General features: G+C 29.6%; 3 protein-coding genes across 3 annotated transcripts; all 3 read left to right on the forward strand.

Moving 5' to 3' along the window:
* Positions 1-4110: 4110 nt before the first annotated feature.
* LOC113868063 (putative calcium-binding protein CML23) lies at positions 4111-4533 on the forward strand. Its single transcript, XM_027503624.1, has one exon. It carries the CDS (start codon positions 4111-4113, stop codon positions 4531-4533), a length of 423 nt encoding a protein of 140 aa, XP_027359425.1.
* Positions 4534-25664: 21131 nt separating this feature from the next.
* Positions 25665-29166, forward strand: LOC113867458 (uncharacterized protein At3g27210-like). Its single transcript, XM_027502804.1, has 3 exons — positions 25665-26057; positions 28039-28119; positions 28429-29166. The coding sequence occupies exons 1-3, from the start codon at positions 25883-25885 to the stop codon at positions 28830-28832; spliced, it is 660 nt and encodes a 219-aa protein (XP_027358605.1). The 5' UTR covers positions 25665-25882; the 3' UTR covers positions 28833-29166.
* A 4967-nt stretch (positions 29167-34133) lies between these two features.
* On the forward strand, positions 34134-37629 carry LOC113866550 (UPF0481 protein At3g47200-like). The gene is made up of 2 exons (XM_027501378.1): positions 34134-34729; positions 36888-37629. The coding sequence occupies exons 1-2, from the start codon at positions 34134-34136 to the stop codon at positions 37627-37629; spliced, it is 1338 nt and encodes a 445-aa protein (XP_027357179.1).
* Positions 37630-59587: the final 21958 nt, after the last annotated feature.

Consider the following 59587-nt stretch of genomic DNA (forward strand, 5'->3'; position numbering starts at 1 on the left):
AAAATCTCACTTGAAAGGGAAAGATCTCTAACAAAGTTAAGAAGAAGATGAAATGTAGTTGAAAAAAAGAAAAAATGAAGAAGACATAGAAAGTATTTAAAAAAAAAAAAAAACCACAGCTTTCTACATTGGTTCTTAGAGAGAACTGATATAAAAAGTTATTTTTGTTTATGTAACTATTTCTACATCGATTCCCAACATAAACTTGGATAAGTTGTATGCCAGTTTAATTCTATAACCGATGTAAAAACCTTTATGTACAATTTTAAAAGAATGTAATACACGACATCGGATCTGTCCTATAGGCATTATTAAATGATGAAAGCGTGAATTTGTATGCATTACCATTTTTGATACCTTAGTTCATATCACATTTTATTGCATTGGTACACCATAAATGGCTCCATCTTCGCAGAAGAAAGGTAGAAATGTAGAAACTATTCTATGATTGATGAATACTGTCTTTTTTTTTTTTTTTTTGTAAACTATTGTACCTACATTGCCCAAATATGTTATTTTACGTACCTAGTGAGTCCATGAAACTTTTGAAAACGCAGTGCACCCAGGTAAATAAAAAACGAGATGAGAACAAAGGTTAAATGAGCATCCCACACTCAAAAGATGGCCCATATAGGTCTTCTCCAAAACCCCTCAGTAACTAAGGTAAACAACGTAAGAAAAACACTCATTTTTATATCGATTTCTGAAGAGAGATGAGAAAGATATGTTTTGTTGATGGGAATAAGAAAATATTTATAGCTATAGTAATGTAAACAAGAATACTCACCTGTGTCGTAGGAACATGTACATAGAGAATACGAGAATTTTCACCTTGCTGAAGATAGGAAGGTTTCACAATGACCACAATATTGAAAGGGCAATAACATCATATTACCATACATTTGATGTAAATATGCAACCTAGATATGTATTTTTAATATACACTACTCACCGATGTTAAAATGTTTTTCTTCCAAAACATTAATTTCTACAATGAATTTTAAATCTATCCGATGTTTATAGTGATTAACCCATTAAAATATCTTTACTTTTTACATTGAATCTCCGCAACCTGATGTTATTTTTATCTTAAACATAACTTTACACATAGTTAATATTTGAAATCCCATGTTTTTTATATTGTAAACGCTCCACATCTGTTGTTCTATTATGCAATTGTCATTATAAACTCTCAACATCTGATTTTCAATAAACTCGACATATATATATATATATATATATATATATATATATCAAAATAATATAAGTTAAATATCCACAACTTGATATTGTTGTTCTCTTTAACTTTACTTTATTCCACGAGTTATATCATAGAGTTTTAGACAAACACCAACAAGAAGAGGAAGAAAACACTAAAAAAAAAACATGAAATTACCAATGTATCCTTTCATAAATCTAACTTGAATATCCGATATCCTGTAATTCATTTTTAATCATTCGATTAAAATCAATGGTCCATAGTATTTAATTACTTTTACAAAAGTTTTATTTCCCTTACTTTTTACAAAAGACGGAAGGATATTAGAACCAGCCAAATTTTTCTAATTTGGGTGCTAAAGTGTTTCTTGTAAGAATACTTTTTATTGAGTTGACCAAAATATTATGAGAGACTACCAACAACCTCCACCAGCCTTCAAGAAACCACTAGTTCTAGGAGTTCAGGCCACCTTCAATACTTAGTTACTAACCATGGCACTATTTGTGGGAACGTTAAAGTTATTCCCAAACCTACCATAAAACATAAACCTTACCAACTTGAGAGAATCAAAACACAAGAGAACCTAGTCGATGCACCCAACCATCTTCTGAGTCTATGCCACCAAAATCCTCCCTAAAAGGGGTAGATATGGATTGAATTTGTATAATATCAAATTAAATTCATTTTAAATCTAATAATATGAATTGGATTCTAAATCAATCTATTTTATTTTTTTAAAATCGGTTTAAAATTAATTTTAAAATTTGAATTTAGTTTAAAATTAGTTTTAAATCCAGTAAAATATACTATAAATATTTTTTATACTATTATTAAATTATTATATTAAAAATAAATTTTATAAGAATTAATATAAAATTATATCTACATATATTTTAATAAATTAATAATATAATTCTTTTACATTTATATTCTATTAAAATTAAATTCATATTTTTTACTTTACACTATTTATCTACCACACAAACTAATTATACAAATTGAACTTTAAATTAATTTTTTTAAAAGAGTATAAAATTGGTTTTAAATTTTAGATTTGGTTTAAAAATGATTTAAAATATGGTTTTAGTTGAAACAAGTTTAAATCTAATGCTAAGTCAAATTAGTTTAAATATACTTTTAAATTTTAATTTTTAAGAAAAAAATAATTTTCTTAAAATTTTAATTTAAATATAGTTAACAAAATAAATACTCCCTTTAATTTTTTTATAAAAAACAAAAAACTAAATTATGAGAATTAAGAAAAGTAATTAAGTATATTATATTTTTCATAAATATAAATTTTATTATAAAAATACCTATGATATTAAATGATATAATTAATAATTTGTATATTTAATGATACTAATAAAAAAAAAGTATAAAAAAAAATTAACAATTAATATCATTTGAATCTATCAATAGTAAATCAATTACATTTGTAACGTGAATAATACACAATTATATTAATTTAAACAATACAAAGCAAAATTTATTCTTATAAAGACTAATTCAACAAACACTAAAAAACAGAGAATTTATGAAACAACGGATTAAAATGTGAAACTTATTGCGAGTCCGTGACTAGTGTGCTTTTGGCATTGAACATCACCTGACTTTAGCATATTCTCCGTTTCACAATCTACAGAAACACATGCGTGAAACCACACTTCACTCTCAAAAACTGATTTTTAATAAATTAAATCTGATTTTATTAAATAGATCCAAAACCTATCCATTTAATAAATTAAATATGTTAAACTAAAATAATTTGATGAAAGGTTAAATAATTTTAAATTTTATAAAATTTTGTATACTTAGTTTACATGTTAAAAACTCTTAAATTTTATAAAAATTAATAAAATTTGATATCTATAAAAAAATATTAAATAAAATAAACTATACAAATAATTTTACTCGAAATAGAAATTTTTTTAATTAAAAAATAAATTATAAAAGTAAATTAATATGAAATTTAAAACTAAATTATAAAATTAAATTAATATTAAATTAAACAATAAATGTTTAACGTAAAAAAATCTATTTGATATAAAGAAAAAGAGATATATTTCTTAAAAATATTTTAATTTTAAAAAATTAGTATTAATACATTAAACAAAGTGGTTGATATTTATTATTGTCAATTGAATACCTTTTTCTTCTTACACGTGTTAATTGTAGATGGAAATCTTCCAATTCCTCCTCCTATATCACAAATGGAGGCAAGTCTTTTATTTTTTTTGCTTGAAAATTTATTATTTTGCCATAAAAAATTGAGCAAAATACTTTTAAAAAGATTCGTAAAGTAGTTTGGTCTCAATTGAAAATTAGTACACGCTTTAGTTAATTCTTTTACACTCACAATAACAACGTGAGAAAAGGAATCTTTATGCACACCTAATGTGAACTCCATATTTTCCTTTTAATTAAATCAAGTCAACTGTCTTTTATGGTCTTCTTGTTTCTAGAAATTTCGACATGACATGAGTGGTTATTTTTCTTTTTTGGGGTATGGATAACCTCAGTGGCTTTTAATGATGTTCAAATTAGTCATAGTCAACTTTGATTCCTATTTTTCGTCGGTGTTAGAGGCACTAGCTAGATTCTTAATTTGACGATTTCTAGTGCCTCATGCATGACGATAAAACAACCAAGTCCATAGACGGTGTTGCTCTATTAATTAACCAGTCATGCAAGTTATTGGGTCAACTCAACCCACGCTTTGAACTCCATAGTCACATACATTATATTTATCGATCTCTTCCCGTTTCATACCTTATAGCATTATCAAATTCCTTGCATCGATGCTTTGCACTTCTTCATCTATATTCTCACTTAGATACTTACACAATTGAATAAGTTTATGTTTTATATATACAGACTTTGATTACAAGATGGACAAGATGAGTCAATATGTGCATGTGTTCAATCACTTCGATGAAAATGGAGATGGCAAGATATCAGCGGTGGAGCTACGGCAGTGTGTGGAGGCGATTGGCGGGGAGTTGTCGGAGGAGGAGGCGGAGGCTGCGGTGGAGCTTCTGGACGGAGATGGGGACGGGTTGCTGGGGTTGGATGATTTTGTGAGATTTGTGGAAGAAGGGAAAGAGGAAGAAAAAGTGAGAGACTTGAGAGAGGCTTTTAAGATGTATGAAATGGAGGGATGTGGTTGCATCACCCCAAAGAGTCTCAAGAGAATGCTTGGAAGATTGGGTGAGTTTAAGAGTGTTGATGAGTGTAAAGCTATTATTGCTAGGTTTGACCTTGATGGTGATGGGGTGCTCAGTTTTGATGAATTTAGGGTCATGATGTTGTAACATTTCCTTAATCTTACATTGCTTCTTTACTAGCTAGCTATCAAGTCCTACTTAGGTATGGTCATGTATTAGTGAGCTAGGCGTCATATATATATATATATATATATGCAGAAGGGTTACCTTTGGCCAGTTTTTAACGAAAGAGATGTAGTTATTTATTTATTTATTAAAGAATAAAAAATTGACTAATTTAAATAATTTTTAAATGAGTTTAATTTTGATGTAAATTTTTTTATATCATATCAATCAACTAATTTTTTTATATTATATATTAATTATTACAAAAATCAACTATTTTGACTGATATGATAATCTTTGATTGAATGGTAGTGTAAAAGAATTATATTATATTTAATTTAAACCATTTTTAAATTATATTATTTATCAATTATCATATCTTTTTTATAAAATATTCAAAATTTGCAAGGATTATTAGTAAAATAATTTAATTAAAATATGTTAATAGAGTAAATAATTTTTACATTATTATCTAATCATGAATTATTATATCAAAAAGAATAATTTATTTTTACAATTATTAATATAAGTATTTTTTTTTAACTTATGCGATGTTGAAAAGGATAATTTCTTTTTATATATTGTAGGGTCTTTTTAAAAATTAAAAAATTTAATAATATTTAATATATTGATAGTATTAAATGTTACAATTTTTTATAAAAATTTATTATCTTATGCAATATTGTATATATTAGAAAAAATTTTAATATAAAAATTATTACTACAGTGTGTTCTAATTGGTTGATAATTTAAAAATAAATTACATTGACAATACACTAAAATTAAACTCAAATTTAATTATAATTTATTTAAATTAATAATTTAATTATTAATCATAAATATTCTACTATGTTAAATAAGATTGAACTAAAGAGATCAAATTTTTAAAATTATAAGAATTTAAAATATAATATTTAAATTCAATTGAAAGGAATGAGAAAAGAGGTAACACGTTACAAATACAATATCCTCGTTTAAGATAAATTTTAAAAATATTCCAGTTTAAAAATTAGGACTCACAAATCCCTGATAAAAATATTTATGACTTTGTTGATGCGTTTGTTTTTGTTAAATAACTTATACCACAAGACTTGCTAATTTTTCAAGTTTTTAAATTCAACTTTTAAGATGGCTCCTACTTATCATTATTGTTTCTCACCTAATCTTTCAAATTTGAAAATTCAAATTTTTCCAAGATTCATAGTATGGTTTATAGTATAAGTTTAATTTCCGGACACTATTAAGGTAAAATTTTACATTATTAATTAATTAGAATATATCATAGATATTAATTATATATTAATTTTCAAAAAATTAAATATTTTAATAATATGATAATTCATTATTGAGTGGAAGTGTAAAAATTTTAAATACTTCTTTTTATTATTTCTCATCCAACCTTTCTAATTTAAAATTAGTTTTTAAATTGGATGTGTATTAATATCTTGAATCCCTCTTTAATCCTTATTTCTCTTTTTTTTTTTTCATATTGCTGATGTATATTTTTTAGTTATTGCTTATGTATTAGTTTTTAGATTGTTGCTGGACTTGGTGTTATACAATAGAATAATATTCTAATTATTCAAATGTTTGTATAGAAAATAGTAAAAATAGGGGAAAAAAAAACAGCATGTTCACTATTTTTTAACATAATTTTGAAAAACTAAAAAATAATGAAATTAAAATGACATTTTTGTAAAGAAAATTAAAAACATAAAACATTTTGTTAAATTGAGGTATAGTATTCTTTCAAATTTTATATAGACAAACTTGAATGAATAAAAGTAAAAAATTATTATAAATAAAAAAAATTTGTTTTATATTTACTTATCACAACATGTAATTTTTTGAGTGTATTTGTAACTTAGAGAATTGTGTATTAAGAAAAGATTTTTATTTTTGTTCATTTAAAAATTGTAAAAGCATGTTTGTAATTGTTTATTTAAAGATATTTATCCAAAAATTATAAATAATAAAATTTATATTTTTATTTTATAAAAAAATAATAATAAAATAATGTTAAAAATTTACAAATATAAATAAGATGTGTCAAATCATAAAGTTACATATTTTTTTTATTTCATTTTTTCATACGAGTATTAAATAAACCAATGTAAATGGCTCTACTCTTTTTACTCATTATGTGTTGAGATGCCTTGAATTTATGCATAGCTTAATTTTTCTGGTGCCTCTTGAATTTGAGTTGTTATTATTTTAATGAGTTGTAATAAAGAGTTATGAGTCATTGTAGGGGTAAACTCCCTATTTATGTTCTTGAAATATATAATATGACTAAAGTTAGTCTTTAAAATTGTTGTAAATTTAAAATTTTATTCTTTAAAATTAATAAATGTTGATCATTTTGTGGCTAAAATTAGTCTTCAAAATTATAAATTTAAAATTTTAGTCTCTAAAATTAACAAATATTGATCAATTTAGTCTTTATCGTTTGAAAACGTTAAAGACAAATAACAGTGTGTTGATGTGTCACATTAAGTGATAAATAGACATTCATATAAATCCAAATGATGTCATTTTTGTGCCTTGGTGTAAAGTTCAATTTTTCATTCTATTGCATTCATGATTTCACTAAGCCTTAGCTTCTTAGGTAAGGAACAAAAAGTGGTGTTCCATTATATTCCAAAAGAACTACTTCATTGCGATTGTGGAATTGTGACAATTCTTCATGAATAGCTTGGATTCTCCATTGAAAGGCGCTTTGAAAGTATTACCTAAAATCTTCTAACGAAATATGACAAAGCCAATAAAATAATGAGGTATTATCATTTCTTCGTTATAGATTGATATCTTCTTTGAACTTAATGCACAAATAGATAGAATAACCACACAAAGCATCTTTCTAGCTTGCATATTTTCCTTGATCAATCACTTTCAAACTATTACTTCTTGCTCTTCCACGATATAAACTCAAATGACAATGAAATATTTATTTCCAGTGATGGATTCCTTATCGAGCTCATCTCTTGCCCAATCTGCATCAAAGTCTGAAAGATGTGAAAAGAAGACCTTTTCTTGGTGAATCCTTAAGATATTTGAGGATTGTATATGCAACATTTAGAAGTATTGTTCTTAGTTTATGCATGAATTGACTCATGACTACAAGAACATAGGCAATGTAAGCTTAGTCATCTTTGTATTGGTAGGAGAAGGTAAAGCATGAGTTTGTAAGGGAATGGTAATGATATTAGGTTCCCGTCTTGGATGTCATGTTTCAACATTAAACATTAGTAAGTATTTTGGTCATTTGTCTAAAGGTCCATAAACCTGAGCTTACCTCTTCTAGTTGAAGTTCTAATGAACTAGGTATTCCCTCAAGAGCTAAATCCACTGTTGGGCCAAAGGAAGAGTCTGTAGCAAAATCAATTGAATAGATAAAGAAGTCTAATAAGCATATTGATTCAAGTAAGTCTAACTAGTTTAGGCCCTACCCTATAGGCTTTTGATGACAAGCTAAGTTAATACCTATGAAGTTGTGAATAAGGAAGAAATTCAATGTTTTACACAAACACACAAAAATGACATTGTTTGGATCCATATAGCACTACGCCAGAAATAAGCTTTTGAAACACTAACTTAGATAGCGGTTAATAAAAACCGCCTTGTAATTATATATTTAGAGAGCGGTTCTCTATTAACCACTCTCAGATCTATACTTCTGAGAGCGGTTAACAGAGAACCGCTCTCAGATCTATATTTCTGAAAGCGGTTCTTTGTTAACCGTTCTCAGAACTATACTTCTGAGAACGGTTCTCTATTAACCTCTCTCTAATCTCATTCTTGAAGAGTGTTTAATAAAGAATCGCTTTCTAATGTTATTAAAGTCATTTATAAATGAACACGCTCATCGCATTTCTTCTTCATAGCTAACAAAGTTAGTCTCTTTTACCGTAAGTTTCTTCTCTACTCTCTTATGTTTTCTTCATCTTCTCTGTTAGTCTACTCTCTTCGTCTTCTCTTGCTAATAAATTAGTTTTTTTTCATATGTAAGTACCTTTTCATTCTGTGTTAGTATGCTCTCTTCATCTTCTTTACGCTAACAAATTAGTTTTTTTCCACATCTGTATGTATTTCTTTATTTTCTCTTTCTTTCTTCTTCTCTTTGTTAACGGTGAATCATCCATTCTCTCTTTCTTTCTTTTTCTCTATATTAATGTTAAAAATTATCCTATTAATTTGTTCTCTTTTTTCTTTACTAACTTGTGTTTCGTTCATGCAGATGTGGACTGCTTGGTTAACACTAAATATATAAACTCAAGATTCAATTTTAATTTGTGATAAAAATGAAAAAAACTCACAAAGAAATTAATTCTAAATTTTGATTTAAATGTAATAATAAATTTTTATTTTGCAACAGAAAACTTATAAAGAAATCAATTTCAAATTTCACAGTTTAAATTTATACTTTGGAGAGCGATTACACGCAGAACCGCTCTCAAATGTTACACCTATACTTTGGAGAGCGGTTCCGCCTGGAATCGCTCTCTAATCTTAACATCTGATAGCAGTTCTTTAACATGTTACTTAATATGACAAATCAATACTATGTTATTTATTTTTAGCATTTTCTAACAATAAGGACTAAAGTAATTTGTGTTTGTTAATTTCAGAGACTAAACTTTTAAATTTACAATTTTTAGGACTTATTTGACTGACCATATATATTTTAGGGACTAAAGTGAAAATTTACTCGTTATAATAGTGAGATATCCGTTATTATGCATATAAACTTTAAAAGTTGAATATGTATATTTCTCTAATGCAGCAAAAGGTAGTAATGTATATGCAAATTACAATAAATAAAAATATCTCAATTTGCTTGTGGGCATAGGTTAAATTAATTAAATCATATTATTTCTTGTGTCTTCTTCTTTTTTTTCTTTTCCTATTACTCCTTTTCATTTCTATCATAACAAGTGATATTAGAACTTAAGGTTTGTCTAGGTGATCATCTCAATATAGGTGAAAATTGGTGGTAGATTCATACGAGGGGATCATTGTATAAAAAATCTTCTTAACAATGTAAAGGTTAGGTGATGTATCTCGTTAATAAGAGTTAATGACGATGCAAAGTTAAAAAGAGCATTGGTAGTGGAGCCTAATTGCTAATAATGGTTGGCAGCAATGGCATGATTGCCAACAACAATTTCATATGGTTAAAAAGGTTTGACAATTAGCGCTGTGAATGACGATATTTAGCCTATACAACTGAAAATGAGAGTTTCTAGTTCTTAAATAGATGATATAAGTTTCATGGTTAATGACATCAAAGATTATATGCAATCTAAAAAACTATGAGAGAGATCTATGGTCTTTAAGTAGATGATGTAGGTCTGACAATTAATGATGTTAATGATGGTATGCAGTCTAAATAATTGAAGAAATGGTTTCTAGTTCTCAAGTAGATGATGCAAGTCTAACAATTAGCATAAGCAGAAGTGTGGAAAGAAGAAATAGTATCAAGGTGAAATATTTTTTATGTAAAGAAAGTTGTTCTTGGTTATTGATGATTTGGAAGAATTCAAGTTTGACAAAATCATTGAGATGCCTTTAATTTATGCATGAACTCGTCTTTTTTGACCTCTCTTGAATTTAAGTCGTTATTGTTTTAATGTTGTAATAAAGAGTTATAGATTATTATGGCCAATTATGAGTCATTATGTAAATGAGTTTTAAAAGTTGAAAAGACACATTTCTCTTATGCAACATTATTCGTGGGCAAGTGTACTCGTTAGAAAATAATAAAGGATTTTACAATTAAGTTTTCAAATTATCGTCTCACAAAAATTATTTTCAAATACCAATAACGCATCGATTTAATTGTTAAAACTGAAAGGATGCCTAATGAATTAAAATAAAAAAGAGTTTAAATCCAAAAAGTAATTTAAAAGACGAGAAATAGGTTTTTAACAAAAATTAAATTAGAAGAGTTTAGGTCATATGGTTTTATCTATTGTACCTTTCTATGCTTTATTTAGTTTAATTCCAACATTAGTTTCTTTAATATTTATCAACCACCCATACTTATTCCATTAACACCTAATGATAGTACAATGTTAATATTCTTTTTTTTAGACGATTACCCTTAATGATCATATAAGGCAAAAGGTAGAGAAAACATAAAGAGCTTATAAGTTTGTTAATTTAATAACGGTTGGAAGAGAATAATTAAGTTTGATTTGCCTAATCCTTTGTCCCATTTTATCCTATAGTTCTATCTATTACATGTAGTACGTCTGCCTACGATGCAATTAATTATGAGATGCTAAGAGTGATCAGTTTTTAACATGTAAAGTTTAATTCAATAGGATAAAAACTAAACATAAAAAGAAACCAAAACCAAAATTAAACATAAAAATCACAGAGTATGCAATAAGATCCGCTATAGTCCTATCTATGGATTTAGCTACCCATAACAAAACAAACAACGAAAAACATAATAAACAAATCCATAAACTCAAAGGAGAATTCGAACTGAAAAAGCTCAAAAGGAAAAGGGATGAAAGTAGCTCTCGTTCTCCAAGGGTTGCCTAGTCACTTGCTTAGACTCTAAAGGGATACCTGTGCCAATGATCTCCAATAACTTTGAATGATTGATTGAGTTAGAACTTAGGAGAAGAAGATGATATGTAAAAGGTGCCTCTGCCAAAAGCATAAGATCTCTTTATATAGGGTGTGCACTAAGTTCCTCCATCGTCACTTTGCCTCCAAAAAATAAACTCAATCTTTAAGAAAGAATATTTGGTTTGCCAACATTCAGAATCTTAACTGAAAACTAATTCAAATTTTCATATCTAAATCTAATATTTAAATTTTTTATTTAAAATTTAAAATCATATTCACGTAGCATAGATATGCATAACCTCCAACATGGCCATGCATGTGGTTAAGAAGCATTCCTAGGTAGTTATGAAGTAAGGTTGTGCTTTTTAACGAGCATGGCCTACTTTTCATTTAAAATCAACCAATTCTTATTAAACTGCTTCCATAATGCGTTGATAAACTCTTTTATCTAAACTACAACATTTAATAGTATAATTACTACATTTTATCTATAAAAAAAGATTTAAGTATATGATTATAAGCTCTAAAGTACATCAAATTACGGACTTATCAAGCATAAGGTAGTAGTTTATACATAAATTATAATAAATAAAAATCTTTCAATATGCTTATAGACAGTTCATATTGACTGAACCACATTAATTGTTGCATGTTCTTCTTATTATTACTCATTTTTATTTCTATCATAACATATGTTTACGTAGGTTTCATCTTACAAAATTTAACCTTAGGTTCTAGTGAAATAAAAGAAGGTTTTTGCCATACTAGAGTCTAAAATGCAAATTCTAATGAAATAAAGATACAGAACATTACAAGTTAAAGCGTTCTTCAGGAGTAAGAGAATTTGTTCCTACAGAGGGTAATAAAATTGAGAATTTAAAATTAAATATTAGTTTTTATATACTTAAAAATAGTTTTAAAAGTTAAAATTAATAATTTTCTTCAATTTTAAGATTTCATTATAATTTACTCCTCAACTTTCTACAATCATTATGTATTTAATTCCCAAAGTCAAATACATAGTCAATTGGTTTTCTTAAAGTTTTCTTTGGAAGTTGATTTTTGGAGGGAATGTAAGGAAAGAGGAAGACTTATGTAATATTTATCTATGCTTTGGAATATTTAGACAAGAGGAAGTTTATAAACCCTCACAACTTCATATTTTTAAGTTTTCTAATTTAGGAGATTTTGTATTAAATCTCCTTCCTTCTCTTTTACCTTTCAAATCCTTTCATTTCTTTTTCTTCCAAACTCTCAAACAGAGTCTAAGAAGATCTGCGAATAAATTAATAAGTCTTTTTAACTTTCCATTCCCTTAGCCTACTCAGTCTTTGTTTAGGAGTTTGAAGGGAGAGGGAAGAAAATGATTTGAAAGGTAAGGAAAGAGAGGGAAAAGGAGAAGAAAAGAGAGTTGATATAAAGTCTCAGAAATTAGAAAAACTTATATGGGATTAGTAGGATTTTGAAGGTTTAATAAATTCTTCTTCCCACGTCTACAAATTTTCAAATAGGGATAACTATCACATAAATCATTCCTTTTTTTCTAATTCCTTCTAAAATTTAAATCTCGAACAAAGCCTTAATAAATTGATAAATTGAATTGAATACTAAAAAAAGAAGATCATTCATTAATTATTAACTCTCCTTTCTTTAAATTGTGGTGAACAAAATGAATATTTATGCTGATATTTTACTTGCATATCAAATGAGAATACAAAAAATTCAAGATAATTAGTTTGGCAATTTTTTAAAATAATATTAAATATTATAGAATTACAAATCAAAGATTCACATCACATATTGGAGATTTTTTATTGAGAAAAATTATTACTCTTTGTTTGTATGTAAGTATACATATCAAAAAGTAATAAATGGTTCTAAAATAAGTTCACGAAATATTATCTTATAAGGATTGTTTTCAATTAATAAGAATTTCTCAATTTAATTATTTGAACTTAAAGGATATGAAAGTAAATAAAATAAAGATTTAAATATAAAACTTAATTAAAAAAATTAAAATAGTGCCACCTCTAATAATAAACTTAATCGAGAAGAACTTAAGGCATATAGTTTCACCTTTACACTTTTCTAAGTTCACTTTTAGATTAATTTCAATTCATGTTTCCTTATGATTGTTAACCACTCATACTAAATCTATTAACACTTAATGATTATGCAATGTTAATAATCTTTTATCTAAATTATCACCCTAATGATCATGTAATGTAAAAGGACGAGAAAATATTAAGAGTCTATGAGCTATTAATTTAATAAGCTTAGTCCATCTAATTTTTTGTCTCGTTTCACTCTATAAATCCATTAACTATATGTGGTATGATTATCTATAATAGAGTTAATTATGATATGTTTCAAAGTTGTCAATTCCAACATACAAATATAGCGCAATAGGATAAACACTAATAAAAAATAAAAACACGAAATTATCATAAATCATAAAAATTTCATAGAGGCATGCAAAAAACCCACCATAACTCTAACTATAAATTTAGCTAGACATAATATAAAAGAAAACAAAAACAATAATAAATAAATCCATAAAACATGAAAAGTAAATGCAAATTAAAGGAGTCTCTAATGAAGAAGAGACAAGAAGAACTCTTGATTCAAGACACGCTCTGAAAACTCCAATAGTCATCAGTAAGTGACCAATACTAAGATTGAGGATGTGAAAAAGATATGTAAAAGGCATAGAAAAGATGAGATGAAAACTAGATGTAAAAGATATCCCAGGTTGCTACCCGTAAGGTTCCTTTAATAGAGTTTCAAAATCCTTTTTCACGAAGGTAAGCACGACCGTGCAAGATAATATGCGTGGTTGTGCATATGATCAAAGCACTCTCTTACTGACGACTAGAATTTGGGTGTGCTAGTTGCAATGAAACCTTATTTTCTAATTGATTTGAGCTCAAAATGCACACAAAACTCAATTGTGGCTTTCTTATATTAAACTGCATAATTAATATATAAATTAGTATAAAAATTAATTAAAATAATAGTCACACATATATATATAAGCTATAAAAGCTTGTCAAAATAAAGACTTATCACTTTTTATGCATCTAAACTCAATTTAATATAACTTTATGCATTTCTAACATATTAACTTATGTAAGCAAGTTTATGAGTGTGATTCAAGATTTAGTGTATCTATTATTCATATTTTTTTTTAGCCTATGACAAATAAAGGAGATAAACATTTAATTTGGCACATTTTTACCTTTCTTTTATAAAAAGGTGTCAAGATATAAATAATTTAAATTCATCTAAAATTTAATTTATATAATCTTTAGTGATAAAAATTGACATTTAAATGTATTAAATGCAATGAAAAAAGTGTATATATTATACTAATTATATGTTATAACTTTTATTCATTTTTTTTCTATAGTATCTTTTACTGTGCGGAGACAATTCTGTTTGAATTCAAACAGAATTGTTAATCTACTGCAAGTATTGAAATCACATGTTAAACTAACCCTCTATCAATTGACCACGTGTTCGGTGCTACCTTTTATTCATCTTTAATTAAGTTACTTTTTTAACTTTATCCAAGATAATATAAATTATTCTAAATAAAATTACATTCATGTTTAAATAAAATAAATAAATATTTAATATCAGAATGAAAAATTCACATAGAAATTATTAATACTTAAATAATATAAATAATATAAATAATTATTTACAATATATAGGATGAAAACTTTATATGATAGAAATAAATATTTTCAATTAAAATTTTAATTTTATAATTATTTATCATATGTGAACATTGAAATGAAAAATAAAGAAACTTTGCATAAAATTAGGAAAGTTAAACAGGCTTAATATTTAATAGAGATCTTAATAAAATAAAACAAAATATATTACTGTCTCAAAATTAAATGTTAAACAATCCTATATGTTTGAAAGATAATATTTAAGTGTATCAGGTTCGTTCAACTTAAAGTTATAAATTTATAGTTAGAGAAATTATTGAAAGAAACTATTACAAGAGGCTATAGCCTCAGAAGTAGAAGGTGAAGGGGTTAACCTCCATAAGGTTAATTTCATTCTAAACTTTTATTAAAAATTTAATTTCATGAAAGGAATCTTTGGTTTGTTGAGTTGAATTGAAACATGGATTAAAAGTTTTCTTGAGAAACATGGCTGAAACATCAATAGTCTGAACATGGTAAATATGCTTTCCTTCCTACTGAGTCATTTCACATTTTGTTTCATTGAATTCCAGATTAACAAAGTGAGGAGCATCATTGACTTACATTTTGGTTTGGGTGACTGTTTTGGAGCTTAGATTTGGGCTATCATAATTGCTCATATCAATATAATTTTGGGCCCAGTTTGGGACAATTAGAAGATAGCAATATGAGCTTTATTCTATTTTATCTTCATCAATTTTATATTTTAATTACCATAAGCTGACATTGTATGATGAGATGTTATTAGCTAAACCTTTAGTCCTTATTATCTTAGTTGTTTGTTCTTACTTCATATTCCTTTTCATCCTACCTAGTCATATTACTGTTCTTTTAGATTTCTAATATTTTCACTTATATTCTATTTTGTCACTTTTGCTAGTGTCACCTGCACTCGAGATATTCCTTTTTGAATCAAGGTATCAACATCAACCTGGTTGTTATCTCCCTTTTTACTCTCTTTATTCCCCCATTTTCTTGCTCCTTATGTGAGAAAATATGTCTATTGCATGCCTGCTAACAAATTGGTTTTGGTTTTCTGTCACAAGCATGGTGATGGTTGAAGTGCTTGTAAGCTTAAATTCGAATGTGTGATTGTGATTAGTGTTGTATTACTGGAACATTTTGTGGTTTTCATAGCTGTCCTGTAACATTACTGCACCATTTTGATTTGTGGAAAGCATGATATTTATACTCTGATTGTTAAAACCACATGCTATGGCCAATTTTAACATGATGGTGGTGAAATTATATTTTTAAACTTTACTGGACAGGAACGTTTGAGAGAAAATTTTTGAAAAAGAAAGGAGAAAGACTTTTATTTAATTTTAAATTAATATAATTATATATCATTTAAATGATAAATATATTATTAATACATTAAATTTATATTAATATATTAACTTTTATTTTTTATTTTTGCTTGCTGCTTTTCATGCGCAAATTCAAGCTGCCTTCAACATCGGTGTACAAGGCATTTGTGCTGTAAATTTTATTTGTTCTTTAATTCCTTGAAAATTTATCAATGCTAAAGAATCATTATCACCCAAAGACATGGTCCTGCCAATAAAATCAGCATCACCCAGTTCTGGTTTGAAGGGACTCAACATATTTAAGGGGCCAAATCTTCTAATTGTCTATCCCTACCATCAAATTATATTTCCGCTAGATCATTGCATAATGAGTATTGATAATTCGTATGCTTAATCAAAATGTGAATCACAGGAGCAGCAAGAGTTAAATTTGAGACAATTTGCCAGCAAGAAATAAAGGAAAAAGAGGTCTGAACAAACATAGTAGTAACATGTTAAATGCTAAGCAAAACAAGACTACAACCAATCGCACAATATGGGATAAAATGTACTAAGGATTAAATTCAAAAGCCAAAATCCAGTGCAATTTGTGGGATTTACCAAGAATTTTAAGTACTTTTACTGATTTCAAATAACTAAAAAATTATTCATTTAATTTACTTGTTTATTTTTTTCTGCAAATGTTGATCAAACGTAATCATTCTAATAATCATTTTCTTTCTCGTCGGCCATTATAAAGTCTAGAATGGCTTTTCAGTTTCATGCTTCAAATAACCTTTTTCATAAAATTTTTTGATTGAAAAGGGAATGGGGCTGTGGGAGATGCTAAGGACAAAATGAATCACGTGGCAATAACCAAAAGAACCAACAATGAAATGAGCCCACCCTTTTTGTTTTAACCAAAATTGGACCTAATTGACGTGGAAACTGCAAATTTCCCTGCATCCACATGCTACACAGCACCCGACAAAAGAGAAACAAAAGAAGAAAAACAGCACCACCAGATGAACAATAATTTTGCATACAAGAGACATCAAATTAAAACCAGAACAGAACCACCACCGGATTGAAGACACATTCACACATTGGACACTGTTTGGTGACAACACAAAGCGTGACCTACACACCAAGCAACTCAGAATCCCAATAATGCCACTTTACTATTGCCTTTTTACCTTTCCATTATTTAGTATTTGTAAGGACTTGGTTTTCATTGCATTTTGAGTAAGCACCTTTGGGGATTTGAGTTGGGTTTGCTTCACTCAATACTATATTTCGAGGGCTACTTTTCCCATCAACTCCGACCCATGTGTTTCTGATTCACTCTCAATGCCTTTGTTCTGCTCATGTCTTCAAAAGGTCGAAGCATCCACATCCATCAACTTTATTGACCAATAACAATATAATATAATAACATAATAAAAGTTTGATATTGATGGGTCAGCAACACCTTTTTTCATCAGACCCATTCTCAATTTCAAATAAGAGTGAATGGCAAAATACAAATGACAATATAATTGTGTGAAAATTAGATGATTTTGTTGACTGTATAACTTAAACTTTTAACATGTTAAGAAAAAAAATCCAATTTAATTGAACTAGCAAAAAGATAAATCAATCGATATCATCAATCATTAATCAAACGATGATATTGTCAAGGATTAATATTTGTGGACAACTTGCTTGCTACGATGTCAATCTTCTGTCTTTCGTTGAGAATTATGTGTGCTACGTATAGCCAAGCCTTTTTCGTGTGGTTAATTGTTTCATTGCCAAGCTAATAGTAGGTAAGCATGCACCAAACACTAATTGCATTGATTTGGGTATAAACATATAAAACTATTCAATAAAGTTTTGGCAATTTTTGAACATTTTATTTTCTTGGATCTCTAATAGCTAGCTAATAGCCATAAAAGAAAGCCACTTAATTGATTATTCATTGACAAGCAACGTTATCCTACACAAGAATGTGTTATATCCAAATTTGAATAATTCTGCACATTTTCCTCTCAGAACTAGATGTAGTTATCTGCTATGGCGAAGGAGATAAGCTAAATATATTCTCTAAGAGAGACAAAATCCTATTTAAGCCTAAAGTATTTGAACTAAATGACACACAAGAAAGCACCAAAACTACGACACGCTTGCCGACCATTCATATGCTCTTCCAAATTGCCCATCAAATTGCTATTATGTTCTTTCTTTAGAGGTCTCAATCATGTGCTATCATAGTCAATAATACATTCACAGTAATCAAATTGTGGATATCTTTGGACACATGTTCATTCTATATTTTTTTTTCATAATATAATTAAACTCATGCTTGTATAGCTTATTTTAAAAAACAATTACTTTCTTTAAAAGAAACTATCTTTAAAAATTGCTAAAGTTTTTGTTAACTCTATATAACTTAATTCAAATATACACTTAAACTAAAATATCCAACATGATGTTGACGAGCACAAACATATCTTCGTTTAAAAATTATAAATTTATATTTTTAGTTAATAATCAAGTAGAGTTGTTTAATAAATAAAAATAAATAAATGACGTTGTAGTTTTTAAAATCTAATTGATATATATAAGACTGCATTTAGTTTATTAAAAAGTTAATTATTAATATTTTTTATTTTTATATTTAATATTTTAAATAATTCATACCAATACAAAATCATTCTAACTTTTAATTTATTTTTAGTTATTTAATACATTTCAACTAATTGTACAATTAGTTTTATCAAATACTACAATCAATCAATAAATTATAAACTTTTCACAGTAAGTTGTTAAGAGCACGTTTAATTTCTATTTTAAAAGTATTTTTTTGTTTTTTTTTAAAATATAATATAAAATTTTGTATTATATTTTATTTTTAAAATAGAAAACTGTTTTTAAAATAAAAATCAAGCATGTTTAAGTTATAAATTTTTAAGGTAGTTTTATCAAAATCAAAACTACACTTTTATAATATTTAATGACATTAAATGCTCACTTTTAATTGAGGCTAAAAACTTTAATTAATTAAAATTTATTATCATAGTACTCAAGAAACGACACATAAGTATTGTTTATAAGAAAATTTGGTGCAATCTTCAGGTACTTTTGATGTTTCAAACAAAATTAGAATTTTATTTCACTACTGTACAACAACCTTAAGTATAAACCTTTTCGATAAAAGTAGAAATATAATTTTGATTGAACGATAATAATATAAAATAGAAAATTATTGAACAAGAGAGTTAGATAAAAACATCTTTTCTTATTTTAATTTTTTTTGCTATTATTATTATTTTAATTTTGATACGTACCAAAATAATAAATTACATACACTATGATATTCTATTCTAATTATTTCTCTACATAATAAATTTTATATTAAACAGCAAGATTAAGTATATACGAGAAATTTATCATATTTTATTAGTTAAAAAAACACTGAAAATTTATTAGTATAAAAGAAGTTAGCTTATATAAGATTTAAAAGTATTTTTATTAATAGATAAAATATGTTAAAATATATTAAAATTATAAAAAATATAATAATAAATTTTCTAATAAAAAAGAATTAGGGGGTGGCAAAAGATGAAGTTTTATGAAATAATATAATTGAACTGGGTAAGAAGGCATGAAGTAGGGTAACGGTGTGGTGGGTGGTGCAGTTTTACAATAAAGAAGGAAATGGGAATAAATAGAAAGTAACGGTGAAAGAGACAAATAGCCAACCTTTCTTTAATGAAATTGAATGCCAAATTTAGTGCGTTTGTGTGAAACTCCATCATGATGCCTGGAGTGCTTCATTCAGCTTATAACCGCCCCAGTTAATGCATCCACTTTCATATTAAATGTTACACAACCTCGTCCTATTTATCTAATTTATCAAAACTACTAGTAAAAATTTAGTTATATATTAAATTTATAAAAATATTCATCTTAATTTTTAGAGCTAAAATAAGTAATTATTATTAATAATTTTTATTTAAAAAGATATATCTTTGTACTTATATAATTTTAAAACAATTAATATGTACTTTTCTATAACTTGTTTTTATTTATAAACTCTTAATTTATACTCTATTTCAAAAATTCTTAGTCTTATAACATATTGATAAATAAAGATATTTCGTTAACATAAATTTTACAGTAAATAAGGATATAAATTTTTTTAATAATTAATATATTTTAAAAAATGGAATTTGTCTCTTATATTTTAGATAAAAAATATTAGTAATTATTTCTTATAAATAAAACTGAAAGTAATATTTATTAAATAAAATATATCATTAATTTAAATAATATGATTAAATTCTATATTTATTAGATGTGTGGCATTTTATATTATTAAAAATTATTTTTTATTATTTTCAAAAAAATTAGCTTACAACATATTTTAAAATAATAAATTTTAAACCCAAATTTATATAATACTACATATAAAAGAAAATTTTGATAAAATGATTTATTGAATTTTTATTAAAACTTTATCAATCCAACTTTGATTCTTAATTAGTATTTTTTAAAAATTTAACATTTTATTAATCTAGCTTAACCTTAATTAGTTGTTATATGCTTGACGAATCATTTTTATTTTAATTTAAGCAAAGAATTGAACGGTCTAATTTTATTTTTATTTAAGTAAATTTAAATTCACTTAAACACAATTTTTTTTTTAAATTATAAGAAAGAAGGAACATACCAGAGTGTAGAACTAAAGGAAAGGAAATGAAAAGAGAAGAGAAATTGTGGAGGAGTGGGAAGAGAGGCAGCGTGAGCAAGAGGAGAAAGCGAGATAAATAGAAATAAAGAAGTTTGAAAAATTAAAAAAAAATTATTTTTATTTAAACAAAAATAAAATTAGACTATTCAATTTCTGCACAAATTAACACAAATCAATTTTTATATTTTACTAACACAAGTATTAAGAGTTAGGATATGTTATATAAAAATAAATATAAATATAATTTTGTACTCATCTCAATATAAAAAGTTTTAAAAATATTTAATTGTAATTTTAGTTCATCTATTATAATTATTTTAATATCTATTTTAAAATTGATTTTAATGTCTTAATTATTTTAATAATTATAATTAAATCCTTCTATTAGTCTCCTTTTTGTAAACTTGTAAATTCTTTTTTTTTTATTAATTGAATGGTTTATATGGTTTAAACTCTTTTTCACTTAAAATTAATGAACATTCAAAAACCTCATATTTCACTTAAAATATATAATATTTTCTTTTTTTAAAATAAAAATTATGACAACAATATATTAACAATTGTTTTACATCTAATTCTTTAATTCCTGCAATTAAAATTTTTTTAGTTTAATTACATTGTATTTCTACTCGTTAATGGATTTATGATTTTAATTTTGCTAATTTTAATTGCTGACATATAATTTTTTTAGTTTTTTAAATATTGAAATTAAAATTTTGACTCTAAAATTAATTTTTTATTATATTTTATATGTTTTATTTTATATTTTATAAAATATTTTGTATATTTTATTTATTTATTTATATAAATAAATAAAATGTCATATCTTTATTATATTTTTATTAATTATTATATAAAAGTTTGGGAGTGAAAGGCTTAAATATTCAAAAAATTAAAAACTTTTTATATAAATAATTAAAATTAAAGAGATGAATGTCCAGTTATTATTTTGATACCCTTATTTTGGGGGTAGTCTTCGATACAGTAGCAGAAAGCATGGAGCTCAAACTTGAGTCATCAATGGCTTCTCCGGGATCCATTCCATGCACAGTGCCTCATTTGAAATCTGGATTCGCATTTCAACCCTCTCTTTACCTCGCCTAACCTTCTTCTCTTCCTCCATTCCATACCTTCATGCACCTATGCGATTCGGCTACCCCTCCTTTGCGTAAGGTTAATCATCCCAATGAACCAAACCACAACGCCCCTTTTGCCGGAAGTTCCTTCAATGTTGAGTTGGTGGCCTTGTGCGAAGAGGGTAAGCTCTATCAAGTTTTTGAACTCGTGAGTCAGAGGTTTTTTTGGTGATTATCGTGTTTGTCTTGCGCTATTGAATTTATGTGAGGATGCAAGAAACATGCAGATAACTAGGACAAAGAAGCATTGAATGACTAGAACCAAAAATGTTGAATGATTTTGGCAAAATTTATTTTATGCAGACTTATTTGCAGTTATATGATTAGATTAAGCACTAATATGCTAAAATAAAAAATATGCTTATGTATCATGTAACATATATGAAATTCATATTACTTAATTATATGTTTTTTATTTTGTTAATATTTAAAAAATATTAAGACACCTCGATCTTATTATTTTTTTACATTTTCAACAATCAATTTACTTTTATTTTATTTTTATAATAAATTCATAAAAATTAAAAATATAAATTTATATTTTCTTATTTCATTGTATAATTTTTTATCTAATTATTTTTATTTTTATTAGAACTTTTGAATGGTACAATTTATTCAATCTTTGATCAACTTTAATAAATTTTTTATCTTATTTATTTTGTTTAGTATTTGTTGTATTTCAGTAACCATTACAAATTGTAACATTATTTAATATGTAAATTTTGTACTTTGCTTTACTTGATTGTCATATTAGAATTATGATTTTCTGTTCCACTAATTTTTACATTATTCACTTAAGTGAAATGCATCTTTCTTAAGTGTACACATTTACTTATGCTATATTGTTTTTATTTTAACAAAATCGATGACTTATGCTATTTAACTTTCTCTTAATCAAGTTCAAATGTTTCAAAAGTTGTGCTCCTTGCTTAATATTGGCTTAAAAAATTTACACTTTACTTGAACAAATTAAGTTTCGCTTAAATGAACTATTTCTTGATTAAGCCAATTTCATTGATCCAATGAATAATCTTTGCACAAAAGTCGTTCTAGCTTTGTAATACTTGCTTAAGTGAGTTTCACTTCTACCGTAACTTAGTCGCTTCATCATTTAATTAAGTTAAACTCAAATTTTACTTAACCAATTTATTTTTAACTTAAATGAAAGTTACAAATTTCATTTAAATAAATAAAAAATTACTTAAACAAAAAAATATAAATTAAACGTCCAATTCTTGTATAAACTGAAAAAGGATTTCAATCTTAATACACTTAGTCTAATTAAACTATTTTTTATTATATATATATATATATATATTTATATTTAATATATATATTAAATATAAAAATAATACTAAACGGTATACTGTATAATATTAAATTTTAATAATTCAAATAATAAATATTATGCATCTTGTCCACCAACTTGGTCAAATATTTATAGCAAACTTCATCGGTTATTTTTCCTCGTTTTGAGTTGAGTAATGCGAATGGCATTTTTTTTTAAAATATACGTTTTAAGAAATTTTTATAATTTTTAAAAATTTAATAATTTTTAAAATCTGTTAAATTTATAACTTTTTAATATGTGACAAGAAGTAGAAAGTTTATTAAAAATCACACAATATTATTAAATTTAATATATTAATAATTTTAAATGCTACAGTGTTTAATAGAAAATATTATTAATCATTAAATATAATTAAATAAAAATATTAAACTTATGATATAAATATTTTAATTTTTTAGAAAATAAATCAATTATATAGAATTTATTAAAAATTGTATCAGCAGCATTTTTTCTTCTCAAATTTACTAGTCCTCGAAGCAAACTATCTTCTCTCTCCTCCTACAGCAAAGCTGAAATTAGTGGATCATACGTCAAATTAAAAATTTATAAGATAACAATATGACAAAGAAATAATGCCGAGAGAATCCTCTTTGTTGATACGATTAATTGTCTACTTTATTCTCATTCCAATCATCCACCTTTTCATATCTAAATTAAGCTAAGATCAGCTCCAGTTGGCCCAAGATTATCATTGCATGAATTATTATGTGAAAAATGCATGTTATATACATCGGAAGATATCAAATTAATTATACTCACTTTCATATATTTTTTAATATTTTAATTTTAATAAAATTTAACATAAATAATCAAAATAATATATATTATAATTCAGCAATTAAATCTAGAAAAATATATTTTATATGGCTTTATTAATACTGTAAAGTGATGTAATTTAATTACACCCATATAATTTCATCCTTTTCTTATAAATATATATTAAAAATTTTAAAATAAAGTTAATTTCAACGTATTTTTTGAATGAGTATTCTTACATAAAATTTTATAACTTTGAGTGAATTTTAACTAAAATGTTGGAATGAGTTTGGCAAAGTGTCTGACATTAATACTATTATTTCATTATTTTATCATTTCTAAATGTGACTTGTCCCCTGCAATAGCGGCCATGAAAACTGGATGAAATTCCCATTAGCTGGTCCAGCGTGTTTCACTGTTCGGCTTTTTTTTAAATGAAAAAATTTAAAAAATCGTAGATGGAGATTTATGATACCTTTAAAATATTTTATTATTATTTTAAAAATTGTCATTTGCAACTTTTGTTTTTTAAATTTTTTAAAATATCTTTAACAACTTTTTTGTGTTTTTATCTCTGAATTTTTGTGTATATATTAAAAATGATGTATAAAAAAATAATCCTCAGTTTTCACATGAAAATAAGATGTTCGTTCATAACTAACGAGAGGAGAATTGAGTGTTATTCAAAGTGATGAACCTTCTTTACAAGAGAAAAGTGGGAATTTGATATGTTTTATGTTAGTTATGCACACTAACACCGCATGATGAACGAGCGTAAAAACAAATATAAGAAATAGTATACTCGGTTTTCACGCTGAAACCCAGGATCATTCGGTCAACGTATTGCTATGGCTGCTCCAAGCAGAGGTTAGGTAACACCGTTGATTATGCTGCAGCTACCTCTGTTTGACAATTTTCCCTTTTTATAATTCAATCCAATGTTTTGACCATTCGCGTCTTCAATCGATTACATGCTTTTTACCGTAATGATATTTTAGTGTAGTTGAATCACCGTCATGATATAGCACAATTTCCACGGCATATAAAACATTTCACTCCCTCAGAACATCAGAAAGAGTTACTCGTTATAACACTTCTATTTGGCCTAATTGATATTTCACTTTTTCTGCTTTTCTTAGTAATAATAATCTGTCTTCTTATTGAAACCCAATTCACAAAAGTATATTTGCACTGTTACCGCGAAAAAAATCTTGCATATTTATTATCATCTCAATTAATATTTTTAGTTGATTATATTAATAAATAACAAAAAATGTTCATCTTCTTGGGTGAAAACTAAAAATATGTCTCTTTGCCAGTTGTTTTGTTTTTTGTTTGGTCTCGTCTCTTTGCCAGTTTGAGTATAGTGTTTTGCATATTCAAGACAAAAGAAGATGAAAGCAATTAATCTAATCACACATTCACGTCACACCTATCATCTTTCCCTAACTCCAACAAACTATTCGTTTTCATGTGGGACCCATCCCTGAAAATCCACACCCAATACAGTATATACATCATCAGCATTACACGCCTTGTAGCAGCAGGCACCACACCACACAACATTGTTTACATAACTTCACTTTCAAGGCCAATCCTCTCTAACTTTCGTTTTTCTTCCTAAGCCAACGCATAACAAACACACATTCGCACACACCCTTTCTTCATTCTTCATCTTTCTCTCTCTCTCTCTCTCTCACACACACACACACAAGTTAGTGCAAGCAATCAGTGATGATCTTAAAGTTGTTGTCTTTTAAGTGATGGGTTCTTGTTCTTCACTCCCCAGAAACGCTAAGAAAGACATGAAGCTCAAACTTTCTTTTGGTTCCAAATCTGAGAAGCTTGTGATCCCTCCTTCACCCATCAAGGAACAACCCAAAAATGGCAACTTTAAGTGGTCAACGTCTCGGTCAACGACCACCTTCACGGACCACGGTATGGTCATTGTTCGTTTGTAGCTCCAAGATTTGTATTCATCGTTGTTACACGTTCATAGGTTGTCTTTTTATTTTTTTGTGCTTTATTTGATTGGTGTCCTTTTATGAAGATGCTGTTTTTATTAATATATGAATGTTTCTGGGATTTTATTTGACGTGCGATCAGGGGTATTGTATTGTTGTGGGGCCTATGAAGAATTATTACTCATTGAGGATACGCTTGAACTTGAAGGAATCCCTTTTTTATTTTTGTCTTTTTAAAATTTGAGTTCAATATGTGATGTTATTCAGTGTTATTGATGTTTGCTTTTTTGCGAAGCATATTTCTGTTTGAATTTTTCTGCACTCTCCTATTGGGTGATCTGTTGGTCATCGAGATTGATCTAATTGATTTATACTAAATTTGATTTCTGTTGTATTCAGCTATGGTTTGGTTATGTTATTATACTCAAGTTGAAAATTATCCCGGGGCATGAGGACTTGGATCCTAACTATCTTTGCAAATATGCTGTGGATGTCTCACTGAGTTTCATGATTTTCTTATTGTAATATACGAAGATGAAGATATTTTTTGTCATTTCAGATAAACGGTCTATTCAATGTTTATCTTTATATGTGGGATTGGAGGTATTTTACCCAGAATGTGAACAATTCGCCTACTAATACATTGGAGTCTATATGTTATGGTGGACATTGAAAGGGATTGCAAGGACACTGGCGATTTAATTGAATACATAACCCTTAACGCTGATTAATTTTTTGTGCTGTGCTTATATCATATACTAATATAAACGGAATAGATTTGTTATCTTGTTGTTTGTTTTGATTAAGGTATCCTTGGACAGTAGATACCTATTGAAAGGAATTATTCCTTCTCCTTCAATGTCTCTCCTGCATGAGTAATAGGATGATAATTTTGTGTACATGAAATTTCTGTTATTTTTTCAAGGGAAAAAGGAATCAACTAATGAATAATGTTCTTGTAGTATAGGAAAATTAGACCACAAGTGTCCTTGGAGATCTTGGATGGTTCACAGATTGAACCTGCTCTCTCTTTCTACCGACTGTGCTGCATGAAAGTATAGTTTAGCTACAGTCAATATATCTTGCCAGATTCCATTGGGCTTAACAGTTGGTTTACTAATTACAAACAGTATTTGCAGACAAGAACTGCATAATTCAGAAACAGATACTAGAATTTCATGCCCTGTACTTATTTCAGTGACACTGTTGGTTGAATTGATGATATGCTTTGGTTGCTACTGTTGATTTAATTTCATATTATAAAAGTTTTCTCTACTAATAGATATCAGATTGTACTGACTTTTGTTTTTGGTAGATGTTTATTTATAACTGCAAAAGTGATAATGCCCCGTCTTTGGAACTTCCATCCTTTTGTGTAGCAGTGGGAATAAAATATTGTGTCCAACATTGTAATCTGTCTTTTCTGACCTTCTGCAACATTTATTCCTCATTAACTACAGATTCTGTTGCTTTATGTTGGGTTGGATCTATGTCTATCTAGCACATTAGAGCAGAAATGTTCCTGCAAATAGCCAAAATTGGTTTAAGTACTTGATTATTCAAAGTGAGTGTCATTGCGATTGAAATCCTAGATTGTGTGACATGAATTTTATTTCATCTTGATGATTAACCTGAAAGTTCAACCAATCTTTTCAGAGTAGCCTTATAACAAGTAGTTGAATACCATTTTTTAACCCGTAAAAGTAAAGAATTGAAGAAACTACTTTGTGTCCTTATGAGTTACCCACCAATGGAGAAGTGCTTGGGAATAAGAGTTTGTGTTTTTTCCCACTACCTGCTAGTCACATTCCAAACTCAAGAATCAATCTTCTCTGTTCAATGGATGGATTAACTGTTTCTTGTTATTATTTCATTGATCATTCATTGAATTACTTTCTCATAGGTTTCATATTCAAGTTTTCCATTCACATGCCATGTTTTTGTTTCCTTCACAGGTAGCAAAGAGGAAGCATTTTTTGATTCCAAGCCCTGGCTAGACTCAGATTGTGAAGACGATTTCTTTAGTGTCAATGGTGGTAAGGATTTTAACTTGTTTACTTGGCCATTTTGTTATAATACAAGTAAGATATGGATGATGAATATAAGTGAGACTTTGCAGGTAATAATAATATGTGATTGTTAAAAAAAAAAAAAGCATTTTATTGTCATGTTTGATGATATATGACTTTAATTGTCATTGACATTGTATCATAATAAGCTTTTGTGTAATGCAACTTTATGAAGAAAGAACAACTCCTATCAGAACTTTTGAATATATTGTTTTACCTTTTCTGTAGTTTCTCTTTCAACCACCTTTAGTTACATGGTCATATCATTTTATGCAGACTTCACACCATCTCGAGGTACCACTCCAGTTCACACTTTTGGGACCCCTTCTCAGAATAGAACTTCGAGTTCTACGCCTGAACCGTCTCCAGAAAAGAAAAAGAAATTATTAGAACTTTTTAGAGAAAGTGTCAAAGATGACAAAGATGATGGCAATGGACACAAAGAAGTTAAACGAACTATACAAGATGTTCTGCCTAAATCTGCACATTGTACTCCTTATCTCTCAGGTGCTGACTCTGCTTGTTGTAGTGAAAGAATCTCTACTGAGGAACGTGTCTCCATTAGAGAGAAATCAGTTAAATCTTTGCAGTGGTGCATTCCAAGCTTGTCTTCTTGCCGAAGCTTTAGTGAGAGAAGGAGGAAGACAAGTCCTGCAATAGCAGTAAATGGGAAACATTGACTTATATTGCAATCTGATGAACCAAGTTTCTTTGATATCCTGAAAGGTAAAGTGGTTGAATTGAATTTTGATAATGTACATCAGTGTATCTATGTAAAGAACAATGAAGCAATGTGAATTTGCAAGCATGTAAACATAAACAGAAGAGATGCTGTAAATCAATTTGTAATGAGTTTTTTTTCTGCCAGTAATCCAACATCAAGGTTAACTGCCTCATCATGATTAGTTTATTTAGTTAGGTAGTATTTTGATGTTTAGATGATGATAGTTTTTCTATCTTTTTTTTTTTATAATTTTTGAGTAATTAAATAAATAGGTAGCATAGGTGTTGTATACAGTCATGAAGTCTCCCAGTAGAAAAGAATGTTGATTCTTGTTTGCTTTCATTGCTTAGACAATTTTATCGCCAGAGTTTTATCAAATTACTGTTTCGAATAACAATGCAATTTAGATATTGTTAAAAAAATCCCTCAATCAAATGACAATTGAAAAGGGATTTTTTTTTAACCAATTAATTTCTGGCATATCACCCTATGTGACTACGTCCCTCAATTCCAGTCAATTCATATCTTCCTAGAATTGTCTTTTAATTGACCAATTTGTTTTCATTAGATTTTTTTAAATCTAATTTTGGTGAAATAATTATTTTATTCTTGAATTTACACATTCATTTTATTTAAAAAAAATATTTCATTCTACTAAGTAAAACCTTTTGAAGAGGCAGAATATTCAAAGTATTAATTAGTTGTAGATTTTAATTTGGATCCCATGTGATGGTGTTTATACTATTATCTAATAATCAATTAATCTATTTTGAGAATGATTAACTTTATTTTTGTGATGCTAATGATCAATTAATCTATTATTAAAATAAGTTTAATATTTTAAACTGACATAAAAAAAATTATGTCAATTTAATTTTATGCTAAGTGAAAACGAGTTGCATTTCGTGTTTAACTAAATTTTTGATCCACTGAACGTTAAACAGTGTTTATTTCAATAATTTCCCTCACTTTTATGTGTATAAATACAGTTTTAGTGTTCTCAACATAAGTTTAAATTGAGTTTAAACTGACTCAAATTTATCAATTTTTTAGTTTTGTTAGATGTAGGCTTGGATTCCAGAATATTTCATTGATAAACATTATGAAATTCTACACTTAGGTATTAACTCTCCTCTTTACAATTATTTATCAGAGCTAATATTCTTTTAATGTACTTTTTATTCGGCTAAAATGGTAAGATTTAGGATTACAAATTTACAATATAACACAGCACGATCACAAAGACCATAATTATAAAAGTCATGTCCATAATAGATTATGTTAATGGTACGCATTTTTGTTCTACTTCTACGAGAATCAAAGAAGAAAAGAAAAAGAAAAAGAAAAGCTAAGCATACTTTACTGGGAAAACACTGCAGGAAGCTTCTTGAAATATTCTACTTTTTATCGAGTTTAATGATAAAATTTGTTAATAGAAAATAAAATACAATAAATAGAGATATATTTACCAATATAGTATAATATAATATATAAATTTTCTAATCTTTGTATTTTTAATAAAAATATATTATTTATTAATTTCTTTTATCATATACTCTAGATATACATTAAAAAAATTGTATTATACAATATACAACCTTTTTAATGTATACTCAAGGGTATATAATACAATCTACATATAACAATAGATCATTACTAAAAATTGCATAATTTAATACATTGGAAATTACCCAATAATATTCAATATTATAATTTTATACAAAATATTTTTTTATTAAATATCTTTAAATACACATTAAAAATAGTATAATATAATATTAATTAGTTTTAAAGCTATATTTGTATGCAAGGTGAGTTTTGAAAACTCACTTTCATGTTTCAATTGATTAATTTCTTCTCTTACTTATCACTTTTTTTATGTCATATGAATACTTTACTTGTCATGACTATTACAATATCTACATTTTTGTTAGATCATCAATTTCACATTTTCAATTAAATATTTTTTTCCCTTTCCCATTACTTTCTTTTGTATATTTGAAAAAATATCCCATAATTTTCTCTTTGTCAACAATTACTCTCTTTTCATTTGAAATAATATAATAACCTTTAAGTTTTTTTCTCAACTAAGCTAGTGCAAGAGATCTTATCTTATATCACTACTAATTATTAGTTTTATTGTAAAATAATAATATTTTTCTTCTATTAATAAATTTCTTTTAAAAATTCATCACTTTTAACATGTTAATTGTTAAACATTTTCTCCTCTTCTCCATCATTTTTTTACTATCTATTAATACTTTCTATCTATTTGATGTAGTAAAATAATCATAAAAACTTCTTTTTATCTCAACAAAATCAACATGACATTTTATATTATGTCACTATTAAAATTGTGTTATATTTTTTAAAAACAAAAATATCATTTTCTTCAAAAGAAAATAAATTACTTTCTTAATATTTAAGGCAGAAACCTAAGAAGAATTATAATAACTTTCTTTCTATTAAGAAAAAAATTCCTCCCAAAAATAAAACTTTGAAATTAATTTATTTCTTTAGCTTTTGTCTATTATATGTATAAAAGCTAAAATATGAACTATGAAATTATTACGTTAGATTTCTCAATCTATTGTTTTTATGTCACATATGTAAAATTAAAATATTTTTTATACTTATTGTTTACTTTTAAAAGCATCCGTTCAATATTCTTAGCTTCATCTCTTAATCTAACTTTAATATTAAATTCTCAATACCTTTTTTTTTTAACTATTTGGTTGACCCTTTACCTTTTTTTATCTTTTTGATAATTACTTTTCTTTATTAACAGTAATATATTAATATTTGTAAGACTTAGTTTCGTAATTAGTTAAAAGAATCAATGTTAGTACTAAATGTGAATTCGTGGAATCAAATGATCCAATATATAAAAGAACTGCATATTATATTATATTTACATATCATAATAAGTTAAAAAAATTATTAAAACAATATTAATTTTGTTTAGCTCTAAGAAGATCATATTAGTTTGATACGGTGCATTTATAGCCTTTTGATATTTGCTTTTATTAGTAGCACGCTGTTGTGGTTTTATTCTAAATTCAAAACCTATAGCATATATTATTATTTTTTTTGGCATAATTGCATGTTTAATCATTTTATTTGGATTATGTGCAATTTTATTTCCTTAATTTTTTAAACTAAGTAATTTATTCTATTTTTAAAATTAAATAAATTAGGTTATTTCATCTATATTTTTTGCACAAATCCTTAGTTTATTATTTTATATTCAAATATTTGAAGTTTAATGATTGATTTGGAGTATGAAGTTATTTTAATAATTTTTAAGTAAAAGGTTTAGTGAAAGCTTCATAAAATTTGAAGATTTTATAAGATGTGAGACTTGATGTTAAAGAAGAAAATTTTAGAGTTTATTATTTTATTTTGGGTGAATATCAATATTTTGATTGATGAGTTTATAGTAGACAAATATTTAAAATAATTTAATTAATTCAATTTATGAATATTTTGAGTAAAAAAATTAGAGTTCTTAGTAGAAAATATCGTAAACAAACTAAATTTATTTAATTTTATAATATAAACAATTAATTAACTCATAAAATAATTAAAAACAAAAATAATATACATAATAAATTATAAATATTATAAATATAATTAATTTGACACTTAAGCATAAGCATAATAAATATTGTTATGAAAAATTTCATAAAGTATTTAATCAATTAAAATCATATTATATTATTTGATTAACATAATCATATCACATTAACGATATCTATAATTATTATTTGTTATGCAGGACTTTGTTCTTGTCTCCGGAAACCCTTGGCCACGAGAGCTTAAAATTTAATATTATAATATTTATTTCATAATCATTATAAATTTAATAAATCTTACTTTTATAGTTTAATTTTTTTAATAGGTCTTTATAATTTAGCAAAGTTTAAACTAGTAAGTAGCGACTTATTTTAAAAAAACTAAACCATATCTAAAATTCTCATTGAAAATTTTAAACTAAAAGACTTATTCAAATTAATTGGAGTAATAGAAGATTACAAAATAATTGAATATATAGATTTGAAAATACAAATTATTCTAAAAATATATAAAATAAGATACAATATTATTAAGTACTCGTATTAATTACGTGATAGTATTTTAATTAGATATGATCAATATATATATATATATATATATAAATCAATTTTAATATGTGTTCTGTAATAGAATAATTGAATAACATGTTATTAAACTAATAAAAAGCATATTCGAATATAGATTGTTAAATTGTTTTTAAAAATCCAAATTAATATAACAGAAAGCCTTCAAAAGGCTCCTTAAAAGATTGAGATGTTTTATTTTTATAATACTAAAGTTGAGATATTGTTGTAAGATCGGATATTGTTGTTTGAATATTGAACATAAAATCAAACCATCATATTTAGTATGTATATAATCTTTATGACAAAATCTGCTTATAAATTGAATTAGTAAAATGGGTCATTCGGTTTAATTAAAGCCGTTGAAATACAAAAGTTTGAACTTTAAATTCAGTTTTCTATTCTTAAAAATAAAATATAATACATTAAATATAATTTTTAAAAAAACATTGAACTTAAAATCCGAACTCCAATAATCATAGTGTTTATGTTGTCTGCTAACTTACTCTTACTACTAAACTATCATTGCAAAGCCTTTTTGGTACCAATAAAATGAGATTCAAAGCTCAACATAAATTAGATTTGATAATCCATCTTGATACATTAATTCTTCATACATTCCTTGTCTAGGGAATCTCTTGTTTATTTATCTATTTATAAGTTGAAGAATCTATTAAGCCTAGGAAAGCAAAATGTGTTTAATATTCCTTATTTAAAGTTTAGTAGAGTGCTTTATCGGTCCCGATAATGTTTATCGAAACGCCTTTGTACGACTCCCTGTGACCATTCCAAACTTGAAACATCAGCAACACCAAATGCTTCAAGTGTAGCTTCAATTCTACACTCCCTAGTTAGTAATCATAAATTAGGGGTATCCTAAGTGGACTAATGAAATACAATGTCTTTATTTCATTAAACAAATCTACTAATTGGATAAGGTAATTAAATTTTGTATTCCATGAATTCCTAGTTCAAACTTCAAGTACCAGCAAAGCTCAGTGATTCTTGTTCTTATCTGGAGCATATAAAATGTAACAGGAAGTGGATGTGATCATGAATTCTGAAATTCTTTCATCCAGAACACCTAGACACACCCACCAATCCTTAATTGCACAAATATGACTGAGAAATCACACCTCAGCCTAAGGTTTGCCCAATTAGAAAAAGCAAAGCAAATACCACAAAATCCAGTCCCAAAAATACAAAGGGTATTACATCATCTCCGAGATAGAAAGCATTTTGCCAAGCATTACTCCCCCAGGTTGGTGTCAATTGGTCCAATTCATCATGGTGCAGAGAACCTTAAGCTGGGAGAAAAGTACAAGCTTATGTGGGCAGCAATGTACCTTGGACGCACCAAACAAGATGAACAAACTTTGTACCAAAAGGTTGCAACAAATATCAAGCAACTTAAGAAACTGTTTGCTGAGGATGTGATTGTTCACTACCCAGATGATGAAATATTGTCATGGATGCTATTTGTGGATGGATGTTCTCTATTGCAAATATTGGAAAAGGGAAAACTTAATAAACCTGAAGAAATGAATGTCAAGGTTGACCAATTGGTTCTTGTGTGGCAAGATGTGCTCTTGTTAGAGAACCAGCTTCCATATCAAGTGCTTAAACTGTTGTCAGGTCATGACAATGGTGCAATGCTGATAGACAGCATGAATGAGTTTCTTAAATGTCATCATTTGTGGCCAGGAGAAAACAGGTATACTCAGATTAAAGCTTAAATATTTTCTTCTTCTTTATTAATTTGTTTTAATTCCTCTATAATTTGAGTTTTGTTTCTCATTTTTTCTTATCTTTTTGAAAATAAACACTTTTAAGTCTGCACATAATCATAGATCTCTCATTTTTTTTTTTAACATTTTATTGGAGACTCCATTGGAGGACAGAGTACGGTGTTTCTGCACTGTTTTTTTATGTGACATGGAAAAAAAATTACAAAATTAAAAATAGATTGAAAATATGAAAACTATGTGTTGGTGTTAAAAAATATTATTCAAATAACAGAACTCTAAATCCATTGAAAGTTGGTATGTCATGGTAAAATGGAAGCTCGATTAGCTTTTATTTATGAATATTTTTAAATCGGGCATTTTAATCAAAGTAGTGTTATTCTTACTTATTATTATTTTTAATATTTTTATAATTAATTTTTTATCACACTATTTATCATATCATATAATTTCTCTCTCTCTCTCTCTCTGTATTATAATCAGTATTGTGAAAAGAAAATGTTAAGAATATAATTATTCTTTAAATTGGGACATAAATCAGGATACATAAAAAAAAATAGATAATTTGAATCTATTTATGTAAACATCATGAACAAGAATATCAAGAGATATTAAATTCAACTACAAAATCGGGATCTTCTGAAGTTTTGAAGTTTGTAGTCTAAATTTAGAACCGTACCTTATATTTTTTTCAAAAAGAACAAACTAAAATTTTGAATGTTTATTGACTTTGAAAACATCAAACTTGAAAATAATAATAATAATAATAATAATAATGTATACGACTGATATTTGGTTTAAATTTCCTTATATAAGATCTTATAATTTATTGTGAGTGTCCTAATTTTTAAATGAGAGTATTTTTATATATTAATTTTTAATATACTTTTTTATAATTTAAATTTTTTTAACATAATAAGATATATTATTAATATTCAAAATAATATATAATAACAAAAACTACTCATAAAAGGTTGGTGGGGTGGGGTGGGGAGGGGGGGGGGTTTGGGGAAGGGAGGAACTATTTTCAGTGAACAAATATTTATCTAGCTCTTGCATCATATTAACTATAGCTTCGTTTAAAAAAGTCTAAATAATGTAAATAATTAAGTTTTTAAGTCTTATTTTATTATGTGAGATTCATCATATAAATTATATAATATTATTAAATTTAATAAAAAATTATAGTTTTTTAAATATTATTTATTGCTAGATTTCTGTTAATAATTTTTTAAAAATCTTTTTAAGTATATTTTTATCCTTTTTCATCACATTACATGTTATGTGCTTCATTCGCTTCACTTGTGTCTCTAGTAACCTTTTTTCACACGTATTTAAACCACCTCTTACTAATATGAGAAAAACAAATATAAATTAATGTGATAAAATATAAAAACAATTATCCCATACTTCATAAAAAATGAGTAAAGCATCTAAATTTGTGCATCTTGTATTATTTTTTTAAATTTAAATACTATTTTAATCCCTATAAAAAATTCATTTTTTTTCGATTTGGTAACTATAAAAAAAATGTATAAATAAGTTCTTAAATAAAAAATTATTTTTAAATTAGTCTTTTACATTTTTTATTATTGAACTGTTATCTCATATTTCATTTTTTAAAAAATTTTGATCTTTATTCATTATATATTTTCTTATTGTGGTCCTTATACATAACACATTTTTTATTTAAATCTTTATAAAAAAATTCTAAAAATTAAAATAAAATTAAAACATATTCCATTAAAGAACTAAAATTAAAAAAATAATTATAGAGGTAAAAAGGAATTACAAGTTAAAAAATATTATGATGATTTATGATAGACTATAAAGAATTAATTTTTATTATTATTTTTTTATAAGAATTAGAATGAAAGTACGTTATATAGAAGGATTACAATAAAAAAAATATGTTATGTATAAGGATTAAAAGATAAAAAAATTTAAATACGATTATACATAGTAAGAGATATTTTTAAAATATTTTTTCATTACAGACTTGTTTACAATTTTTCTTTTTTGTCTAAGCACCAAATAAAAAAGTAATTTTCGTATTGAAACTAAAATAATATTTAATCTTTCCTTTTACTTCTTTTGTTTCCAACACGACGTTTATTTTTCTAATAGAAGCAAAGAAGGCACTCAGCAAGGAGAACATAGAGTGGAAATCTCCCAAGAATCATCAACACCTATTCATCTTCTTGATCAGCTTCGTAGAACTATCCTTATTGACCCTTACAACAGCCTCCAAGATCAAAAAGACAAGGACAAAATGAACAATAAAAGCCAAAAGAACACAAATGAAAACTTCAAAATGACAACACACAGGAACATACAGGAGCTGAAAGCCACCGGTATAAGACTCAAGATAAGCCACTCACGTAGACTCAAAGACATCTATTTCTCTAGTGGCTACTTGGTTGCGGAACTTAAGCTTCCTGAGATCATAGTTGATGATTCAACAGCACCCACGTTTCTCAACTTGATAGCATATGAAATGTGTCCAGATTTCGAGAATAACTATGAAGTTTGTTCCTTTGTGGCATTCATGGACTCACTTATTGATCACCCTGATGATGTGAAGGAGCTAAGATCATCTGGGGTGTTGCATAATTCACTTGGGAGTGATGAAGAAGTGGCGACGCTATTCAACACCATTAGTGCTGATTTGGTGCCTGACACTGAGAGGTATGAACGTGTTAGGTCTGACATTGAGAAGCATTATAGGACCAAATGGAAGACTTGGATAGCTCTTGGTTATCACACATATTTTAGTAACCCTTGGGCTATTATTGCTTTCCATGCTGCTGTTGTTGCTCTTGTTCTCACTTTCATCCAAACTTGGTTTGCTATTAACCCCTCTGACTAATTCATTCATACATGCCTTCGATTTTGTTTTGGATATCCCCTTCTTAATTCATTTCTTTAATTAAAAAATGACATGACTTAAAAATATTATATTGTTTTTCTTGATTGTTATTTTTTGGTGGGGCAACAAAAATATTTGTATGTTTCGGTGTATTCACAGTGCTCCTTGAAGTAATAAATGTGTTGGTGTGCGATTGGAATTTTGTAATAAAAAATGGTTATATCCATAGTTGCTAAATGAATAATAAAAGTTCTTTTGTGGTAACCTATGGTTTTCTCTTTCTCTTTAGATTATGTAAAGTTTTAAAGGTTGCTTTTGGGTGATTTTGTGTCCATTCTTGGCTAGCATATCTCCGTTGTGTATTTACGGGGTAAGTTGCTGTCTTCTACACGAAGTTTTTAATTGTAAAATTGATATTGGTATGTTAGTTTAACGGTTTTACGCATCATAGTTTACTTGTGTATCAATCCGGTTGAAATTTCAAGTTTCGAATATAGGATTACTATCGTATTCGTTCGTTCTTAATTCATTGTTTGTTGAGTTACAATAGTAAGATTAATTTGTTCTATTGCGTATTTTATTTTATTGAATTAATATTGTAATTCTTATCTTTAGAACATAACTGTGTTAGAAGAGAAAAAAAATATAACAATTGTCTTATTCAAATTATTCTTAATTTATTTTATTATCTCTATCTTTTCTCTTATAGGATCCAAGGGTTCTGAGGAACAAGAAAAAAAGGATTAGTGACTTCAAAGGGGTCATGTCCTTCAATTGAGCCTTTGGCTAATGATTTTCTTATTTCTTAAACTACACATCTATAGTTTATAGGTGTAGGAGTCTAAATAAGGGAAATAATTCAACAACCTAAATTAAAAGAATTATATAAATAGGGAAATAATTCAGTAGCCTATATTAAGGGATGGATAAATAAAGGAAATAACTAAACAGCAAAAATTAAAGAAATAATTCAGTAAGGCAAATTAGGATCTTATCATCCCTCTTCCCTTCCAAATAGTCTTGTCCTTAAGATTGAAAAAATTCTAAAAATTTGACCGTCAACTCATGATAAGGCTCCCAGGTTGCATCTTTGATTGGCAAATTTAACTACTACACCATAACTTCAATAACAGCTCGGTTATTACGTTTGACCATGCGCTGATCCAAAATAGCTTCTAGTTGAATTTGAACTTCTCCACGATCTCATACTTGTGGTAAATGAAATTGCATAACAGATCCATTCCGAATCTTTTTCTTCAAGCAAGATATATGAAAAACTGGATATATTTTGGAATCTTGTGGTAAATCTAAGTGATAAGCTACTGGACCAATACATTCAATAACTTGGTAGGAGCCAAAGAAATGAGGGGAGAGCTTCATAGATGATCGGAGTGTGATTGAGGCTTGTCGATAAAGTTGAAGCCTAAGGAAAGCCCAATCCTTTACTGAAAATTCTCGCTCATTGTGATGTTGATCTGCTTGTTGTTTCATACAATGTTGGACAGTATTTAAATTGTCCTTGAGAAGTTGCAACACCTTATCTCTACTATTCAACTCCTTGTCCACTTGATCAATTTTAGAACTCCTAATAGTATACTTTGCAAGGGTAGGTGGAGCTCGACCATAAATTGCTTCAAAATGAGTTATTTTTGTCGAAGAGTGGTAAGTAGTGTTATACCACCATTCTGTCCAAGGGAGCCATTGCATCCAATCCTTAGGTTTGTCACTTGCAAAACATCAAAGATAATTCTTCAAGCACCAATTGACAACTTCAGTCTAACCATCTATTTGGAGATGGTATGAGGTGCTCATTTTGAGTTGAGTACCCCGTAAACGAAAGAGCTCTCTCCAAAAATTGCTAGTGAAATTTTTTTTTGATCACTAACAATAGAGTGCGGTATTCCATGAAGTTTAATGACATTTTTTGTAATATCCTCTTTTCATTTTTTGGTAAATTATGTTTTGATTGATGTTAAGTAGTATTAGAATGCATTTAGAAGAGAAATGGAGAATTTTAGAGGAATGTTGGTGCAGGAGATCTCCCTCAAGCGAGATAAATCTTGCCCAAACGAGATTGAGCGTGCAAAAATACAAAGTTGCAAGGCTATCTCACTTAAGCGAGATAAGATAAATTCAGCCTAACTGTCACCTCGCCCAAGCAAGAGTGATCTCGCTCAGGCAAGAGTGATCTTGCTTAGGTGAGTTGGGGATCTCGCTTAGGCGAGATGGGTCGCTCAGGCGAGGACCTATAAGAAAAATAGCATGTTCTTTGGACACCATCTTGCTCAGGCGAGATGGAGCTCGCTCAAGCGAACATACTGAAAAATATTGGGCGAGACCACAGTCTGTATATCTCACTCAGGCGATAAAGCTGTCGCTCAAGCGAGCTGTTCCTCACTCAAGCGAGAACACGCGGGACTGAGGGGTATTCAAGAGATTTTCAGCATGAGAATTTTATTTGTTTCTAAATCACATCCCTCTCTCAATTTTTCTCTGAACTCTGTCTTTCTTTTACCTAGATAAAAGTCTTAGAAACTCCGATCTCTCTTTGAATCCAAGCTTGAACATTGAAGCTAAGTGACTCTAAGTAAGTAAGTTTCTTCGGATTAAACTTGATTTTCTCTTATTATTTTTCCTATTCTTATTCCTTATGGATATCTCTTGGTATTCAAGAGAACTTCCTTAGTCGACATTTGATTCTTTTCAACATCTATTTGTGAACTAATTTTTGAGGTAAGGAGGGCTCTATTTTATCTTTCTATTATATTATTTATTTTGCACTCATGAGAGCACTATTATATAAATGTCTTATGAAAATATATGGTTGAGATATCTGTTGTGTGAAGTATGAATGAAAAGATGTTTGTTTGATTGTTTAGACTGATTGATTATTTGGGACAAATGACTGACATATGCTTATATGCATTGTATGATAAATACTTGAGGTGGAATATTATGAAACTTGCTAAGTGATTTTGTGTGATTTTAAGAAATATGTCTGAGTAAAATGATATGAGGAAATGATGTGGATATGAAAGATTTACAGTCGTAATTGTATCAATGAATGTATGAATGGAATAGGTTGGAATGGAATTAACCTGAAAGTGCTTTACTAAGCATAATCTTATGAATGACAAAGAGAAATAACTTTGAAAAGGACCTAAGAGTCAAGTATGGATGAAATCTAGTGTGAATAGTTATAGAGATACATTAGGGATATAGAGTCCAAAGACGATGAAAATCTGAGAGAAATGTAGGGTGGTGAGCGACATTTGCATACGTGTACACACTCTTTTTGAGAGCGAATGCATCACATGGCCTCACACTCATTTCTTGACTAGACTCCTGACTATGCCTTTGCTAAGAGACCTGATTTTTGTATATGTTGTATCCGTGTGCATAGGCTAACTAGCGACTATTTACCTAGTTGAGTAAGACCTCAAGAAGTGTTGGAGGCATCAATATCTGTGATCACAATGTACTGGAGTGCGTATTGGAATGAGAAAACAGATAATAGATAGTGAATTATGACTTATGTATGTGTGAATATGTTTGTTATGTGAATTTAATGTGAAAATGAATATGTTGCCATTATACCATAACTTATGATTTTATGATATAATGTTTGAAAAGGATAGAATAGATGTTAATCCTTACTAATAATTTTAGGAAATCAAGATGACGGAGCCTCAAGAAAGGATTAGACTAATAGATAGATCTGTATATTTTAGGTTAAATTATGTATTTAATGAATATCAAAGAGTATGTTATTTTAAATTTGCTGTACTTGTAGAGAATGAGCCTAGGGTTTTTGTTATGATAGAGATGAGTTTCTCTTGTAGTATTCCTTTTGACTTTCCTAGGAGTAGAATACACCAGATTTTATGTGTGTGTGTGTGTGTGTGTGTGTATAGGTACGATTAGAACTCCTGTAGCCCTCACCTATCTTTTCACCTATCAGGACCATGACCATCTCGGAAGGCTGACCTGATAGACCTTCGAGCATGTTACTAGCATAGATGTCAGAGTTGATTTAGGCGATCGTTATCTGGGTTCAGATGATGACCTAGATTCAGAGGATTTGGTCGAGATAGAGAACTAGCACGGGGTTGATGAATAGGACCAATCTTCAGTGTTAGTGGTTGAGTTGAGACTGCTCTGAGTTGTAATTTTGCATATATGATGTAATTAGTTTATGGGATGTAAATATTATTTTAAGTTTCATATATTTTGACAAATGGTTTATAAATTATTGTACTCGATCTATGAAATGCATATATAGTCTTTTAACTTATGAATTTTGAATTTGTTTAATATAACATTTAAAATTTTTGTCATAATCAAAATAGAAGTATTTGTATAAACTAATTCAAAATAAAGAATATTTCAGTAATTAGTTATAATAAATCGCATTATACATGAAACTCTTATTTTATACCAAATTATAAAGTATAAAATATACATTGTATGAAATTTTGAGATTAGGATGTTACAATTTGGTCTGCGATGTTTTGTTTGATTCTGGTGCCACACATTCCTTTGTTTCTATGGATTGTGTGAATTGTGTTGGATTGTCAATATCTAATGTTATTGTGTCTACTCGTACAGTTGAGCTTATTCTGACTTCTTCTGTGTGCTTAGGTAGTTCTGTGATGATTTATGGTATGAATTTTTGTGTAGACTTAATTTGTTTACCGCTTTCTCAACTCGATGTTGTTTTGGGCATGGATTGGTTGTCATCCTAAATATGGACTTAATTTCTGTGATGATTCATTGTTCTGTTAGATTGTAAGGAGAAAACTTTAATCTTTGGTGATGATACACCAAAAAAATCTAGACTCCTAAATATGGGTGAAGCCAAAAACGTGGGTGAAGGCTTTCTTGGTATTATTTTTTTTTTAGATTGATAAGGCTGTGAAAGCTAAGCATATTCTAGTAGTTCAAGATCTTCTGAAAGTTTTTTTTAGAAGATGTAAAGAATTGTGTTCGGAGGGCAAGTGTATCCATCGAGAAGTAATAAAGGGTTCTTAAATTAAGTTCCCGAAATATCGTCCCACAAGGATTGTTTTCCAATTGCTAAGAATTTCCTAATTCAATTGTTTAAGCTTCAAAGATATGAGATTAATTAAAACAAGAATTTATAAAATTAATTATAAACTAAGAGCAAAGAATACAATGCATGTCTTGGTTAAACTTATCGAAGAGGAACCTAGGGCATATGAGTTTTCTCATTCAATCCTTTATGTTATTTTTCTGTTTAACTCAATCCGATTTCCTGGTGATTACCAATCATTCATACAAAAACTATTAATACCCAATGGTCATGCAATATTAATATTCTTTTCTCTAAATTAACATCCCCAATGCTCATGTAAGACATCAATTTAAGAAAGCTTAAGGAACCTATGAACTTATTAATTTAATAACGATTAGAAGAGAAAGATTGGTTTGGTCCACCTAATTCTTTGTCTCGTTTTACCTTATAGATCTATTAATTAACTGAGGTACGGTCGCCTGACGATATAATTAATTAGGATTAAGAGAGAAGTGCAATAGGATAAAATCTAATCACAAAACGAAAATCAAATTTAGATTCAAACATCAAAATTCCATAAATTCATGAACAATAGTTCTCATAGCCCTAGCTATGGACTTAGTTACTCATGCTAAAGAAAAGAAGTAAAACAATCATAAACAAAGCCATAATAAAAAGAAATAGCAAACTAGAGTATGAGAGATGTGTTCCCGGTCTTCAAATATGATCGCTTGAAGCTCCAACTCTTGCCAAGCATGTGCCAAGGATCCCGTGCAAGGGAGACGAGATTAGATGTATTCTAGAGCCAAAGCCAAGATAAAAATGGTATCCCCAATGGTGCCTCAGGTTTTCCCTTTAATAGGGTTTGAAAATCCTAAAAACTCTTCATAATTGGGCTTCTCGCAGATGAGCATTGCCATGCAAGGCCTTAAGCACGACCGTGCATGGGCTCGCATCAGCCCGTGCTTGTTGAAAGGATCTGGGCATGCTGACTGCTATGAAACTCTAATCTTCCATCAATTTGGGCCCAAAATGCACCCAACATCCACTTGCAACCTTTTTATACCAAACTGCACAATTAATATATAAATTAGTATAAAACCCAAATAAAATAAAGGTCAAATATGAATATATAGGCTGTAAAATATGACCTAATTATAGATTTATCAAATTGCCACTGGAAACAGAAACTGAATTCGCTATCGATTTGATTCCAAGAGCAAGCCCAGTATCTATCACACTATATTTAATGTCATCAGTGGAATTAGCCAAGGTGAAAAGCAAGTGAAAGATTTGTTGCAAAGGAAATTTGTAAGGCCAAGTGTGTCGCCATGGGGAGCTCCAATACTTTTGATAAAAAGAAGGATGAGAGCATGAGAATGTGTGTTGATTATCGTCAGCTGAATAAAGTGATGGTTAAGAATAAGTATCATATTCCCAGAATTAAAGTTCTGATGGATTAGCTACGAGAAGCTTCAGTGTTCTCAAAGATTAATTTGCGATCAGGTTATCATCAGATCTGAGTGAAGAAGGAAGATATCCCCAAGATAGCCTTTAGGACCCGTTATGGTCATTACAAATATCTAGTAATGCCGTTTGGTGTGACTAATGCCTCGGCGGTGTTCATGGACTATATGGATTGAATTTTTTATGAATTCTTGGATTGATTTGTAATAATATTTATTGACGATATTCTGATCTATTCCAAGAATCATGAGGAGCACATTGAACACTTAAGAATCGTTTTGCAAATACTGAGTGAAAGGTAGCTTTATGCCAAATTGTTGAAGTACGAATTTTGGCTTCCACAGATCCAATTTTTGGGACATGTTGTCTCAAAGGAAGGAATTATGGTCGACCCAGTAAAAGTAAAAGCAGTAGCTCAGTGGTTGAGACCTACAACTCCGACAAAGATCAAAAGTTTCCTTGGATTGGCTGACCATTATAGAAAATTTATCGAGGGATTTTCTAAAATAGCGTTACCTTTAATGAAACTGACAAGGAAAGGAAAAGACTTCGAGTGGAATGAGGAATGTGAAGTTAGTTTCCAAAATTTAAAGAAACAGCTAACCTCAGCTCCAGTGTTGATTTTGCCAGACCTGGAGCAAAAGTTTAAAGTGTATTGTGATGCTTCAAGACAAGGACTTGGGTGTGTCCTGATGCAATCCAGAAGATTAGTTGCATATGCTTCAAGACAACTCCGACCTCATGAAGTCAACTATCCCTCACATGATCTGGAGTTAGAAATAGTGGTATTTGCATTGAAAATCTAGAGACATTACCTATTCAGATCGAGATTTGAAGTATTCAGCGATCACAAGAATCTGAAATATCTATTCGACCAGAAAGAGCTGAACATGAGGTATAGATGATGGATGGAGTTTCTCAAGGATTATGATTTCACCTTATCCTACCATCCCAAAAAAGCAAATGTTGTAGGGGATGCGTTGAGCAGGAAATCGCTACACATTTCTGCTATGATGATAGAAGAGTGGAGATTGATTGAAGAATTTAGAGACTTGAATTTGATAGTAGAAGTGCGACCCAAAAGTTTGTGCTTGGTTACTTTGAAGATTAATAATGATTTTTTGATGCAAATCCAGAATGCTCAATCAGAAGATTATTATCTGCAAGATAGGGTACAACCAAATGATGAGACTAAAGTCTCAGAGTTTTATTGCGACTTAAATGGACTTATCAGATTTAAGAGCAGAGTATGTATCTCTCAAAATGAAGAATTGAAACAAATGATATTGGAAGATGCACATTTAATTACGTTTCCATCCGGAAGCAATGAAGATGTATCATGATTTGCAAAGAAATTTTTGGTGGTATGGCATGAAGAAAGAGATAGTTGAGTACGTTGCAAAATGTTTAACATGCTGAAAATCGAAAGCAGAACATTAGCGGGTACTAGGAGAATTACAACTATTAGAGATCCCAGAATGGAAATGGGATAGTATCTCCATGGACTTCGTATCTAGACTGCCAAAAACAAAGAGGAATCACGATGTTGTATGGGTGATTGTAGACCGTTTAACCAAGACTGCACGTTTCATTCCAATCCATATGAAGTATAAATTGGAGAAGTTGGCAGAGCTGTACCTTAATGAGATAGTCAAATTACATGGAGTACCCTTGAGCATCATATCAGATCGAGACCCAAGATTTACATCAAAGTTCTGGAAAAGTGTGCAAGAAGCTTTGGGGACTAAGTTGAAGCTTAGCTCATCATATCATCCTCAAACAGACGGACAAATAGAGTGCATTATCAAAACACTGGAAGACTTGCTACAAGTTTGCGTGATGGAGCAACAAGGAGCGTCGGATGAATGTCTACCTTTGGTAGAATTCACGTATAATAATAGTTATCATGTAAGTGTAACACCTTATATTTCTTTCCTCAATATACGATAAATTTTCATAAATATTTAAATGGTAAAGTAAATGTTCTTTCAAAAACTTTCTAATGAGAAAGAAACGATGAAATGATATAAGGTTCATAAAAGTTTTTTTTTTTTTTAGAAAAACAAAGATTCTAAAATTTTCATCAGCAACAAAAAGAAATAGTAGTTTTACAACTGTTTCAAAAGAATGCTATAGAACTGAAAATATTCATTGCATAACTCAAAATAACTAAGTCCTATAGCAGTTCTCATCCATCCATGCATTGTGAGCCTGGTACTATTTATCCTGGTTTCCTGAAAAATGTTGTGTAAGGGTGAGTCTCTACCCTACCACTCATACATAACACATATTCATCACAAAACACATCTTATCACGATTAAAGAAAACATCATGGCATTACATATCACAGTGTCATATAAAGCATATTCTCATCTCAACACATATTATATTTCACAAATTCACAATTTCTTTTACTTTTATCTGCGCTTATCGCGCCCTGTGGCCATAGTTATCCGATGCCTCTATTCTGAGGTCTTACACATCCATGTAAATAGTTGTCGGATGGCCCAATGTAATACGGATACAACGCATACAATAGACAGCCCCTTAGCAAAGGTAATGGTCAGGAGTCAAGTCGAGAAACGAGTGTGTGGCCATGTGGTGCATTCGAACACAATATTTCGTGCACAATCTCGAATGTCACTCACCACCCTACATTTCCCCAAGATATACTATATCGTCTCCATCTTCTACTCCCCCAGTGTATCTCTGTAACTATTTACATCATATCCTTTTCCATCTTATACTCTTTCGAGTATATTCACATGTTCACATCTGCCATTTCTCATGTTCACACATATTTTTCATCATATACATCAAACCATGGCATATTCACAATACACATCATTTTTACATGAAACACAATATATTCAAACATGAAACATCCATCTCATTGTATATTTCATATCACAAAATCACAAAATCATATCAACCATCCTCAATATACCTTATCATGCCCTATTTGAACATAATATCACATTTTTACCATGTATTCATCATAAAATAACATAAATAGCCAATTATTCTCACTTTTCACCGATTATTTCTCATAAAACAAGGATTATTCCACATATAATCACATACATGACAAGATCCATGAGAAAACAAGTAATAAACATAACAAAATGATAAAGTAGAGCCCCCTTTACCACAAAACAGAGCTTTTACGAAGATTTAATTGAAGATTTGAACTCTAGAACGAATTTTTTCCTAAGAACATTATAAAAATGTGTAAGAAGAAGAAGAAGAAGAGAAACAAACAGTAAATCTAACTTCAAACTTAGAGAAACTTACTTAAAATCCTTTAGATCGGATGTAGAATAACAGATCTGAAGAAAAATCTAAGTTTAGGAGGTTTAGTATGTGAGAAAATAGTGAGATATAGCCTTAGAACCTTTGAGAACCTTGGATAGGAGTGAAGAAATGAAAATTTTGTCTGAAACCCCCTTTTTATAGAAAATTTTTGAAAGTTACTGTTCACTGCCAAAATTTACTGTTCATCGCCAGAAACATTGTTCACCGCCTTACTGTTCATACCGGAAACACTGTTCGCGATCACTGTTCATGTCGGAAAGATCGTGCACACATACTGTACACGGATTGTACGCGGATGTGACGTCAGTCATGACGTCACTGTACATACGCGGTTTCTTTGTTCATATACGGTTTACTGTTTATAGGCGATTTCAGTGTTCATAGGCAATTTTACTGTTTATTTTTTTTTATATATAAATTCTATCCAAATCTATTCCAATTATACTTTAACAAACCTCATTTTATTTAAATCAAAGTATAGGATGTTACAGTAAGCATTGGAATGACACTATATGAAGCATTATATGGAAAGAGGTGTCGAACTCCCCTATGGTGGTATGAAGCTAGAGAAACAATTTTGTATGCGCCTAACGTAGTACAAAGACAGAATGATCAAGTGAAGATGATTAGAGCAAAGATAAAGATTTCCCAAGATAGACAAAAGAGCTATCATAATTAAGAAAGAAAGCCGTTGGAATTTCAAGTTGGCGATCATGTATTTTTACGAGTCTCACCCGTTACTAGAGTTAGTAGGGCATTGAAGTTCTGAAAGCTATCTCCTAAATTCATTGGACCATTTGAAGTTTTGAGTAAAATCAGTCTTGTAGCTTATCATATTGCCTTACCTCCAAATTTGTCTAATCTGCATCCTGTATTCCATATGTCGCAACTAAGGAAATACATTCTGGATCCCTCTCATGTGATTGAGCTTGATCCTATCCATATTCAAGAAAATTTATCATATGAGGTTATCCTTGTGAAAATTGTTGATCATCGAGTCAAGCAATTGAGGGGTAAAGAAATTTTGTAATGCCCCTAATTTTGTAATATTAATTATTGTTATTTATATAAATCTAAATGCATATATATGTGTGTACAAGTGTAAATGAATATTATGAATTTACCTTGGATGTGTAATGATGATGTTTTGTGTGTAATGAGTATGAATATATGTGCATATATGTATGTTGGGGATATGTGTATGTATATACGTGTATGCATGACTGGATAGGGCTAAAATAGGCTAAGTGCCTAAGTGTAGGACGTGATACTGGGCTGTTCTCGCTGTAGCGAGAGCGCTCTGGGAGAAAGGACTGAAATTGTCACCTTTTCGCTGTAGCGAGAAATGTCTCGATATAGCGAGAAAGTGACAATTTGGGATGCATTTCTGGGTGCAGTCTCGCTGTAGCAAGATTCTACAGAAACAAGAGTGCAATTTTCTCTGGTTTTTTCGCTGTAGCGAGAGGGCGTGTCGCTGCAGCGAGAATATCTTGCTGTAGCAAGAGTGTCGCGACCAGAAAAGGATTTAAAGGGGGTTAGGGTTCAGGGAGAGTTATTTCTTCCTCTCCCTTCGAAATTCCTTTGATCCTCTCGTTCCCAAAGCCCTATTCCACCAATTAATTACCTCCAAAGCCGTTCGGGAGCATGATTAAAGGTTGAATCTGTGTGAGGAACGCTTGAAGGTAAGTTTTAATGGTTAGGGTTTCAATTTTTCATCCCCTTTCTCTGTTTTCGTGGGTCCCCTAGGTTCTCATGAAGTTTCTTCATGTGTTTAGGATGAAATCCGTGAGGGGGAGCACTTTTTGATAGATTTACCGCGTGGGACGTCAATCCAAGGTAAGGGGGACTCTATCCTACTCTTTTGTGCAATGAATTGTTGTTATTTCACTTAATATTATGTTGTGGCTGAGTTAGGGGGTAGGAAATTGTTGAGAAATATAATGTGGGTCATGTGCCGTGATATGTGAACATTATGTGTGTTGACCCGAACATGATGGATGTGGATTGTATGTAAATGTTGCATGATAGATGAATATTGGCTATGTGCCGTGTGATGTGAAATGAATATGGGCCTAGTGTCGTGTATTTGAATGCAATGTAGGCCGTGTGCTGTGTGTAAGCATGATTATTGCATGCGTGAATGGAATATATGTGTAAATGGACGTATTAGCACCGTTGTGATGTGCTGTGAATGGTTCAGCGATACACTGGGGTGTGGAAGAGGAGGACAGTAGGAATACCTTGGGGAAGAGAGAGTGGTGGTGACACCGACTGCAGAACGGGTGCACCACAGGCCACACACTCTCTTCCTGACTAGACCTCTGACCACTATCTTTGCTGAGCGACCCGTGACTGCCCACGTGGTATCCGTGAGGCGGGGGTAACCGGCGAATATTCATAGTGTAAATTTGTTATCACAGTACTATAATGAGTGTGGCTGGTATGTGTATGCATAAATTTGTATTTTGTACTTATGAATGTGAATTGCTGCCTGTGATTGAGTTTGTTGAATGTATTGGGTACGTTCTGGAGGTGAGACTCTATGTTTATTGTGTGTTTTAGGTAGTGTAGAGTACTCACCCTTACATTCATTTTTCAGGTAATCAAGACGATCAACACCGGACTCAGTGAAGGAATGGATGGACTGCTATAGGACTTAGTTTTTATTTTTAAATTTGTTGTAACTAAACTAGTCTTGTAGCAGTCATTTGATATTAATTTGTAACCCTTCCCTTATTTTGAAGTGATTTTATGAAAATTGGTTGTTTGAATTTGTGAAATTCTTATTAAAATTGAAATTAAATTTAAGGTGTTACAAATTTCTTTGGTAAAAGTAATATGGAACGCGAGTGATGAAGGAGATGCCACTTGGGAGCCGGAAGACAAAATAAAGGAAGCATATCCTCATCTCTTCTTGAATCAGTAAATTTCAGGGGTGAAATTCCTAAAAGGGTGAGAGTAGTGTAACATCCTCTTTTCATTTTTTGGTAAATTATGTTTTGATTAATGTTAAGTAGTATTAGAATGCATTTAGAAGAGAAATGGAGAATTGTAGGGGAATGTTGGTGCAAGAGATCTCACTCAGGCAAGATAAATCTCGCACAGGTGTGATTGAGTGTGCAGAAATATAAAGTTGCAGGGCTATCTCGCTTAAGCAAGATGAGATAAATTCGGCCTAACTGTCACCTCGCCTAGGCGAGAGTGATCTCGCTCATGCGAGCTAGGGATGTTGCTCAGGCGAGATGGGTCGCTCAGGAGAGGACCCATAGAAAAAATAGTTTGTAAATTATTGTACTCGATCTATGGTATGCATGTACAGTCTTTTAACTTATGAATTTTTGAATATCTTTAATATACCATTTAAAATTTGTCATACCATTTATTAATCAGAATGGAAGTATTTGTACAAACTAATTTAAAATAAAAAAGATTTCAGTAATTAGTTATAAGCCCATTATACATGAAACTCTTATTTCATACCAAATTATAAAGTATAAAATATACATTTTAGGGAATTTTGAGATTAGGATGTTACATTTTCAACAAAAGTTTAGGCCACACTTACAATTGTATAAGGATGTTTTAATACAAAAAAATGGGCATATTTTGTCAGACGGTTCACAACCACAAGGATAGTAGTCCTACCATGCGATGGTGGGAGTCCTTGTATAAAATTCATTGATATATCAACCTAAGCTTCAATAGGGATAGGTAAAGGTTGGAGCAAGCCAGGTGTAACACCCTTATTTTTTTATTATTTATTAATTTTGCTTCGTATAATAATTATTGAAGCATATTGTTTGAAATTAGGAGTGTTTTAGGTGTGTGAGTTGCAGGATTTCTCACTGTAGCAGAAAATGAACGTCTAGAATGAGGCTCTCTGATGCTCTCTCGCTGTAGCAAGGATGCTCTCGCTGTAGTTATAATGATAGATAGCAAAGGAAAAGAGTGTCTAGTTTTTTCGTTGCAGCAAGAGAAGGTCTTGCTGTAGCGAGAATGTCGCGAGTTGAGGAGTATTTAAGAGTTTCTATGTTTTTATAATCCAAGTTACGACCCTTCTTCATTCTCTTTGACCTTTCTCCTCATTTCCTTAGAAAATCCTTGAAAAGTCTCAACCTCTCTCCGATCTAAGCTTGGGAGTTCATTTTCCTTGCTCTTTGGTAAGGTTTTTAAGCTTAGTTCTCCGTTCCTTTAGTTATTTTCTTGTGATATTTAGGAAGAACCCAATGTTTTAAGCAAGATTCCTCATAAACCCTTCACTAAACTTCTACTTCAAGGTAATGAGAGCTTTAACTTGTTGTTAAGAATATAGTATATTTGTGTTCCTGAAAATGTTGTGATGTAATGCATGAGTTTGAGTATATGTTGAATGAGAACATGTTTTTTTTATGTTTGAAGCATGTCTTGTGGTGTTGATGATGCACATAATCCTTGTTTTGAGTGTATATGCATGTACGTTGTGCACTGAGTTTGAGGGTGACCAACTCTCGGCAATGATTGATTGATATATGACTAGTAATGAACTTGAGTAAAATAGAGAAATGAAGGGATGAATAACATGATAGTAAATAAATTATGAGTTCAGGTTATAGTAAATAATAAGTTTAGGCCATAATGACTAATAAGAAGAGTAAATCCATAATGAGAAATATATAAATGAGATAGGAAATATGGAAAGAGAAATGAAATTAGGAAAGAATATGATAAGGACAAGTATGGATAGTTTAGAGGTACACTGGGGTGTGAAAGATGGAAGTGATTGAGAAATCTTGGAAAAATGAAGGTGATGGATGCTCTTCTTGAATTGCGCGTAAAAAATGAGAGTAAGAGCACCACATGCCTCACACTTGTTTCCTGACTTAAACTCCTCACTGTGCTTTTGCTAAGAGGGGCCAGGTCGACAAATATTGTATTTGTGTAGCTGTGGCTATCCAGCAACTATTGTAACGCCCTAAATTTTGGTAATATTAATTATTATTATTATTATATATATGGATATATATTCATATGTGTGTGATTTATTTGATAATGATGTTTATGTGTATTAAGTACATAGATGTGTGTATTTATGTGTATGCATGACTGGATAGAGCTGAGATGGGCTAAATACAAGGCGTGATACTAGACTGTTCTCGCTAGAGCGAGAGGATTCTCGCTGTAGCGAGAGGGCCCTGGGAGGAAGGACCAGAACTATCGTCTTCTCGCTGTAGCGACAGAGCGACAGTTTGGAGTGCAGTCTCGCTGTAGTGAGATTCTGTAGAAACCAGGGTGCAGTTTCATATGATATTTTTGCTGTAGCGAGAGTATCGCTTCCAGAAAAGGATTTAAGGGGGGTTTAGGGTTTGAGAAGTTATTTGTCAAAAATCCCTTCGAATCCCTCGACCCAGAACCCTTTTCCACCGATTATATTGCCTCCAAAGCTGTTCGAAAGCTTGATTGAAGGTTGAATCCGTGTAGGGAACGCTTGGAGGTGAGTTTTAATGGTTAGGATTCTGTTTCTCATCCACTTTTCTTTGTTTCTGAGTTTCCTTGGATTCTTATGGAGTTTCTCCATGTGTTTAGGTGTTATTTTTACAACTGTTGTTGCACTAAAAGTAAACTGACTAGCAAGTATACTAGTGTTGTTGTAGCAAGTTATAAAAAAATCTTAGAATCAAATTGAGTTCCAAGTATCATCCTCAGGGAATAAAGTTCTCAATTACCACTTCACAAGATCACAATTAGTTGAGCTTTACAAATTTTAGATGGATTTGGTATGAATGTATCAAAAACGAAATTAGAAAGTAAAACAGAACAGTTAGTACAAAAGTATATAGTAAACAGATGTAGAAAGAGTAGTTAGGAAATTGTTTCACCAAAACTTCAACATTGAATTAATAAAGTTCTGAACTTTCAAGCATTTAGATGGAATGACAATCAGTTTCACGTTATATTAATCAAAGGACAATCCCTTGCCTCAATGAATCTAACATCTAATCAAATCACTCTAATCCCTTAGATCTAATCCAATCAAATGCTACATTAAGTTTGAGAAACCAAAAGATTGCAAGATTAAGATATCTTATCCCTAAGAAACCAATAACCTTGGCAATTAATTCAGATCTAAGAAACAAATGCAATTCCCATTGATAAGAGTTCCTCTATGATTAGTTGATCAAATTTCTATTCAATCACTACTTTAACAGAATAATCAATCACTCAATCCAATCCAAAACTCAAAGTTCAGATCCAAAATCAATTCAACAATTCCATTTCAGCTTCACAATTCCTAACCACAAAGAGTTTAGGCAAACATTACAAAAAGAGAAGAGAAGAGAAGAGAAGAAGAGAATGAACAAAGAAGAAACATCTTCAAGCCAATCTCCAATTTGATCCCTTAAGAAATGAAGCTTGGTGTTCGTCCTTAATCTCCCTCTCTGACTCTCTCAACAACAAAAACAAATGGAAAATATAAAATAAACAAAAACTCTCTAAATTCCTTAGCTAACTGCCTTTTATAGAATTCCCGCTCTGCTGGCGTGATCACTTTTTCCAGCAATAGTAATCACGCAAAGGCTAATTCTTCATTTCCTCTTGCGCGTGTTCACTTTTGCTGGTGATAGTAGCCATGTGCACTTCAAAGTGTTCACTTTTGTTGAAAATAGTAGCCACGCAGAATCTTCCCTTACTGATATCATGCGCGTGTTCACTTCTGCTAGAAATAGTGAACACGCGAAGCTACCTTCTTGTGCTGTTCACTTTTGTGGATAATAGTGAACACGCGCAACTACTCTTCTTAGAGGACTCTCTGGAACGCTCATTTTTTTCCAGAAAAAGTGATTACACAGAAGCTCTTCTCATTGCAACCTCTCTGGAACGATCACTTTTGCCAGCAAAAGTGATTATGCAGAAGCTCTTCTTCATTTTATGGTTCTGAAGTGATCACTTTCACCAGCGAAAGTGATCACTCAGAGGATGTTCTTCAATTATCAACTTCTGTCCTCCAATTTTTGCTACTTTTCTTCTATTTTTCCTTTGATCATCCAATCCTTATGAACTTAGCTCAGAATTCCCTACAAAAGCATGCTTGAAATGTCACTTTTTACATAGAAAATCAATGAATTTTAAAATAACTATGTTTAAAAGTGACATGCAACATTTTATTATCTTTTTAAGGGTTTTCTACTATTTCTAGCATGTTTTCTTTATTAATTACACTAAAAACTATTGTAAAATACTAGTAAAATATGGATTCATCACTACCCCAAACTTGAATTTTTGCTTGTCCTCAAGCAAATTAGAACATATCAAGGGTGTAAATTCTTATTAATTGGAATCCAAAAACTTTTTACATTTTTCAAAAAAATTCAGATTAAAAATCCATTTTACTTCAATGCATTCTAATTGTTTTCTCACTAAGTCATTCACCAATTCTTCATCATGATAGTCACACTTTACTTATCTGTTTGCTGCACAATCTCAGTCATTTCAATCAAGCAAATCATTAAAGCTACATGCAAATAGAGTTGAGAAACATTATCACAGCTATAAAAGTGTTTGTCTGACTCAATCAGTGTTTAAGCTTGTGTTTGCTCTCATCATCACCAAATTCATCAAACTCTGCCATAAGCTTGCCTATATTCTCTACCTCGTTTACAAATTTACAATTAATCACATATCAAGAGGACTTTTTAGGTAATATTAAGGCTCAGGGACATGTATGATTTCAATGAATTCAGGATATCAATATAGCTAATTTCAAATAGAAAAAGATGCAAATTGAGTAGATAAGCTTTTAAACTTAGTAAGGCCTGCATCAACTGTTTCTATTCTTAATCAACTTTCAATCACTGTTTAAATTTTTACAGAATTATCTACCAATTTACTTTTCCTTTTTGATTTGCTGATTTCTTTTTATTTCTTTTTCATTTTTCTATTTTTACTTGCAGCTTTTTACTTCTTTTTCATATTTTCTCTGCATGACTTTTTCTTACTTTCTTAATTCATTTCAATCCTTTTCTACTCCAAACTTAGAACATTGCTTGTCCTCAAGTAATGCACTAGAAACATGATGTTACCCCAAACTTAGTTTTAAAACTTATCTTTGATTCAACTCAATTTGCCTCTTTTCTATTTGAATAGGTAAAATAGTTTTTCTAGAAAAGCTTGTATTGAGGTTAATCAAAGAAAGGCTATCAGCTCAAAGGGGCTAACTAGGACATTCAAGAATGAAAGGCAGTCTATTTGGTTCACTAGGTAAATCTGAATAATGGCCTCCATCCTTTATGTGATTAGTGCAAAACAATATATTCAGTTAAGAAACAAAGCAAGTTCCAGAGAGTAAATCAGAATTTGAGATCAGTCACACATCAATGAATGAAAAGGTTCAAGTCTCACCACGGAAGTAAATGGATAATATTCATCAATTCAGTTCACTATTTACTTCAAAAATTTGCATGAATAAAATGGTAAGATTGCTTTATTTTTTTAAAATACAAGTATGACAATCATGTTAAGAATGGGAAAAACAACTTATGTAATTCAACAATCAGAATTTCAATCAGGTGAAAATCAGGTTTATTTATCAAGAAAACAAAATCTAATGCAGTTTAATATTTTTCTAACTTGTGAAAATTTTATGCAAAATGTAAGCTGTACACATGAAAATAGAGGTACAGAATTAAACCCCCCTTTCATGGTAGCTGTGCATATTTCAATCATTCTATGCGCTCCTTGTTCAGAGTTTGAGAGCATGGTCTGCAGAAAAACATCACAAGTTGTTCATCAATTATCAGATAAAATTCAATAAAATTCAAAGCTAGTAGATATTTAGAACAGAATTGTTCATAACCAAAATAAAACTAAAATGTAATTACAACACTCAAAAGTCTGAAATTCTAATTACAATCGTTTTACAAAAATTAAACTAATGACAGAAATTTAAATTCCTAATCTACTCTTCATCTTCATCCTCATCCTCATCTTCCAAATCATCCTCTTCTTCATCATCTTCTTCCTCTTCTGCAGCAGCTGCTGGTGGAGGAAATGAGTTCTGTAGATGGGGAGGTCTTTGAAGACAATTGACCTCAGGCATTGGGCATTCTCTGCTTGATCTGGAGTGTGGTACAAGTCTTCTTTGGTCATGCCCATCTTTTGACCAATGTTCATGAGAACACCTTCCAGGAGCATGATGCCAGCCTTCAGACTGCTGTGCAACTCATTCTGCCTCTCAGCTAAGGAGTTTTGTCTTTCAGCCATGAAGGCTATCTTTTCCTTCATTGTGGTTGGATTCTCTCTTTTATACTGGGAGGGAATTGGTGCTGCTGATGTGCAAGAGACAATAGCATAAATCTCCTTCACCATAGCTACTGTAATTGGAGGTGCACCTCTAATTTTGATTTGATAATCTTTAATTTCAATACCTGCATCCTCACAAAGAACAGTTATTGACGAAGGGAAAGCTAAAGAATCTCTTTTCCTCTTAAGGATGTCCAGAATGCATCCACTAATCACTTCTCCTACATTTATATAAAAATCATTAACTATAACATATAGGAGTTCAGCTCTCTTCACTGCTAGAGTGGAGCTATGCCTAACAGGCATGAATGAACTCAAAATAAATGTGCTCCACACTTTTGCAAAGGGCAAAAGGTTCTTGGTTGTGATGCATTTGGGCTTTTCTGATAGATTCAGCTCCCAAGTAGTCCCTGGTTTCCCAATCCTCTCAAGGACTTGAACATAGTCCTTATCTTCAGCATCCCTAAACGCTTTAAAGTCTTGCTGCCCAGGTTGCTTTTGAGTCTTAATATTGAGGACTCTATTGATGTTAGCAGCAAAAAAATCAACTGTTATCCCCTTGACCATTGAATGGTATTTAGGCAGCTGATCTCCTTTGAATCTTATGGCATTGGCATAAAATTCCTGAGTAATGTCTCTCCAGCCAATGCCAGCCATCATGCAGAAGGATTTCCATTCTCTTTTCTGAATTTCCTCCTTGTATTCTGGATAATGGTCTTCAGCTATCTCAATTGCTCTATCTTGGACAATCTTTCTTCTCAAGATATTAGCTCTGAAATAATTCCCAAGAGCTATGCTCCTGAACCTTGGATTATGTTGAGGATTTGGCCTTGATGAAGAGGCTCCTGCTAATCTTCCTCTCTTTGTTCTAGGAGTACCTCTAGAAGAGCCAACTAGAGTGTTGTCTGATGTCCTTACCATTTTTTTTAAAAATTTCCTGCATAAAAAGAATATTTCAATACACTGAAAGACATGAATGCAATGCAATGCAGGACATTTTCAATTTCAGAATAGCAGAATATGAATAATGCAGAATTTAAGAATATCATAACAATACAGAATATGGTTCCTTGAAGCATTTAAACTCAGATATTCATGATTTTGAATGCAAAATGCTAGAGTTCAAGAGTTATATTTATGCAAAAATTTCTTCCTAACTATTTTTCACTTTAAGTCCTAAGGTTAACTCACGCAATCTGTCAATGTAGGTCTTTTTCCATCTAAAAATCTATCAATTGAAGTGAGAATTACTCTACATTGCCTTGTAATTGCACATTCAGATTAGTTATTAACAAGAAAATTTCTATTTTTCCATTACTCAGTGTTTTCCACAATTCTGCAAAATGAAGAACCCTAATTTCTAAATCAGAGAAGTAGAATACTGACCTGGATTTGGAGAAATGTGCAGAATGAACTTCAATTGATTGCTTAAAAACAAATTTCGTTCAGCAAAAGGTCAGAAAGATCAAGAATTTGAGAAATAAGATGAAGAAATGAAGATTTGAGATTCTAAAAATGGCTCTGCGTGGTTCCTTTTATGCATTTTAATGGACATGCTTACTGCACGTGGCCACTTTTTCAGAAAAAATGGAAGTTGTAGAGATGATGCTGTGTGCGTGTTCACTATTGCTAGCAAAAGTGAACACTTTGAGGGTAAGTAGCATGCGCGTGTTCACTATTACTAGAAATAGTGAACGTTCCAGAGGGCTTTGCATTGAGTAATTTGAAATGAGCTGCGCGTGTTCACATTTTCACCATTTATTCATCATAAAATCACATAAACAGCCAATTATTCTCACTTTTTACCAATTATTTCTCATAAAACAAGGATTATTCCACATATAATCACATACATGACAACATCTATGAGAATACAAGTAATAAACATAACAAAATGATAAAGTAGAGCCCCTTTACCTCAAAACAGAGCTTTTACAAAGATTTAACCGAAGATTTTAACTCTAGAACGGAGTTTTTTCTAAGAACATCATGAACATCTATAAGAAGAAGAAGAAGAAGAGAAATAAATGGTAAATCTAACTTCAAACTTAGAGAAACTTACTTGAAATCCTTTAGAACAGACGTAGAATCACAGATCTGAAGATAAATCTAAGTTTATGAGGGTTTAGTATGAGAGAAAATGGTAAGATATAGCCTCAGAACCTTTGAGAACCTTGGATAGGAGTGAAGAAATGAAAATTTCATGTGAAACCCCCTTTTTATAGAAATTTTTTGAAATTTACTGTTCACCGCCTTACTGTTCATGCCAGAAACACTGTTCGCGGCCACTGTTCACACTGGAAATACTGTGCACGCGTACTGTATACGGACTGTACACGGATGTGACGTCAACCATGACATCATACTGATGTCACTGATGACGTCATCGGTCACTGTACATAGGCAGTTTCACTGTTCATATGCGGTTTGTACTGTTCATAGGCGGTTTTACTTTTCACTTTTTTTTAAAAAAATATATAGATTCTATCCAAATCTATTCCAATTATACTTTAACAACCCTCATTTTATTTAAATCAAAGCACAGGATGTTACATAACATTTTGAATTTAGTGAAATTGTGTGCAAGCATTTGCACAAATATAGCCAATTTTATCCACAAATCTCCATTAAGTAAAAAAGAACCCATAGATCATGACGCAAACTAATGAAAAATAATCACTTGTTTATTGGTTTCACATTAGAATCACCCAATATGTAAGAGAAAATTGCCTCACCGGTTAACACTAAGTAATTCTAAAGACCCAATTCCACATATCATCGAAAAATTAGAAAAAGTTACAACAGTTTGAACCATAAAAATCGTTAAGAAAAGAAGGAACACCCACACTTGCCTTATTTCTCTAA

The sequence above is a fragment of the Abrus precatorius genome, unplaced genomic scaffold (genome assembly GCF_003935025.1).
Source record: "Abrus precatorius isolate BTA unplaced genomic scaffold, Abrus_2018 Scaffold5, whole genome shotgun sequence".
NCBI lineage: Eukaryota > Viridiplantae > Streptophyta > Magnoliopsida > Fabales > Fabaceae > Abrus > Abrus precatorius.

Coding starts and splice junctions, on each gene's coding strand:
- LOC113868063 (XM_027503624.1), top strand. CDS start 4,111: ATGGACAAGATGAGTCAATATGTGCATGTGTTCAATCACTTCGATGAA.
- LOC113867458 (XM_027502804.1), top strand. CDS start 25,883: ATGGGTTCTTGTTCTTCACTCCCCAGAAACGCTAAGAAAGACATGAAG. Junction 26,058..28,038: donor GACCACCTTCACGGACCACG/GTATGGTCATTG, acceptor TTTCCTTCACAG/GTAGCAAAGAGGAAGCATTT. Junction 28,120..28,428: donor TTTCTTTAGTGTCAATGGTG/GTAAGGATTTTA, acceptor CATTTTATGCAG/ACTTCACACCATCTCGAGGT.
- LOC113866550 (XM_027501378.1), top strand. CDS start 34,134: ATGACTGAGAAATCACACCTCAGCCTAAGGTTTGCCCAATTAGAAAAA. Junction 34,730..36,887: donor TTGTGGCCAGGAGAAAACAG/GTATACTCAGAT, acceptor TTTTTCTAATAG/AAGCAAAGAAGGCACTCAGC.